Raw genomic sequence first — 72,089 nt, 5'->3', positions numbered from 1 at the left:
TGACAGAGATTATTTTACTAATCTTCTCAAGCAATCAAACCTTGGTTTGCGGGTTCCATTTTCTCTGTTTATTAGTTTACGCTACTTACCATTATTGTCCTTCTCTTTCTTTCAAATTAATTTGCTAGTAATGTGCCAACTTCTTGCAATGATGCTTAGATAACTGATTTTCAGTCTTTCTTCTCTTTAAATGTATGTATTAGAAGGCAAACATCTTATCTGTCCATGTCCTTAATACCTTTCCACAGTTACAATATATTTTTATCTTTCAGCTCAAAACACTTACTAATTTCAATTATGAGTAAACCTCCAATATAATTATAAGCCATTTGACTCATGGGTTATTTAGAAATATATTACTTAATTTCCGAATATTTTTCAAAGGATTTTCAAATTATATATTTATTGTTGATTTTTTGGTTAAATCGTCTGGTGTCAGAGATCATAGCCTGATGATTTCAGTTTTTTGACAATGTTTGAGATATGCTTTATGACTCAACATGAATTAATTTTTTTAAATGTACTATGTGCATTTTAAAATAAGATATTTTGGCAGTTAATGGGTACAGTCACTTAATCCTCCTGCCAACCCAGTGAGGAGGGTATTCTTATAGTTATCGTATTATTCCTGTTTTACAGGAGAGAAAGTTAAGACAGAAAGGTTAAATAATTTGCCCAAATTCACTTGGCTCGTAAGCAGTGAAGCTCCCAGAGAATTAGGCCCAGACTATGTCCTCCCAAACCTAAGCTATGTTGTTTTTATTTGTTATATAATAGTAATACAAATCTTGCATTAAAGAATGAAGTACAAATAAAAGAAAACTTTTAGGTTAGGTTATATGAAGACTCAGTGGGGAAATTATATCTAATTGTGTGAAAGAAGAATTAGATTTTTTTTCCCCTGTGTGACAGCAAGGGGTATGTTAGGAATAAAAAAGGGAAATTGCAAAGAAATAAAAAGAAATCACACTAAAAAGAACCTCTAACATACAGAACTATCCAGAGAAAATAGACTTCCTTAAGAATCACGAGACTTTAGACTTTCAAATGAGCCAAAAACACTATTAAGTATAGTAAAAAAATATTGAGAACAATTGGGCTTATAGATCCCATACATTTTAGCCACTATCAGTAATATTTCCTACAGTCAGGAGATTCTATGACTACAAATACTGGCACATTAGCTAATGTTTCTTATTCTTACTGATCTCTTATATTACCATTGAAATATTGGTTTTCCTGGAGAAATAACATTTCAGTTCGTAGCATTATGGTAGATCATCAAACACTGCATTTTTGTCAAATGTTAAGTACAAGAAATATTGTGTTTATGTGTTCTGCCTTTTAGTCAATAATAAAAGCCATAAAAATGATTAAACCTTAGGAAAAATAGAGTCCCTGAAGAAAGATGAAAAACAACATATATCTAAGAAAAGAACAAGCTGAGGAGAAGCATGAAGGAAGCACTAAATATTAAAAAATAAAACAAAACCTCATACAGGGATACTGAAATAATTCCTTATTCTGCCTATCCACCCCCTTCCCTTGGTCATAGGTAATTCAGATTGTAGTTAGATTTAGAAACAAGTGTCTAAAAAAGTTGGCAACATCTGACAACAGGGAAAACTCAAAATGAATTATCATGTACCCCTCTAGCCAATAACAAGAGAAGATTAAGGACTTACAAGAAAACCAAAATAACGTGTCTTACAACAATGAGAAATTCATCTATAACAGGTTACAAATAATATCAAGTCTATGTAAAACTCTATTTACTTCCCAGCATCCTGTCTCAAAAGGGGACAGGTGAAACTTCTGTGCATTTGTGTTCTAGGGGGCAAGATGGTTGAGGTGATTGAGGCTCAGAAAGGGTTGAGGAATCACGGAGGTACACGATTAATCCAAGTACCCTTCACTGTTCACCTTGCTTACTCTCCCCAGATCTGGCCCGTAAAAGCTCAGTTGATTAGGATATACCTGGAATCACTGCCACAGTTGTCAATATCCACCACAGGATCCATTGTCTTAAAAAGGAGCAGATGATTGCCACCATGAGGTGTCAACGTATAGCCAAAACTATGGCTGGATGGATAGTTCAGTTGGCCTTCTGGCTAGCTAGCTGCACAGTATTGACTCAGTCATTTTACTAACCCCAAGTGAAAAGAGTCCCTGATTTTTTGTGATTGAAAATTTGAAGACCACTTATGTTGGGATAGAGTTGTCCTGTACTAAAACTGGAGTTCTGAAATAGGTGCCACAAGCATGAGCTTGCATGTCTTGGTGGTGTTTCCCTCTTTAAATGTACAGTTTAAAAAATTGCTACCCAGACATCAATGGAGAGAGAGCAATAAGTGAACATAAAAAATTATATTTATCAACAATAATTACACGTTTTATCTTTTCAATTACTACATTAATATTTTCAGTTCTTAGGGCAAAGAGGTTACTTGATGGCTTTTCTTGTGGGGTTATAAAAGCTACATGGTGGGGCCACCATGGTGGCATAGTGGTTAAGATCAAGCACTCCACTTCAGCTGCCAAGGGTTCACGGGTTCGGATCCTGAGTGTAGACCTACATACTTCTCATCAAGCCATGCTGTGGTAGCATCCCACACACAAAATAGGGGAAGATTAGCACAGATATTAGCTCAGGGACCATCTTCCTCAAGCAAAAAGAGGAAGATTGGCAACAGCTGTTAGCTCAGGGCCAATCTTCCTCACCAAAAAAAAAAAAAAAAAAGCTACATGGTGATTTTGAATGAATGTTTATATAATTCAAGATTGTATGAATACAATTATAAAGTATTGCAACCTTACACTACATTATTAAGATATATTTTCTTGATATATTAAAATAACAGTCTCACTATATTCTGAGTACTCTTGGCAAAGAGCACCCTATATTATGGAGGACTTTGCCAAACTTAAGAACCTCTAACAGGTTAACCAGCAAGGAAAGGACCTTAGATATAATGGTTTATAATGGGATGCAGTGAAGGAATTTAAGGGACTTTAGCTTAGAAACATATTAAGTGATTTCAAATCACTGAAGTTTCATTCTACAGAGGAGTGAATTTTGCATAGTTCAGCTTGAAAAGCCATGACCAGTAGGCAGATATTCCAGAGAGTCAGATTTTGGTTCAAAATAAGGAAGAACTACATACTAGAATTCTGAAAATGCAAGTCACCAGAAGCTGAAGTTTAATGGCAACTTGTTAGATGCAATTATACTGCTGTGGGCTGCAGGTTGAACCAGTTTTCCACTTCTATCTCATTTAACTCCAAGTTTGTGCTACTTTCTGAAGGATGTTTCATAGTAGGACAGGAAATAAATTAGCCAAATCTACTCAAAGTACAAAAGGAAAGCATATAAACAGCATTTTGTTTTCCCGGACATCAACACAAAAGTTAAAAAAAAATTCTATGATAGCTGTGTTAAAAAAACAGCAGTATCTGAAGTCAGAAGACTTGTATTTTATTTTCATAAAATAAGGAAGTAAAATTTGATTCATTATAAGCCTCATAGAGCTGCAGAAGTCTATAAAATGCTTCTGACAGTTAAGGTAACAATATTAGGATTGGTTCAATTCATAAAAGCGGAACATGATGAAAATTGCATGAGGACCAAAATAACAGTATTTGTGTGGAAAATAAATTCAACTTGTAACCGTAGGAGTTAAGTTCGAATTTTGAGGGCCCTGAATAACCAGGCAGAGATTAAGACATATACTTGCAGCTAAAGAGATCTTGTGAAGGTTACTGAATATCAGGGTTGGTTATTTATCAGACACTTAGCTAAGTGCCCAGGATGGCTCACGTCCTGCCATCCTGCCAGGTGAAAATAATTGTTCAGTGAGTGATCAGAGCAATTAGAGAATCAAAGGAAATTGGTTTAAACTGCAACATCATCACAATCCTACAGAATATATTAGGGAAAATTAGTTAAATCACTTTAACTTGCATTTATTACTTTGGAAGAGACACGTGCTAATAGTACCTCTCTACAACGAATTGTTGTAAATACGAAATGAGATAATTCAAATAAATGCACCGTGCTTATTAGTAGCTTCATTATGATTAATGCAACTATTCTGAATTATTAGATATTTATAAAATAAATCAGTATTGACTGTCATAAAATTTCCTCATGGTCTCACTTAAATGTCTGCCATATCCATCAATGTTGAAATGACTCCAATAATAATGAGAACATGATAAAAATTCGGTAACTAGAATGGAAAACAGTAATCCTTAAGTTTACACATTACAGGTTTCTCTCTCTTTCTTCCCTTGTTTGAACCCACCAGAAAGCGAACTATAGTAGTCACTTGATAAATTTTTATTGAACGAACATTGAATAAATGGATACACTTTTCTTTACAACTGTGCTTTAAATAAAGAAAATATAGGCTGATTGGGCCAATAATCTGAGAAAATACAAGCCAAATTATATATTTTAGCTCAACTCTGTTTTCATGTAGCCCCATTATAAACTTTTAGGCCATACCAATTTTCAATACCATTTTATAGTATAATCAGTGTTCTATGACAATGAAAGGTGTTCTGGAGTTTCTGTTTTGTTTTGTTTTGTTGTTTTTATTGTGGGATACTTTTATCAATTTTTGATAAATAATTGCTTAAAAAATACTGCCCAAATCTCACTGGCGTACAACATACATTCATTTCTCATGCCCAGGCCTGTGGATCAGCTGCAGAAGCTCTGCTCCAGGCTGCAGGTTTGGTTCAGGTCTGTTCACACATCCTCATTTACCCACCCAGGCAGAAAACGCAGCTGCTGCGTGGAGCCTGCTTGTCTTACTGCAGATGAGAGAGTGGCCAAGAGGATAAGCAATACAAAGCAAGAGCTGAGACTTGATATATGTCATGCCCACTCACGTTTCACTTGCTCAAAGCAAGTCACAAGGCCAAGTACAATATCCACAGGGTGGGAAAGTGTACTCCTTCCATGGGGGTTGGGGGGCAGGTGAATATTTTTTTCTCATTAATACCATCTATAAGAGTCACACTTTATAGGATTTCTGTGCTATTGAAATAGTGCAATGTTTCACACATTTTAAAAAGATGTTTTTAAGTGAGAGAGGTAAAAAAAACATGCTTGGTATTAAGCTACTGTGAGAACGGGATTTACTCAAATTGTATTTTACACTTTGTGTCATGTTATATTTGGTCATGTGGTGTGAATGAAAAATAACGTCATAGAATTAGTCCATGAATATTATAATGTGAAACTGAGTGTTTCTTTTCATCTTCTGGAGCCAAAACTCATTTGACATGAAAATTGCAATATAAGCCTTTATTTTTCAAATTTAATTTAAAAAATTTAAATTAAATGGTAATGAGAGATTTTGATTATTCGTTTTAATACTTTGCACTAATTAATTCAAAATCAAAATGTTTTGGGTAGTGAGGTTGCATGAGGCTAAGAATACTAACTAAGAAGTTAACTGCCAGCTGTGTCATATCTTGTCTCCAAACCACCATGATGAATTCTAGGTGACAACAATAGTTAGACTCCAAGAAGTAACAAGTAGGAATACAAATACCCCAAAATATTAAAAGTGTCTTCAATATATTTAAGCTTTAAATATCTGAAAATATATTAATATAAATGTTAGAATTATTTAGATTTTTTCATTCTGTAAGCTTTATAATGATAATGTGTCCTATATGTACAAATTCGTTATATATACTAGTACCGTTTCTAATGTTATCCATTTAGATATCTAAATATATACCTACCAGATAGATATTTACCAGTTTGACTTAGAATAATTTATTTCAAATTCCATTGATGACAATATTCTAAATTGTGTTCAAGAATGAACATTTACTTTTCAAATATTCTTTATGATTTTATATATATGTTTGTGTGTATGTATAGAAAGAAGCAGCATGCTATGTTTGTATTCATATTGAATGTTTTCTGAGGATACACATGATTTTTTAATTACCTTCTAAATTAAAAAAACTTACATCTGCACTCTACAAATTATTTTTACAAACGATTTTAGTAGTTTTAACTTTTGTCTAAAAAATTGCAGATCAGTCGGTTCTGACTTTCTTACAGATTCCTAAATGAATAACATTTTCCCCAAGATCTCTATGTCAGTGAACAACAGAATCTTACAGCTATTATTATAAATATATTAACATATAATGGTATTGTCATGAATATTTAGAATTAGCATGGATCCACTGCCTCCATCAATTAATGTTAGATTATGGGCAAATCATTTATCTTTATTTCTTCTTAAAGATGTATAGATATCTTCATCTATAACACATCTAGTTAAGACATCCACTTCTCATAATATTGAATTGGGAATAATCTCATATTTTCTGCTGCTGCAAAAAGTTGAACAAAAGTTTTTACTAATTGTAATTATATTGTATACAACTTTAAATATACTCTTCTCATAAGCAAATAATTGAAAACTTTTAAGTTTTTTAAATCAATCACAAATAATATCAATTTGATTGCTTCCAATGTTATGAGAATTCAAGTCAATGCCTTATCTGAAAACATGAGCATTACTGGTTTACTATGTTTGTAGTGGCAATATCAGCAGCTTCATTTCCAGAGTAATTGGTTAATGAAAATTAAAGACGAGAAAGAGAGGGAGGGAAAAATTCTGTGAAATAGTTTAAGTAAATATTAAAGGAACATTTCAGAAGCAAACTTGTCACAACTCTAAAAGTTTCTTCCAGAGATAGATTTAATAACTTTTAGAATTCCCCCTAATTTAATGTTTTGTTCTAATACTTGATGTGTGGAAAGAGAAGCTGGGCAGGGTAAGTGATCTTGGGGTGAGATAAATAAGATGAAGTTCTCAGGTATAATATTGCCTTTGGTAGAAGTGAATGAATTCTTCCTTAACCCCTGATTGACATTTAAGAGATGAGAGTGCATTCAGGGTACTAGAGTTATGGTATATAAATGGAAATAGGCTTGACATAAAAAAGAAATCATAGTGGAGTTTGACATCAAGGCCATGCCTAGACAAACAAAAATAACTGCACAACAGCTTTCAATGTGCTGCCAGTCCTACTATATTAATAGTCCATTTTACTTTCAGTAATAAGAAAGATTATTTAATAATCAAACAAAGAAGTATGACAGTATGAACAGTATGTGAACTGACATAACTAAAAACTGAGTTTGACTTAAAAATGTTCAGGTAAGACTTCATAACTCTTGATGGCTTGAGAGCATTTGATGCACAGTTTTTATTTTCTCAGTTTCCATACTTGTTGCATGAACTTAATCCAAGTTTTGCTCCAAATTTGATTTGTGTTGTTCAAGAAGTCAATAGTGTAGGCATAACCATTTGATTATGGACAAGTTTAGCATTAAATACTTAAGAATAGCTGAAAAATGCAATTGCCAAAATCACTATAAAGGGCTAATGATATGTGTCAAGAGAATAAAAAGTGGGTGGGATACACAAAATAAAATATAATAAAAAGTTCAATTTAAGTACTAAGCATAACATTTCAATAACAGTAAATCATCTTGGATGGTTTTGTTTCTATGTAATCTACTTCTCGATTTCACTTACTCAAAAGGTACCCATGTAAGTACCCTATGTTCAGCACTTTATTTCTTACAAGAACAGCAGTTTGCAATTTGCTTAGATACTTTCTTGGTCCACAAAACAATTCCTTTAGGTTGAGTTCTGTTTTTGTTTTATAATTACTTTTATTTTAAATTTGGGGGCAAACATTTTGATTTTCCTTGATGTTTCACCACACTGAAGTGGTAAGAAAAAATATGCTTTCTCTGTTGTTTCTCTACGCGTTTTATAGAAAAGTGGCAGTAATGGTGGTTACTAATTTGCTCAAATATTTACCTCTTCTTTCTATTATCAGATTATACTTCCCTACCCCATTGATATCTAATTTGCTCATATAATTTGTTTGGTCAGTAGATTGTAACAAAAAGTACAACATGACTGTTTCTCATGAAGGCTTTTAATAGTCATTAAGCATTCATCCATTTCTTTTTCCCATTGACCACAATAAAAGCATGGCTCAAAGAGAGGCTGCTTTTTGAGCTCTGGTCCCATTATGAAGACACATGGAGCAAGACTTTAGCCAACTTATGGTGCAAGCAAGACATAAACATTTATCATTACAAATCAGTGAGATTTGGGGATTTTTTTTTTGTCACCACAGTGAAAATTAGGAAAAGACAGTTGATACAGAGGTACAATAGTTTTAGGTCTGCCTGAGATGCTTAAAATAATTTTAGATCCATCTTCATGCCAGAAATGAATATTCAGCAATTTTTAGAAAAGTGTCAGATTTTATAAAAGTTTAAGTCCAAGATGACAACATAGAAGGGTCCTGAACTCATGTCCTCCCATGGACACACAGAATCTACAGATATACATGGAGCAATTCTTTCTGAAAGAAATGCAGAGACTAGTTGGGTGCCTCCTGCAAGTTGAGTGAATGAGAAAATACCCACATTGAAATGGGTCTTGGTACAACCTCAACCACTGAGAACAAAGAAGGTGGCTTGGATAATCACAAAGCTTGAGAGAAAACAAAGAGATCCAGCTGAGTTAAATGATAAAGTTAATCTCTTACATGAGGTCACTACATTAAGGCTGGGAGAGGTGGCTGTACTGTCTAATGCATAGAAACCGACAAAGAGAGTCAAGGAAAATGAAGAAACAGGTAAATGTGTTCCAAATGAAAGGGCAAGTAAATCTTGAGAAAAAGACCTTAATAAAATAGAGATAAGTGATTTATGTGATAAAGAGTTCAAAATAATGGGCATAAAGAGGTAAGAAGAACAATGAATGAACAAACTGAGAATTTCATCAAAGAGATAGAAAATATAAGAACGTATGAAACAGAAGTGACAGAACTAAAGAAGACAATAACTGAACTGAAAAATTTAATAGAAAGTTTCAATATCAGACTAATCAAACATAAGAAAAGATCAGCAATCTTAAAGATAAGGCAGTGGAATTAATTTAATCAGAGGAGCAAAAAATAATGAAAAAGAGTGAAGATAAATTAAGGTTCTTATGAGACATAATCATGTTGACCAATATTCACATTATAGGAATCCCAGAAGGAGAGAAGAGGGAGAAAGGGACATAAAGCTTATCTGAAGAAATAATGGCAGAAAACATCCCTAATCTAGGGAAAGAAACAGACATCCACATCCAGGAAGCCGAGATATTTCCAAATAAAATTATTTCAAAGAGACCCACACTGAAACACATTATAATTAAATTGTCAAAGTTTAAAGACAAGGAGAGAGTCTTGAAAGCAGCAAGAGAAAAACAACATGTTACATACAAGGAAACTCCCATAAGACCATCAATAGATTTTTCAGAAGAGACTCTACAGTCCAGAAGGGAGTGGCATGATATATGCAAAGTGCTGAAAAGAAAAAAACTACCAACCATGAATACTCTACCTGGCACAGTTGTCCTTCAGATTGAAGGAGAAATAAAGAGTTTTCAAGCAAAAGTTCAAGGAGTCCATCACTAGTAGACTAGCCTTAAAAGAAACGTTAAAGAGATTACTTCAAGTTGAAATAAAAGGACACTAAGTAACATGAAAACATATAAAAGTATAAATCTCACTGGTAAAGGTAAATATATAGTTAAATTTAGAATAGTCTAATGTAATGATGATGGATAAATCACTTATAAATCTAATATGAAGGTTCAAATTGTCAACATTTTCTTGTGTGAGTTTTAGCAAATTGTGTCTTTCAAGGAATAGGTCCATTACATCTAGATTATCAAATCTGTTAGTTATTTATATTATTCCATTATTATCCTTTTAATGTCCACAGAATCTGTAGTACTGCCTGCTCTTTTATTTCTAACATTAGTAACTTTTGTCTTCTCTCTTTTTCTCTTGGCTAGAGGCTTTTCTCCTGGCTGGAGGCTTATTAATTTTACTGGTTTTCTCAAAGAACCAGCTTTTGATTTCAACAAATTTTCTCTATTGATAGCTTGTTTTAAGTTTTATCAATTTCTGCTCTAATTCTTATTATTACTTTTCTTCTACTTACTTTGGATTTGCTCTTCTTTTCTTAGTTTCCTAAGGTGCAATTTTGATTATTGATTTTAGATCTCTCTTCTTTCTTTATAAAAGGGGGTAATTTGGGGCCAGCCCTGTGGCCAAGTGGTTAAGTTCATGTGCTCCACTTCCATGGTCCCGGGTTTTGCTGGTTCGGATTCTGGGCGCAGACATGGCACTGCTCATCAGGCCAGCTTGAGGCGGCATCCCACATGCCACAACTAGGAGGACCCGCAACTAAAAATACACAACTACGTGCTTGGGGGATTTGGGGAGGAAAAAAAAGCAGAAAAAAAAAGGGAAGATTGGCAACAGTTGTTAGCTCAGGTGCCAATGTTTAAAAAAATGAAGGGGGGTAATTTGGACATAGAGGCAAAAACACATAGTGGCAAGACAATGTGAAGACTCACAAGAGAGCACCATGTAAAGATATAGGATCGGAGTGATACATCCACAAGCCAAAGAACACTGAAGATTGCCAGGAAGCCACCATAAGCTAGAAAGGGCCAAAGAAGAATTCACCTACAGGTTTTGGAGAGAGCATGGCTCTGCCGACATCTTGACTTTGGACCTCTAGCCTTCAAAACTGTGAGACAATAAGTTTCTATTGTTTTAAGCCACCTAATTTATGGGACTTTGTTATGGTAGTCTTTGAAAACTATCACAGTAATGCATACTACTGTAAAATGGCAACCTAAAAATGTTAGTATCTAAAACAAACACGTGATTTCTTTTTTCAGAGCCACAGTGTGCCTAGGAATTTGAATTCCTTAAAAGAACAATAGAGGGGCTGGCCCCGTGGCCGAGTGGTTAAGTTCGCGCGCTCTGCTGCAGGAGGCCCAGTGTTTCGTTAGTTTGAATCCTGGGCGCGGACATGGCACTGCTCATCAGACCACGCTGAGGCAGCGTCCCACATGCCACAACTAGAAGAACCCACAACGAAGAATACACAACTATGTACTGGGGGGCTTTGGGGAGAAAAAGGAAAAAATAAAATCTTTAAAAAAAAAAAAAAGAACAATAGATTATTAGACTGACATTTTTTCTTCCAAGATATTTACTGTCGTTCTTCTTAGCCCCTCTATTTACTTATACTCATTCTTACAGGAACAAAAATTCATATAATAATATCCGTTTTGTGGATATTGTTATTTTTGCTGCTGTTTTCATTGTCGCTTTTCTACACCAATCTCTAAAATCCTAGTGTACATCCCTGCCCTCTCTCTCTCTTTAATAAGTAATTTTTAAAACAATCAGAATGATGGAGACTGTCTTTAGTTTGCTTTTTAATGCCCCTTTTCCATATTTCAAAGTACTAGCCAGAATCTTTTTGAAGTAAATGTATATTCATCCATTTCCTATCCAAATATTTTATTTGTGAGATTCACTCTTCTTATATCTCACTCTGTGTTGGTTGATCCCCTTTACTTGATCCAAATTGGCAAAGACTTCAAGTCTACTTAATTACTGATGAAAGAAAAGTACTCGACCAAATTTTCTTGGCGCATATCATCATAACTGGGTTTCCATCTGTATAGTTCTAAATAACCAGGTAATTTGTACAGGAAGACTTCTCAATGAAAAATAATAAAGCAAATGATCAAGTGTGAGTTTCAAGTGACTGGACTATTATGGAGACTGTGTCATAGATGAAGAATTTCTTTTTTTAAATCTATAAGTTATATTACACAACCTTATAATTTTAGAATTTGAAGAGATATAGAATAATTTGGATCAATATTTGCATTTGTATAAACTGAGCCACAGAGATCTTAAATTTGATTTGGCCAAAATCATCAGGGTCCATTATGTATTAGTATGGAGTAAACGTATAAGTGAAATGATTTCTGATATATTACTTATATTTTACTAGAAAGTGGATTAACCATTGTTAGATTTTAATTTAGATTTTTTTCTGTTCTGATGTGACTATGTTTTCATAAAGTCTGATGAAATTCCTATCTTTATTTATGTATTCATCATTTCTTCTAAACAGTCTTATATATCACTTTCTTCAAGTTTTCATTTAAAATAATCTCAGAAATTTGATAAATTTCTATATTTGCTAAGCAAATACCTCAACTTTAGAAAGCCCCATCAGAGTGAAATCAAATATAGAAAGAGAGAGAGTGCAGAAGATTAAACTATTATTATTTTTTCAATCGTTTTTTTGTTTTTTGTTTTGACTTTTTGTTGTTTTTCTTTTTTCTAATATAAAACATTCCTTCTAACTTACTGATGCACATAGATGTAATCACAAAGAAATCTTACTCTTTTTCCATTTTGTTTCCATGCTTGAATTTTGCTTCATAGACAACATATGTTTCATGATTCTACCCAAACGTGGATATTGATGATTACTGCATTTTCTTCCCTCCCATCCACTATAAAATTACCTCATGATATAAAGTTCACTTAAAAGGATCCTGTTTTAGGGGTTAAGAAACCTGAGTTTAATTTCAGCTGTGTAACTTTGGAAAAGCAAATTAACCTCTGAATCTGTGTTTTCTCCTCTACACAAAAACATTAGAGGTCTATCATATCTTCCTCCTATATTTCAAGCAAACAAGAAGTCCTTAAAATGTAAGGTAGTTAATATAAACATATTCAGAATCCAATCTTCCAATTGCTAGACACTTTTTAAGAGATGAAATTAGTAACTACTCTCACTCCTTAACTAAACAAACAACATATCCAAAGTTATCCCAGGAGTATTTTAAAAGCAACAATATCTGAAGTATTTGCCTGTCTCTGCCCTGGGTATTAGTTGTATGAGGTAAGCTACTATGTTAACCTAAGAATAAGTGCTTTTAAATGAGAATGAAGTAAATGAGACAGTGGAGAATTTTTAAAAAATGACATCACGATGAGATTCAAAACGTTAAATAAGTGATGGGAGTTATGATGATATGGAACACCATTAGTTAATTTCTAGATAGGTCATGCAGAAGAGAGAAATCTCCTTGAGAGGACAGGAAATAAAGAGAGAATCATCCTACACAATCATCTACTTTCCACTCGTATTATTTCATTCTATTTGTTACGTTTGCTGGATAACATACTTAACGTTTTAAATACACTACTTTACACATGTGGAGAGCTAAATACAGCAGTACAGAATTAACCTTAAGAACTTGAACCCCATGCAGCCTGATACGCATCCTTCTCTTGCTTTGGTATCACTTCTTCATTCTTCAATCCTTAACCTTCTGGGTCATCCAATCTGAGGTTAGTCCCCACTATTTTGTTGTTTGTCTTCATTTCACTAATTATTAATTTCAATTGCTTATTAATTGTTGTGTTTACTTGTATAATATTGAGCCTTCTCAATACATTGTAAGCACATGATTGAGGCAGCCATAATGATTTTATTATCTTAAAGTATTGGAACAAATAGCCACCAAATAAATATATATGGAATAAAAAAATGAATGGTCCCTACAATTTTGGATATTTTTAGGCACTATTCACCCATTCATTCTTTAAATAAATATTTCATTGAGCACTTACTAGGCATTTGGAATATATTAGTAAATAGGACATATAAAAAAGCCCTGCCTCATTGCACTCACATTCTAGAAGGGGAAAAGGACTATAACAATTAGCAATAAAAATAATTTTATGGTATGTTAGAAAGTGTTTAGTAATTATGGAAAAAAGAAAAGAAAAGAAACTAATATAATGGGGATTAGAAATTTGGGGTCAGGGCCCAGGGCAGATTACTGTATTAACAGATAGAAACGCTAGGTTCATCCATTCCTTGGCTTTGTTACTCACTAGCTTCATGACCTCATTTTTCAAGACACTTCTGCAAGATTAGATATTTGAAGGTTTACTCCAAGGTGCTTACAACTATTATATTCTGTGACTCTATGTTTAAGCTAAGCAACTCTATCAAAGAGGATAAATCAGGGATATTAATGATTGTTACAATCTGAGAATATGAATGGGGGCATCAGATTAAACTGAAATAAGCGTGCCTTTGATGATGTTTGAACAAAGCACATTTGTTGTTGTTTGAGATTCAGCAATAATTTTATTCATTACCCAGAATCTCTGCATATGAAAAGTTAAGTAGTTAACTATATCATGGAATTTCTTCAGTTATTAGAAATAATACAAGAGTAAGCACAAACAAAATCACTTCACAGTAGAACAGGAATAAAGTAATATTTTATAATGTTATATGAAATAACACTAAATTTATGATGTTGTATGATGCCAGGATTGGTTTTTGTTTTCTGGAATACAAAATTGTGCTGTGAAAAATGTTAGATATTCATGGTCTGGGTTTAATGTGCTGGATGTACTGCCTGTCTGAGCTTTTCCAGGTGGTTCTTCAAACTAAAGCTTAACTACTTAAGAATTTCAAATATGACAAATAGCTCCTTGAAGTTGACTTTTGCGTGTGTGTCAGAGAAACACAAGATGGAACATAAATAAAAACAATTCACAGAAACAAGGTTTAAGATCTGACATTTCTAAGCAGCAGGCTTCTTCTGTCCTTAGGGTGATAAACAAAACTATTGAAAACCCCATTAGGGATATTTATAGCCCCTGTTTAATGTCCAGGATGTAAACTAATATGCCAGACTGCCAGCTACCAACTTTGGGGTGGAAGAAAACAGCTTCTCAGAGTGAACATTTTCATCTTTTTCCCATTAATATTCCAAAGACATGGCACCTTAATCTTTTATACAGTGCAAGGGGATCTTTCTTTTAGATTACTTTCCATGAAATATTTTGTTTTTTTGTAAAACGTTGTCTCAGGAAAATTCACGAACCTGTTTTCTGTTGTATTTACATATTCTTGGCTATGGGGAGAGGAGGCCAGTGTTCAGAACCTTTCATGGCTGTTCAAACGGAAAAGAATCATGTGAATCAGTAACTAATCCTAAAGGAAACGGACCAATGAGCTATCCTAGGAAGAACAATGGCAGCTACTGGGAGGTGCGTGAAAACCAAAGAATATAGGATCAGTTGTTTCAAATGATTCTTGTAGTTATAGGGTATCTAAAATTGACTTATCTATATGGCCTCAAGGGGTCAAAATGGTTTATGTTATGGACTGAATGTTTGTTCCCCCAAAAATTCATTTGCTGAAATGCTAATTCCCAGTGTGGCTATATTTGAAGTAAGGAAATAATAAAGGTTGAGTGAGATCATAAGGGTGGGGCCCTAATCCGATAGGATTAGTGCCATTATAAAAGACACCAGAGAGCTCACCCTCCCTCTCTCCCTCTCCTTGTCTCTATCTCTCTCCCCATGCACACATAAAGAAGAGGTTCTATGAGTTCACAGTAAGATGGTAACCATCTACAAGCTAAGAGAAGAGGCCTTAGAATGAAACCTACCTTGCCAGCACCTTGATCTTGGACTTCCAGCCTCTAGAACTGTGAGAATTAAGTTTCTCTTGTTTAAGCCACCTAGTCTGTGATATTTTGTTATGGCAGCCCGAACAGACTAACACAGTATATAAGATATAGGAAGAACAATTTCATTTCTACATGAGCAAAGCTTTCTAACAGTTAGTATTCTAAGGTGGAATTGACTAATTTGACAGAAATACTAAGTTTGCTGTCGTCAGAGGTGAAGAAAAAAGACAAAGATTTCCTTGAGTGAGTTTTTGATGTGGATGGAGTCATGGCATCAACTACATAATTATATTAAACAAATTGTAGAATTCTATTCCAAAATTAAATGAAATCCTCTGATTCTGTGGACTGAATCAGACTGCTGACCAAGCAATATATTTATAAAAGAAATGTTAGTCACTATAATTGTGCACTTTTATTTATTTTTTCTGTTTTTGCTTCTTTTCTTTGTTTTAAAGATTGATCCTGAGCTAACATCTGCTGTCAATCTTCTTTTTTCCTTCTTCTTCTTCTCCCCAAAGCCCCCCAGTACATAGCTGTATATTCTAGTTGTAGGTCCTTCCGGTTCTGCTATGTGGGACGCCACCTCAGCATGGCTTGATGAGTGGTGCTAGGTCCGTACCCAGGATCCAAACCAGCGAAACCCTGGGCTGCCAAAGCAGAGTGTGTGAACTTAACCACTCTACCACAGGGCTGGCCCTAATTGTGTACTTTTAAAATGTGAGAAAAGAGAAAAAAAAAAAAAACAGTAAAGAAGAGCAGGGAAAAGCAGTGAGTTCCAATGCTGGTGAAATAGATGGTATTGAAAAGGATTAAGAAGCGTCACTGAAATATGAAAAGAAACTATAAGATATTTGGTAATAGAGGCAGGGTTATTTTGGTTTCCACCAGTTTACTAATTAACAACTGACCATAATAATGGCTGGGGGAAAAAATGATCACTACTGCTTTTATTTTGCCTACATTTTTGCCATATAAACCTACAGTTTTTCTGTTTCTTTTAGTTTTTTAATGAGTAAGGGTTTCATGTATTTATTTACAGTTGTTCCTTGAGAACAGGGTCAAGACTCACATTACATGTGCAGATTACGAGACATTGATCCTGAATTAGGAATGGTCTTTTAAGTTTTTCTAATAATCATTGAAGCAGAAGAGACTAATTTTAAAACAATTGGTCGCTTTTAAAGACTGACTCTACAAGTAATAGCCTTGGATGTGTTCAAGCCTTGTTATACTTTTTAAATGTTTTCCAAAATCACTAGATATTTAACAATTTTTTCTCTTCTATCCAAACTTCTTTTTCTCTTGGACTTACTTCTTGGAATCATTATCTTTGTGCTGAATTAGTATTTGTCTCAGAACACTTAATATAGCGAGAAAAATAGCTCAGAGAATTCTACTATCTTATGGATTAAACAGTCCAAGAATCTTGATAAGTAAGCAAAATTCACATTCTGACAAATTTACATATTTATTAGCCTTAGTATAAGCAGATACCTTTAAGACTCAACATTTTATGCACAAGCTGCCAGTTACTTAAAATTCTTTGCATCTGCTACGTGACAGCTTAAAAATAAAATATTTGACCTTTTGTTTAGAAAGCTGTGAGTAGGAAGATAGCATAACAAGACATTTCTCAGCTGAGATGTTTAACAGGCAAAGTTTGGTTCAAATGAGTGTTTGGCAAAGGTTTTTACATTCTGTCTTCACATTGGCAAAGGCAGAAATCAGAGAACTGGTTTCTACAAATTCTATATGTCAGGCTCTCAGCCTCTGAATGTCAGATCTGCTGTGGAAGACTATCAAGTGTACTTTTCTGTCTAAGAGAACAAAATATTTTTATTATTACATTTGTGTATGAATACAGCTAATTGGATTTCTGAAAGTTGGGCTTTTCCCTCTTTGATATTCTTATGGACTCATTCATCAGGACTTTTTCTAGCATCATCTGCTATTCTGGTTTGCAATCTTACATTCCTCTAATGCAATTTCCACATTGCAGCAATGGAAGTCTTTCAAAAACACAAGTTTAATTGTTTTATTACCAATTTCAAACAATTTAATATCACCCACGCAAAAAAGCCCACACTCTTCAACCCATTGTATAAATGTGTGTGTGTGTGTATAGGGGTGTGTGTGTGTAAATCAGGCTCATGTCTATTTCTCCACTCTCTTTAAAAATTGCTTTCTACTCACATCAGACCACTTACAGTTCCTGGAAAGTGCCAAATTGTTTCACTTTTTTTTTGTATCCTGTACAGCATAAGCCCCACTTTCTAAATGCCTACCCCTTCTCTACCAATAGCCTACAAAGTAGGCTAAAATATTTGCTTACCTCTCAGAGTTTATTTCAAAGGTCTGTTTATTTATTTCAGGTATGTTGAACATCTTCCTTCTACAAGATAAAATTATTCAAGCCAACCCTTGTGACCCTGCTGAATTTTGTAAAAGTTTCTATCATAAGACCTCTAGCATTTTGTTGCCTTTACTCATTTTCATTGTCTAGCTCCCTCTTCAAAACCAGTGACTTTCAAGAGTTGAGTGTTATATAAGAACACTTATGTTAAAAAGAGGTGATAGAGATGAGGGAGAAACATGAAACTAGAGGTTAAATTTTCTTTACCAGGAGGTATGTGCCCCTAGACTGAGATCAACTTGAGCCAAGGACAGGATCTTTTTTCTCTCTTTATAACCAGTACTCAGCAAAGTGCCTGGCAAACATAAGCTATACAATAAATACTTATTGCACAACTGAATAGACGTTTCTCATGAGAAACTTACAAAGACATCCTGAGTGTGTGCGAACATTTTAGTTTTTCTTCCTTTTCTCTAAAATTTTAAGTTATGAGATGGAAAGTAATCTTTGCATTAATGTAAATGAACGTAGAGGAAAGGTCTGTGTGAGAAATATGTATATCTCCGTATCTGAATATATGTGCATGTTTATATGATGCATATTTGTCGATCCAATGAGTCCAAACTCTGAAAGGGTGGAGTCACGCCTGTTTTGCTTATCTTTGTATCTCCCAACTTTTATTGGGAGTTCTAAGTAGATGCTCAATAAATGCTTGATTAAATGAATGCAGTTGTTGATTTGCAATTGGATGAGAAATAACTGATGTTTCAAAAATTGTCTCTGTCTTCATCAGTTGCTCTAGGAGTAGAGATAACATTCATCTTTGGAAAGATAGCTTCCATTGTTAAGGAAACAAAATAAGAAAAAAAACACACAGATATGCTCACATACACATTCAAATGTACCTTTTGGGTATGCAAAGGTAAATCCCTGGGTTTGGGCTTTCTAGTTTAGAGAGAAGAGGTTGCTAAAAGCAAAGCTAAATTGCCCTACGTTTTAAAGTAAAATGATTGCTTTTGTCTCACCACCAAGACAGTGTGTTCAATGGAATTTTCCTCATCTTTTTCTGTATAGCCCTGGGCATGATTTTTGGCACTTACTGCATGTTCCACAAATCCAAGTTATCTTGAGCTAAATGTATCAACCTGAACTCATTTAGGGTACAAAAAACAGCAACATCGATCCCTTGGATATTTCTAAGTTCATATTTGAGTTACCATACAATTAAAAAACCCAAGACACTCTTGGATATATCAAACCATAAGGATTTATGCAATAGCAGAAAGTGTTTACTTTAAATTAAGAGATATTTTCATGTCTGGATTGAAATTGTTTGGAAAACCACATAACAGTACCTTCCTGTCAATCGCTATGTGCCAAATATGATCCTAAACAGTTTATAAACATCACCTCATTTCATCTTAGAAGTCACTGTTACTCCCACTTTACAGATAAGGAAATTGAGGCTCACAGAGTTTAAGAGATTATCACAAGACGGCACCACTGGGAGGTTTGCCTGATTTCGTACCATTCTGCCTTTCTCCTAGGTTAGTACTATCTTGCAGTGCTGGGCTGAAAATAAAAACACAAATTTAGTGTCTGGGTAGGAAGACACTTTCTCTTCTGCTATTGAAAATATCCAAAGCCTGTTCTAATTTATATGTGAAAGGGAAAATGGAACAGCAGCTGGGATTTTTAAACCATTTGTGTACATTTAATTTTTTGTCTTTGACTGAATATTTGTACTGAATTCTGAATACCAAAAAACCCATAATTGTGCTTTATATGTATTTTACATTTCTATAGGATAATTGCTTCTTCATAATAAAATATGAAGGAGATGTTTCAGAAATTTTGATCACTATTCTTATTCCAATTAGTTATACCCCAACAGATGTTTTCAAAATGATAGAACAGGCTTCATCAACTTTATTAACATTAGTATTTGAGAAATTACTTGCCTTTAATATACCTAAGGCTAGAGCACAGTTAATTGCTATATTATACAAAATTGCTAGGCACTCCCAAAATCTTATCAGCCTTAGGAAAATAGAAAGCAGTATGTTGTCTGGGTATTTTTAAGGCAAAATTTCATCCCGTTTTATTGCAATATTTAACATGAAGCACATGACTTTTCCCCTCAAAGAACTAACTTCATTCTTAAATTTTCACTTTCTTCTCTCTCTCTAGTCCTCTCTCTCTCACTTTCTCTCTTTTCTCTCTCTCTCCCTCTCTTACATTTTCACATGCTACTTAGTCATTAGTGGGTAAATGCATGTGATATTTTATGTCTTATCTATTCATAGTCCTAAATTCTAGGAGTTACAAAATAACACTTATCAAACTTAGCTTGGCTCGTTGAAATTAGAGCCCTGCATATGTCTTAATGAATGATAATATTAATTCTAATAAGAATTTAATTGCTTATTAAACATATTAATGCTAAGAGTTTTATGTTTCTTTTAATCAATACAACCTTGCAAGCAAGATAATGCTGTCTGCTAAACAGTGTACTATCTCTAATTGGACAGTGTGCCTAATCAATGATATCACATATGACTATGTCAGCTCCATCTGTTGTTACCTTTCATTCATTCATTCACTCATTCACTGCGGACATATTATTTAGCACCCACTATGGGCCAGCTACTGTTCTAGGTTCAGGAAAAAAAGCAAAGAGGGAAGCAGACAAAGTCTCTGCTCTGCAGTTTACATGCTCTCCTTTTGTGGGAACTTGAATGGGAACGAACCCCCTCTTATCCTTTGCTTCTATCCCGCAGCTGTTTTATTCACTGAATTAAAACAGACCTTAGCAGGCATTCTTGTTATTTCAATCATCTTAAATTGCACTTTAAATTACCACAGAAGTTTTAATATGGCTGAAGCCAAAACAAATGAGCCACAAAAGAGCCTATTTGCATCTCAGTAGACCACGTGTACATGTAGAAGCATGGGGAGCATGCATCTCATGTAGTTTTAAATATCTTCTATCAGGCTAAATATTTTGAACTAGAATTGCTCTGGTAGTAGGTATTGAGTCAATAGCGTTCCACGTAGTATCATACAACAGACGGCTTTTTCATGGTCTGCTCTTAAGCAATCAAATATATCAGCAAATAGATTAGCTAGAAACTTATGTTACGCACTGAATAAAGTGCAACTAATTTAAATAACTCCACATGGGTCATTGATTTCGTTTGTTTGCTGCAATTATCTAACTAAAAGAGAAAGATCTGGCCTGAATAATCCTGATGATGAAATCAGTCATATCATTAATCCTCACAAATAAAAATGGCAAGTAATAAGAGATATTGGAGTATATGAGGAAGCCATTTTGTGTATACCTAATTCTGCTTCCCCTTGTCTTTCCAAAAGGGCCTGACCGTGGCCCGTTAAGCATGCATTGCATATCTGCTTAGACATTCCCTATGGCAAGAACAAAGGCCTTGAGATAAAGGTGAAACTTCCCTCCCCCTCCCAACGTTGATATTTCCTTAAGGATTAAGTAGCTTTCCTTAGGTTAGGAACTGATTGCTGTGCTCACCTGTGACCACCCAGCTCAGGACAGTAGACTTGCCTCCTGCTACTCCCTCCAAGATAGCAGACCCACTACCTGCTGTGTCCATCGCTGTACCGAGAGGGCAATCTTGAGACTATCGTGGGAGGGACATTTCAATCATATGTAAAGCATCCTCTTTGGGGGTAGATAACCACTCTGTGCACCCCACTTCCTTGGTGCCATTTCTTCCTTCGGGAAGAAAGGCCCTGGGCCACAGTCCTCAGATTTCAGCTCAGAGTAAACTCTGCCGAATTTTCATTTATAGATTGGTTATGGATTATTTTCGTCGACAATCCTTATATCTAGATAAATGATTTTTCACAGAGGCTGTTTTGCTCCCAGGGAAAACTAGGCAACATCTGTAGACATTTTTTGATTGTCACAACTGGATGGATGCTAGTGGCATCTAGTGGGTAGAGACCAGGAATACTGCTACATATGCCACAATGCATAGGATAGTTCCCCCACAACAAAGAATTATCTGGCCAAAATATCAATAGGATTGAGGTAGAGAGACCCTGATCTAGACAGAGTATGAAGGGAAAGCCAAAATTTTCATTTCTGATATAATGTGATTCATTTGTGTTTCTTTTTTTATTTGGGTTGCAAGATTTAGAAAATGAAAATACAGGATGTCAGTTAAATTTGTGTTTCAAATAAAGAATTTTTTTTTAGTGTAAATATGTCACATGCACTATTTGGAATATATTTACACTAAAATAGCATTAGATTTTTATCTTAAATTAAAATGTAACTGTGTGTCCTGTATTTTATCTTGCACCCCTGTTTGTGGTACAGTCAATATTTACCAACGTTGGCCCTGTTAGCAATGGTACAGACCTTGTCATTTTATTTGTCTATCAATGCTGCACTTAATACATCTCAGGCACATGTATATGCCTTACCTAGACACAGTACAACCTAAGGTATAGTTTTGGATTAGAAAACAATTGTTGACAAGGAAGATGGCCAGTTGGAATTAGCAAAATTAGGGAAAATTAATAAAATCAGCAAAATTTTTCAGGACAAAGCAGCATCTCTAAAATATCTAGATAATTTTGATGGGAAATAAGTGATATTTCCATGAATTATGATGAATTCTATTGTAAGAAGGTTTATGGGAGTTTGTGATATGCCTGCTTTTACTACATATACGTGATCTTGATGGGTAATATCACAGTGGAATAGCCCCTTTGTGACTATTTATTATATAAAAATGAGATCGGTGATAAGTATTAGTTGAAACCTCTAATGTGGTTTAGAATCCTGGAGGAGCTGTTCATAGCACTTGTTCTGTGAAACAAATGGATCTGTGCTTTCCTGGTTGCTGGGGCTTTACTTGTTGCTGTGATAAGACACCTTTTTCTCCGTTCATGACTGAAACAGAATTCCATGGGCTTCTGGAAGTGTTGGATCCAGATGGCTCTAACTCGCTCTTGGAAAAGTGCCCTGAAGAGACCTGGCCCAAGTTCAGTGTTTCTCCTGGAGGCATCCAATTAGTGGTTGACCACATGGCATAAAGTCTGGTCCCCTTTCCTCTGTGGGACAACTAAGAAGGGTCATTCCACCTCAGAGACCCTGGAGAATCAACAAAGTTCTCTTTCATATTGGCATTAGAGTTCAACACCTCCTTCCACTCATTCCAACTTCCTTTACTTCCCCACAGAGTCGATTCCAGGGGACTTCTGAATAATCCCCATGCTTGCTAATATCCCTCTCAGAATATGTTTCCTTAGTGGCCAAATTAGAGGTCAGATGAGTCATTGGTTTATTGCCAAGGGCCCTGACTGATAAAATGTGGAACTTTGTATATTCTTTGCTGTAAGTTTTTGATTAGTATGTGAATGTGTACATACGTACACAAATAAACACATGCACACACACTTAAGTTTTTGTTTGCATGTCAGAGAATGTGATGCGTCTCTGTTTCTATCATGAGCCTAGAAAATAAGCCTTTACTTGTCCTGTCTGTGTAAAAGATAATTCAATATTTTAAACTTCATTTGATCTCCCAGGGAATGAAACCATTCTTATTGTGCATTAATTACATGCTTATATACTCTACTAGGCATTGTGTAGGATCCAAGCTATAGATAACCCAAATAAAAATTGAAGAATAAAAGAAACATTGTTTTTCATTTTATTATTAGTTTTATTTGTAATAACAGATTTATTGTTCGATATGGTTAACAATGTGCTTTCACATGCTTTTTCTCATTGTATTTTCATAAAATCATGTGAGCTGGCAAGCAGTACTGTTTCTTTTCAGAGGAATAAACAGATTTGATAAGATTAATTATCTTGCCCAAAATCGCCCAGCTAAAACGTCCTGGCGTCAGGTAGCTCTGGCGTCCTGATCTTTCTACTCTAAACCCAGCACAGAACAAGCTGCTTTAGAAGTGAATGTGCTGCCAGCCCTGACACTTTAGACTTGAATCTGCTTCTGAACTCTGGAAATTTTTCATCTGGGTAGTGATGGAGACAGAATACTTGTGGGTTGAAAGGAAAAAAGCAAACAGGGCAACTTTGAAAAGGTTAATCCTATGGGTAAACTTAGTATCTAGAATATTTATAGGGCTGCCAGGAGCTGAAACGCAATGTGTGAGCACATGAATCAAGACTGTGGGAAAATTTGAAGCACAGAATATGACATAACTAGACATACAGGCCTAGTATATAACAGACTTCAGGAATTATTTGTAGAAATAATTAATGAATAAATCTATAGTGAATGTACAGCTCCAGTCTGGCATGACCATCTGGTAAGAGCATGTATTTTTCAGCTTCTGAAAGAATCAGTCTTATGGATGCCTCAGATTATTACATGATAATGTGTTTCCTTGGGATTGATGACTTGAGCCCCTGCGTCCTGATAATGACCTTTGCTTGAGTCTCAAATGTATAGGTGTTATGCTGTGGTAAGTTGAGTAGCAAGGACTGGATACTGACCTCAGGTTTGTAGTATTTGTAGTATTGGGGGTAGTGTTGGAGAGGGTACTCAGTGCTCATGTGCCTAAGATCCTACCTGAAAGTAGGCCCCTGCCTCTTAAGATATAGCCACTCCTATTCATATGACTTTGTCTTGCCATCACTTCCAAGCCACAGAATTTCTTCATCAGAGAATTCTAAATATTAGCAAACTTACTGCTTTATTCTTCTGATTTGCTCTGATTAAAATACAAGCTCCTTGAACGCAAGGATAATATTTAAGAGTGCTATGCCTTTAATACAGTGATAAGTTAATAAATCTCTTTTAAGAGGCCTAATTAAACAGAACTAGGTCTTGAATAATTGGAAGAATTCAAGTAGCAGAGACCAGTGGAATGTGAGTCCATGATGGCCAAATGCATAAGTAAGTTTGTTCTTTAGTGAAAACGTGTGGAAAGTAATCTGATTAGAAATCACGCAAATGGTAAAGACTTGAAGGAGGGAAAAATGAATTAGGAAACATGTGATCATATTCTTTAAGTTTTTGACTGTCAGAAAGAGAGTTCAATGTGATTGGACAATAAAGAGCCAAAATAGCTACTGGGCAGAGAAACCACCTGATGCAAGGGAACTTTAGGAAAAGCCACCATTGGTGTCTCAGTAAGATCAGAAAAGTCAGGAAATATCAGCATAGAACATCCAATACTATGGAAACCAGTTGTTATTTATGAAGAGAGCATATTATAACATTTCAAAGACAGAATATTTCTTGTCCTTTAATATTAAATTCTAATTTTCACATCATTCTTTTAGAAATCTACAATCCAATTCTATAAGATTGACTGCAATTTTACAAACTATATAAAATCTACATAAAATAGAATATATCTCTGATTAATAAGTCCTCAGAGATAAATCAGAAGAACTGGGACATAGTATGTAAGATCTCCAAATACTTCCAAGTTCTCTCGATTGCCAAGTATGCAGCTACCCCATATTTTCTGATTTATGCCCAGTTTTTCAAAAAGATGTACCTTTGCCTCTTGGTTAAGAAAAGATAAATGACTATATATTTTACAATGATGCCAATTAAAATTAGGCTTCAATGATATCAGATAAAAGTTTTCTTTCATTTTTAGTAGAAAAGAGGCAGATCTGAGGTAAAGAGTTTATTCAGTTTATGTTTCAAGGCATTCATGTAACTGTTTATTTTGGTTAGCACAGTGTTCCGTTGCACAATTAAGTGCTATTAATTTACACCATCTCTATATAATGTGATTTTTTTCCAATAGACACGCTCGCTTATTTGATCTGACTGCTGCCACATACAGGTGTCTATAACTATTGGTCAAAACATTTCTCCACGGCTTGCAGTGCTCTCTTTGCTCAACACACCCTGTGGAATTCTAAAGATAGATGTTCTGATGAGTTTTCTGAGTGTGATCTCAAATCTCTGAAGTTTTCACCTGAGTAAGGCTATTGAAGAATGCCATACACATCCTTTACCCATTATCTTCCTATCTACACTTGCTTCCCTTCAGGGCCATTATCAAATTTGACCTGATCTAAGATCCCTTCACACATCACTTTCTATCAGAATAAATTTTGCATTTACATCCCCTTCACTTCCATAGAATTTTGTCTGAATATTTATTACACTATTTATGTGAGTCTGATTTGTATTATTAGCCATTTATATATACTTACCTCGTCTACTAACTTATGAGTCCCTGTGATATTAGAGGAAGAAGGGAGATAGCTGTGGGGACATCATTGATTTTTAATTTACCAGTGTCTTAAACATCTGACTTGAACATCCTAAGCTATCAATGAATCTTTATGGAATTAAGTGAAAAGTCTGAAAGTCAGTTTTAATAATTTTGTTTTGAAAAACCTATTGATTTTGCTAGAAGAAATCCTTTCATAGATATGAATTCAAGAAATATTGTATATGGTAGAGAGCAAAAGATCAAAGTATAATCCCTGTCACTTGATTTGTGACCTTGGCAAAGTTACTTTGGGGGCACAAAACACTGACGCTCAATCCAGCATATTTTTGTTATTTTCTGTCTTGATAACAATGTTAGATTTGAAAATGACTACCTATAGATATTAGTTTTGCCATTTAAAAAATTTAAAAAATAATAATATCTAATTTTTATTTTTTCATGGGGTCAATGTGATCGCCAGTTAAGACAAAATAAGTAGAACTACAAGCTACAAGAAAAACTGAAGTAACTGTTAGTACTGTTTTCTATTTCATGATCTACTATGTTGGATTAATAGGTACTCTCTCCTCTTGCCTTATGCAAATTTTAAGAAAATTAATAAAACAATGGTTTTACAATATTTTATAATTTGCAGATCTTGTTTATGTATATTATCTCAGTCCTCACAGTAGACTTGGAAGATTGGCTTTATCTGCACACTGCTAAAAATAGTCTAGAAAACAAAATTTTGAAATCTTAGCCCTGCTTTTGTGTGTGTGTATGATTTGTTTTTTCTTCCTTTTGCCCTAGAAACTTTATATGATGGCTTATTTTTAGTTTTCTTTTGGTTTTCTTCGTTATCCTTAAGTGGTGAAAATAGTATGAAAGCATCATATCTAAATAGAAGATATTTATTGCATTATTGCTATTTCAAGCAAAAAGAAATAGAATAAAGAGAATGACTCAGCATCTCAACATAAAAGCCACAGATCATAGTTTGAATATTATCATTGAGAACAATTGCTGGACATCTGTTGTGTTTGAGTAACTAGAAGATCTCCTCCGGGTGAAATAACACCTCGGCACTGCTCTTGAATATCTTCAAAAAACTGAACATTTGTGTAAGCGTATCTTTCTAATAATGTTAACGTTAATCTTGTTCAAAACTGCAGAGTAACTCCAAACTCTTAGGTCGATTTCCTATGACCTAACATAAATTCAATGAAGAAATTATGCAATTAGGTGAATCATACCTATAAAGCAATGTTTCCATAGCCTGAAAGTCGAGGGGTTCTTCTGTTTTCGATAGGGTATTGTTAGCGGTGCTTCGACAAAGATTTTAAACAGTCCAAATGACGTTCTTTATTAAGCAAAGCTGGTCACTTGTTGCATAAAATCCTTAATTTCTGCAACATCTGATACTCTTGTCCAACCTACTTTGCAAATCAATTCGTTAGATTCTCGTTCTCTGGCTTCTAGGCTCATGGCAAACTTGAGTCTTGTCTTCTATCTAATTATTGTGATCTTTTTCACACTTTTATCTCTGGCCTAGGCGAACTCATTCTTCAGAACTTCTCTCTCTTCTTTAATTTCTTTTGATTGTATTCTGAATATATTCCTACAATTTAATTTATTTTCTTTGTGTATATATTATCAGATTTTATAATCTAAAGTCCCTCTTAAAGTTTAGATTTGTAATTTCAACTGTTTGATATCACTTCAAAGATGCCTGATCTTTATCTAAATAGATTAAACAAATATATTATTTGATCTCAAAATTGTCACTCCCTTTTCCATCTTCTTGATTTCTGCTAATTATACGAGCGTTACCCTAGATAACTTCAACATTTCAAATAAATTGTTTACATCAACATCTGATTTTTCTCTTATATTGTGAAAACTGATCAAATGATATGGATTCTGACTCCAGCTGCATCATGAGTTTATTCATTCTTTATTAACTTGTTCATCCATTCATCCATCCAGCAAATATTTCTCTTTTCTTTCCCACTTAGCTAAATCTCATTAGCAGTTTCTGAGACAGTCTTCTACTAGTTTCTATTTCTCTTTTCTGTCACCATTTGAAACAACCCTAAAGTTAAAAAAACAAAAAAAATTAACATCCAGAAACATAAAACATAGTTCTGATCATATCACTCTCTAATTAACAAACAATCATTTCTTGTTACTTTTCAGCTTAATATGAAAGCCTTACATCGGCAACTCACGGTCCATAACATTGAATCAATTCATCTGACCAAAATTCTCAGTTCACTTGTACATATAATCCATGTTTAAACAAAACTAGATCATCCACTGTTACCTGAACACTCTTGTCAATCTATGGCCATAATAGTCCCCTTCCTACTTCTGTCATCACTGCCTCTCTGCATCTGTTTAGGCTTAGCTCAAATGCCATTCTCTTTAAAAATCACTTTTAGATTCCCCTTAACTCAATGCTCTCTCTCTTCCTCGAGAGCACCATGAGTCTACGTCTCCATTTCTCTCTGGATTTATCATAATCTAGGGTTTTCAGACTAAAATTCAGGGAACTGAGGGTTTCCTCAGAGATGCTGTAGAAATTGTCTTGGAGGGTCAGGGAAAGGATTAAGTGGGTATAGTTTCAAATTTTAAAGCCCCAGCTTGAATCAAAGCCATTACACTTTTATTTTACATATAATTTGTTTCTGCATGACACTTATTTTGAAGACAGTGTTTCCGTCTCTTGAAAAATAAAGACCTCATTTAATTTGTTTTATGTACTCATTTAGCATGAATCCATTTATACTGTAAGCTTGTTAAGAGCAGAGGTTATATTGGACTCACTTTTGCTTCCTACTCTCTCCCCTAAGTTCAAACACGGCCCCTGAAGGAGTAAAATAATGGAGTGCTAATTAATCTGGTTCTTTCAGTGGTATGCCTAGCAGAAAAAGCATATTTCTGAGTATGGATCATGATCCACCTAGGAGAGCTGAGTTGAATCAAAAGACCTTTGTTATTCACAGGGAGGGAGTTCAACACAGCAGTGAGTACAGCCTGGTCTCCAGCGGCAGACGTGCTCTGGTCCCCAATCCTGTCTCTGCCACTTACTAGCTTAGTGATCATGGAAGCTTTACATTATGCCTCTGTCTCAATTTCCTCAACTGGAAGACAATGCATAATAATAAAAGTACCTACTTCACATAGTTGATGCAAAGAATAAGTAAGTTAAAATTCATGAAGCTCTTGGTACAGTCTCTTGTCTCATACACGGTAAGAAGTATATGTGTTAATTATTATCACTTTAGTTTACATTTATATAAATATGGCACATATTTATATAGCCTATTTTATATTTACTTATTAGTGTATATTTGTCATCTTTGTCTGCCCAGCATCTGAGTCCCTTTCCTATGCTTGAAGAACTCTTGCCTGATAAGGACCAAAGTCCCACCTCTAATACAGGGGAGCAAAAGGCTTTATATTCACCCATCCTGCCAGGGCAGGCATGTAATGTATGCTTAACCAATTAGGCAAGTCTTCCCAGTGCTTTGACGTGGGAGCTAATGGTGTAAATAACAAGGAGAGTAGAAAATATCTTCGAATGGTGGTACCAGTGACAGGAATCCTTGCATATAACATCCAAAGAAACTGGTAGCGGCAGGGCAGATTGTAGTGGTCAGGCATTCGTAGCCTCAGATGTTATGAATTCATTCCAGCTGTGTTTCTGGTAGCCCGGCCACCTTTTCTTCCTGATCTTTCTCAGAGCCTGTTTCTCCAGTCATTCCAGTGATAATGGGAACCATCAGATGTCTACTTAAATACTATATGCTTGGTAGCTTTTTTGAGATATAATTCACATACCACACAATTCATTCAAAGTATACAATTTGATGATTTTTAGCATAGTCACAGAGTTGTACAGTAATCACCACATCAATTTTAGAATATTTTCATCACCCTCAAAAAGAAATCCTGTATGTAATAGCAATTACTCCCTACTCCCCCAAACCTCTTACTTCCAGCCCTAGGCAACCATTAATATACTTTCTGTCTCTATGGATTGATCTACTCTGGATAGCTTATATAAATGGAAAGATGCGATGTGTGGTATTTTGTGACTTGATTCTTTCCCTTAGCATAATGTTTTCAAAGTTCACCCATGTTGTAGCATGTATATTACTTTTGAAATATATATTTTTATATTTGTAAAAGAAAGGAGTCTTTTGCAAAATACTATCCCATTTTAGGAATATGCATTTTATTTTCTAATTATAAGTTAATAGACATTTCGGTTATTCTCACTTCGAGGGGTTAGTTTTCGAGACCAGTCTTTGGAATTTGTTCTGATTCCAGGCGGGCTCTTCTCAGCTCTTTCTTTCTCTGGTGAACTAGCTGGCCCACAGCTCAGCTTGCTGCACTCGTAGAGCTACCAAACTCTTTTTAATTGCTTACCACCGAAATCTCCACAGTTTTTGATACTGCCCTTAGATTTGAACTCCACATACTCTGTTCAAAATAAAATCAATTACTTTGAAGAGAGCTTGAGAACTCTTTGTTCTTATGGCCTATCTCTCTGTCTCAGCCAAGTCTTTGATTCAGGAGCAGGGATAGTGGCCTATGTCTCCCACAGTGACATCTGCTTTACCAGTAGGGTGCTCAGGGTGGGTGGCAGCTTGTAATTCTCACCAGTTGGCTCTTCCAGCATGGACCCTCCTCTTAAGAATGAAGTGAGTATTCTCCAGATGCAGTATTCTAGGCCTGCTGTGTCTGGGGTACAGCCTCTACCTTACAAGGTCCTCCCCTCCCAGAGGCACTCACCTGGAGTTCAGCTTCTACTGCACAGAGATGTAGGGGTATGAATAATGCTGGTGTACTGCTGCTCTCAAGTTGACACTGTGGCCCTTGATTGGGAGCTGGAAGAAGAGAAAAACCTCCATTTTCTTGGCGACATATGCCCAGAGTGGCTCTCCCATCATACTGATGGAAGGGGAGTAGGAGGTAGCGTGCTATGCTCAGCTACCGCAGACTCTCGCTGTTCTTACTGAGATTTCATTTCTTCACTTATTGCATGTCCTTAGGACCATCTCTGGGGACTTTAATTTTTTTCATGATTTTCACCATTTCTGGTTATTTTGCTGGGGAACAGTTTTGCAGGGCTCCTCACACTGCCCTTCTGAAGTCATACCCATCAAAGTCCTATCAGTAAATCCCCTCTCTACTTATGTAACCCAAATTTAGTTTCAATTTTTTTGTATCTCAGAACACCAGCTAGTGTCATATGAAAGCGCTGAAATCAGACATCTAGATAGCAAGACCCACTGTGAGAGTGGCCAATAATTCTCTCTTGAAAAATGTGAAAGTGGGACTGAAATGAATGTAGGAAACATAATGCAATTCCACCCTGAACATGCAAGGTTTAAGCTATTCTGAATGCTTTCTTCCATAGAATAGTTTATACTTCCAAATTTGAATATATTGAAAAACATACTGTCTTAGCCCTCCCTTTTACTCTGCTAGTGAATTTATGTAACCTGTGCTTAGTTGTCCTGCAACTCTTTTTGAGGAGGTCAAAATTCAAATGGAATTTTAACATGGAAATCTACTTGCCTGCAATTAAAATATTGTAAGTTACGTTGCATTTAAAATTCTCTGATCCCTGGTTGTGTATCAGTTCTTAAGTTTGGAAAACACATAATAGAAATGTCTCTTACATGACATTCATAGATATTTATGAAGAACAAAGAAAATGTAATAATATGAGTGTATATTTATTCCCACATTACAATTCTCACTCTTTAAAATGCCAGGTGTTTCTAAAGAAGACATTTAGGACAAGGTGTTTGGAAAGTGTTTGCTTATTAAACAAGATTCACACTTGAATAATTGTGAGAAGATTTTGAAATAGTTTATATTATCTTTTGGTAAAATTATCTGGCTGTACAAATCCATATCCATTTGGAACAAAGGATCTGGGTGTAGGCCATAGGACCTAAAAGGCAGATGCATGTGTTAATGCCCATTGTAGATAGACATACCAGCCACTTGTCACAGGTCTCAATCACCAGCCATTCCTAATGGTTAAGAGACAGTGTGATAGAATGAAGTCACCAGACTGAAGTCTCCCATCTTAGACGGGTGTATTCTAGTTATTTCTGTAATTAAACTTTTCCCAATAATAAACTATAAGCTCCTTGTGGTCAGAGACAATGTTTTCCTTGATTTCTTGCTTCTTCTTATGCATCATAGAATCTTTCTTTTGTTATGGCAAAATACAGACAATACAAAATTGACCCACTTAACCATTTTTTTTTTCTTTAGGAAGATTAGCCCTGAGTTAACATCTGCCACCAGTCCTCTTTTTGCTGAGGAAGACTGACCCTAAGCTAACATCCGTGCCCATCTTCCTCTTCTTTGTATGTGAGATGCCAACCACAGCATGGCTTGACAAGTGGTGCCGCGTCCGTACCCGGGATGTGAACCGTCGAACCCTGGCCCTGAAGCGGAATGTGCAAACTTAATTGATGGGCCACGGGGTCAGCACACGACCCTCTTAACCATTTTTAAGTGTACAGTTAAGTGTTATTAAATACATTCATAATATCATGGAACCATCACCACCATCCATCCCCATAACTCTCTTCATCTCATAAAACTGAAACTCTATAGCCATTAAATTATAATTCTCCATTTCTCCCTCCCCCTAACCCCTGTAGACCACCACTCTACTTTTGAGTCTATAATTTTGACTACTTTAAATAATTAACTTAAAGGGAATCGTGCAGTGTTTTTCTTTTTGTGACTGGTTTATTTCACTTAGTGTAATGTCCTCAAAGTTCATCCATGCTGTAGCATATGTCAGAATTCTTTTCCTTTTCAAGGCTGAATAATATTCTATTGTATGTATATACCACATTATACCACATTTTACTTACCCATTCATTTACTGATGGACATTTGGGTTACTTGCACATTTTAGGTACTGTGAATAATGAATGCTGCTTTGAATGCGGGTGTACAAGTATCCCTTTGAAACCTGGTTTTCACTTCATGTGGATATATATCCAGAAGTAGAATTGCTTGATTATAGTAGTAATTCAATTTTTAACTTTTTGAGGAACTACCATACTGTTTTCCACAGCAGCTGTACCATTTTACATTTTCACCAACAGTGTATAAGGGTTCCACCTTCTCTATATCCTCCGCAAAACTTCTTTTCTTTTCTTTTTGTTATGGAAGCCATCCTAATGGGTGTGAGGTAGTATCTCATTGTATTTTTGGTTTGCATTTCCTTAGTAATTAATTGTGTTAAACACCTTTTCATGTGCTTATTGGCCATCTCTCTATCTTCTTTGGAGAAATTCTATTCATGCATTATAGGATCTTGTAGGTGTATAATAACTCTCGACAAGTGAATAAATGACTGCCTAAAATTCTAGTCCTAATTTTCTGAACAACAGAGTTGTAGAAAAGTTTTTCATTGCTAATCTCTACATGGTAAGAGAAGAAGAAAAAGGAATTATTCAATATAAAAGTCTAATATACAGCTTTTCGTATTGTAGTGTTTATAGTATGAGAAATTAGGGAAAGCGTTAGGCGGCAGAGATGTCGAGCCTAGACGCCATTGCACAGCGATATCATGGATATGTCACATATCCTTTCAAGCCTCAGCTTCACCATTTGCAAATTAAATTATTTACTTTCAGTTATTTTTTTAGACCAAATAGTTGTAATTCTGCATGTTTGATATCCAAGTTACAGTTGATACTTTTCAATCAATCAGTTCTTAGTGGTAAGGAATATATATGTATATATATAAGACTTAGCCTTCTCATTTTTTTGTGTATTAGTCTCTTTACTACCTATGTGATCAAGAACTGAATTCTTAATTATTTGGTTACCATCTTGATAAGTTAAGCCTGATACAGATTACTGGTAAAGGAAAAACTCAACTTTAAATAAATTCTCCTAGATTTACCAACCTTTTCTAGAAGTGAATGGACTGTAGATTTTTGCCAGAACATTTTTCTAAGATTCTGTGATGACCTGGGAATGTCTTGCACCACTAATCAATTCACAAAAAGCACTCCATGTAAATCTGTCTCCTCTGCATTCTTTGCACTATTCTAACAGAGACATTTCTTTAAAACAATGTATTTGTTATTTAATGCATCCATGCATATTTGTTAGATTTTTGTTTTATCTTTTTACCAAAAGATAAAATTTTTTGATCACCGCTTATCATATTAATTTTTCTGTAAGTTATTGCCCAATAAACGTGCAGACAATATTAATATTAAGGAGCAGTTTTAAGGGAATTAATCTCATATTTGCTTAACACATCCTGTTTAGATCATAAATCTTGCAGTGTGCCATGAATTTTATGCATTCAGATATCCAGCTAATTTTCATGTTGATCATAGTCATGTAAATGTTCTTTATTTCCCTGGTATTTTTTCAAAGTCTGTTAATGCGGGAAGATGATTTTTAAGTAATTATCATATGGAACATGTTCCATGTGAAGGGTCAAGGTGTTCTATTGCTATAATTGAATAATAAGTTTTTTTCCCAATTTGTAGAAAAAATACCAGTGGAAATGATTTTTTTAACTTTACTTTTTTCTTCCAAATATATTTGTCTTAGAACATTGACTCTTGTTGTATATTACTGATCTCATATTTGTATAAAATGATATCTGACATACCACAAAATTGTATCTTTCTAAGTTAAAGGTGCATTATATTCAGTATCTTGGTGTTTTAATAGTGTTCCAGAAATATCACTGTGACTTGCAGCTGCCGAACCAACTGAATAATTTTGAGAAACACTGCTCTAAATTTAGAACTTAAAGAAAACAGAAGGAACATTATAAATGTAGAAAAGAGGAAGTTAATATTCCTGGCTACGAAAACTCTTTGAGTACTACAAGATGTAATTAACCCATAAGTGTACATATATGATATCATTCACTGAGTGCCCTTAACAGTTTTCCAGTAGAAAATTGTTTTAGAAATTGCCAGCCAGAGTGGATATTAAAGTTTAGTCTCTCTTTATTTGGATGAAAATGTTCCTCACGAAAAACTTTAAAACATTTATAAAAGTTCATTTACCAGAAGTAACTGCAATTCAAATACTGAAACTAATTTTATTTGAAGAAACAGAACCTTGTTTTGATAGCCATAATGCTGCAGAAGAAGAGTTAGAAATTTACTTTCAATGATGGGGATAGGGATCTCTGTTTCCAAGCTACAGAATTACAATTGAAAGAGAGAGAGAAGGAGAGAGAGCAAGAGAAGGAAAGAAGGGAGGAAGGAGGAAAAGGAAGGGAAGGGAAGGGGAGAAGGAAGGAAGAAAGGGAGGGAGTAAGGAAGAAAAGGAGGGACAGAAGGAGGGAGGGAGGGAAGGAAGGAGGGTTGGAGGGAAGGAAGGGGGAAGGAAGGAAGGAAAGAAGGAAGAAAGGGAGAGAGGGAAAGAAATAAAATAAGCCAGGTCTGAAGAATAACTTAGGAGGAGGATGCTGGGATATGAGTCATTATTATCTATATTACATACAATGATGTCTTAATACAGGCAATTTTTTTTAAGGTTTTAAGCATTTTTCCTTCATTAGCTTGATTTTGACCCGTTACTGAAAAGAATTAGGAAGATAATACTATTATTTTCATAATCAAGAAATAAAATATTCTTTCCTCCCTCTGCAAGCCCCTGGTAATTAATTTTCTTGTCTGCTTTACTCCCTTTTATGTAATTTTCTTCAATACTTTCTCGACTTCAATAGGAATCATTGTACCATAATAGACAAAAACAAGGGCTAAATACAAAGGCGCAGTGAAAGCGTGTTGACATGAGAACAACATGGCAGAGAAGGGTCGCATGGTGTATTTTGCTAGAATGCCTATCTTAAGCCCACAACATGTAAAACACACTTTCCAAATGTTGGGAATCCAAAGGCTTTTCAAAATTTCCATATGTAAGTATGACATTTTACCAATTACATCTGAAATGTAACTCAAGAATTTTCCCTCATGCCATTTTTTTTAAATGTTATTTTAGAGGAAATAAATTTTGGAAGCAAATACAAATTGCTTCTATTTAAGCACTAGCTGAAAAGCATTGCATTAAGAGATATGTGCATAAGAGAAAGTTTAGAGTTCAAAAACCAAAAGATGTTTTATACGGAAAATGTTAACCTATGAGACAGTCCGCAGATGACTGCCCAAATTCATATTTAAGTAACAAAATTAGCAGAATCTTCTCAACTTACATTCAGTAGACCCCTCAGAAAATTCTAAGTTTTCTCTGCAGTTCAGAGGATATTAAGTTACTTATTTTATAGTTGAAACAGGGCAAGGACCCAATCTTAAAATGTTTGTTCCATATGTCAGAATTCCAAGGTATTTCTCTGAACAAATGTATTTATGTAGTAGTTGTTTTAACTTATTACCCACCCTCTAGGTCTAGAAATTGATAAAAAATTAATGGATGCCACTGCATCAAGTCTTAATCAATACTATGACCACTTCACTCATTTTCACTGCACTAAGAGCAGAAAACTTCTCTATTCTAGGCTTTTAGCCTTATCCTATGATTAATTATCATGCCACAGCAACACAATAGTAGTTCAGTTTAATTAGCTATATGGTTTACAGAGAACCGAATCAAGACTTCATTTTTCTGCATGAGATTTACGCTCTTACAGAGGCAAGCTTTTTCCGGATGAAAATTATTTCTGGTCATTCCAAGAAAAAGAAAATCTAGCAAAAGAGAAACATAAAATATACATAAAACATTTAATACCTTAACCTCAAACTTTTGAAATAATAATTGAATGAATGATAAAACTATGTTATCCTTAATTAATGAAGACATTAACTGAATTGTAATTTGAGCAAAACAGTTAAACTGGTTGTATTAGGGACAGCCATCATATACATTTTGGAATGTTTGGGAAAGGAAAGAAAACACAAGCATCTCCAAATATGCTTTTGGAGATAATTGTCTATCCGTGGAGTACCCTCACTTCTGACTCTTTACTGCATCATGTATATAGTTACCAAAACAATTTCCTGTTCACTGTGGATTCACCATTTATTCCCAATTTCCTAAGTTATTATACAAGTGAATGTTAACCAAATGATTATAGAAAAGCATAAATTAGGAGCTGGCCCAGTGGCATAGTGCTTGAGTACACATGCTCCACTTCAGCGGCCCAGGGGTCGCAGGCACAGACCTAGCACAGCTCGTCAGGCCATGCTGTGGTGGTATCCCACATACAAAATAGAGCAAGATTGGCACAGATGTTAGCTCAGGGCCAATCTTCCTCACACACCCACAAAAAAGCATCAACTAATGTATATGTACATTTTGTATACACACATATATGTGATCTATGTATGTGATGTTATGTATGTAATCTATAAGTGGTATGATCTACAAACACTTAGATTAAGCTTTTATATCATTATACAGTGCTTTTGAAATGTTTGAGTCGAGGACTCTGAAAAAAATGATGACAGCAATATATCCTGTTCTCCTTCAGTTTGTTTATGGTTTTAAGTTATTCATAAATCTTCAATTTTCCCACATCCAAAGCACATCCATAGAAACTCTAGATTAATATCCTCCATGTTTAACCACATCAGGGACAAGACACAGAATCAATGGTGTTTTCGCAATAAAGATACTGGAAATACAACCAGTCCTCTCAGAATTGAAGGTTGTTGTTCTGTCTCTAATGTGATTCATAAGGATTCGATCTTGGTCTTGGATGCCATCTTTCACAAATGCACAGTAAAATCAGTACCTGTTTTATGCAAACTTCATACTGCATAAAATAAAAATCTCCCCTAAATGCTCCACTCAAGATTCATAATGAATTCTTTTTTTTTTTTTTTTTTGAGGAAGATTAGCCCTGAGCTAACATCTGCCGCCAATCCTCCTCTTTTTGCTGTGGAAGACAGGCCCTGAGCTAACGTCCATGCCCAACTTCCTCTATTTTATATATGTGGGATGCCTGCCACAGCAGGGCTTGCCAAGCGGTACCATGTCCGCCCCTGGGATCCGAACCAGTGAACCCCGGGCCACTGAAGCGGAACGCGCAAACTTAACTGCTGTACCCCTGGACTGGCCTCAATTCTTTTTTTTTAAGCAGAAACTCCTCCATTTCATTCGCATAATATTGCTAACCAAGATCACTCTGATTTTTCCTTTCTTGTTCAATTAATGATATTTGTTTGGTTGTTGTTTTTATTGTACATTCTTGAGAACATTTTCAAGTCAATTTGTATTCCTAGATAACTTATAAATCGGGATAGAGGCAGTTTTTCAGTGTTCTGTCTCTGTATCTGATCTTTTCTCTTGCTCTAAAAGACATTGTTTTATCTTCCCAACCTGTTCACTTCCCCTGGTTGGTTATTTGAATGGATTTAAAAGCATTTCAGCCTCTTGGCAAATCTCTTTTTATCTTAGTTTTTCTCAACCTTAATCTATTTTCCTGTACCAAGTCTGTAATTCTGCCCCTACATTCTTTTATTTCCTATGAACTTATCTCTAATCACAGGCATTTTTTTTCCTGCATAAAACCTGCAATACCCTGTGTTACTATTCATCCCATTCGGTTCTCACAGATTCCATAGATCAGCATTTCCATCAGCATTCTGGGCCACACAGATCCCTTTTCCCGGCTCACAGCGCTTCCTATAGTTATCTCAGCCAAATGAGGGTGTCTGTGCAAAAGTCTGTGTAACGACTATCACTGTTAACCTTATGTTATTTTCTCTAGTTATTTGCAGACAATATTACCGTTAGCCACCGAAATCAAAAAAACAACAACTTGGACTAGAATGTAGGTATTTGCTCTCTTTTTGCCTGAACCACGTGATTGTCGGTTTTGTGGTTCTCCCCTTCTCTGTTTAAGGCAGTTGGTTCACGCCTGCAGAGACAGCTCCAGCACCAACATCTGCCTGAAATAAGTGGTTTAGAGAAATATTTAAAGCAACAGTCTGAACACACCTCAAGTACCTATTGGTCTAATCTGATCTTGTTTCTTCATTCTGATTTTACTGGTTTCTGAATTACACACCTGACAGAATTCTCAAAATAGCAACATGCATAGTATCTTTGTTTTATTTCCAGGACTTTGGTCCTCACTTCATTGCCTGCCCTCTCTCATGTCTCTGTTGGAGAGCAGAATCCTGATACCAAAACCCAGCTTGCTAAAAGTAGGACCATATCTCCTAATGCCGGGGTTTCTTATAGATAACTCCTGCTCCTGAATTTGCCAGAACTCTGCTATGAGACCTGTTGGGAGATGTTGCAATGCAGTGTTGGCCTTCCAGGTGCCACTGCTGTGCTACATAAGCACACATTGCCTCTTCCTCCAGCCGCCCAAGAGTACCTGTAGAGGCTGCTTATGTGGGCTTCTGACACTTCCTTTGGCTGCTTCCCCAGAGCCTATAAGGAGGAGAATGCATTCCTAGCGCTCCTACTTATGCACTGGCACACTGAATTTAAATGATGCTTGACTGTAAACATGGCCATTGGGACACTAGCTGTGTCTCCTTTATTTTCCCTATCTTACATGGTTCATATCTGTGATACTTATGCTTTCTTTGTCATCTCTGTCTCTTTCTCGTTCTCCCTGGTAGCTGTAGCATCTCAGTTGCTTTCTATTTCATTACTATTCTCATGCAACTCAGGCTTTAGTGAATCATTCATTTATTCATTCCTTTATTCAACAAGTATTTAGCAAACACACATGGCTGCGCTGTTTATAGCATGGAAGATGCAAAGGTCAGTAAAACAGACCACTCTCACTGATACGAAAAACTATAAAAAAAAATAAGTAAAAGTTACAATAATTTATAATTGCAATAAGTGCCACGAAAGAAATGAAAAAGCCTAATGTTATCAAGGAGAGAGAATGGGAGTGGGGACAAGAGTTACTTTATACTGCATCATCAGGACCAGTCTCCCTACAGAAGTCTTTGAATAAACACCTTGATGAAGTGAGGATGTGAGCCGTGCAAATATACAGGAGATCAATGTTCCAGGAAAGGTAAGAGAAAACAAAAGCCCTGTGGTCAAAAAGGGTTTCGTTGTTAGAAGAACAGGAAAATCTGTGTGGCTGAAGCAGAGTGCCTGCATTGAAGCATGGGGTGGAGCGAGCTTGGAAATGTTACAGAGAACTTATGAGACATGCACAATAATTTGGATTTTATTTTTAATGAAGTTAGGAATCAAAAGAAAGGTTTAAGCCAGAAAGTTCAGGTGGCTGGCTTATGTTTAAAAATGGCTGCAGCCAGTGCAGTAGTCCAAGTAAGAGATGACGGCGTCTTGGACCTGGGTAATATTAATGATATTGATAAAAATAGATATTTGGGTATCTTTGTAGGTTCAACTGACATACCTCCCTATGGCTCTTTGGGGAATGTCATTCATCTCTCAGTGTTACTTTATGATTTTTACATCTTCATAAGACAGCCAAAGATTTTACTTCACATGCAGAATGATCCCAGTAAAAATTCAAGGTGTCTTCAATGCCCAGTTATTGTCTGGGCAGAATACAGCTTCTTAGGAATGGGGAACAATATTCACATACAGCTAACATTAGCAATGGGGGAATCAAAAGATAGACCAATGGAAGATTTGGTTGTTGAAAAGGAATGATAAGAGCTGGCAGTAAAAATGTCAACATTTCTAAGAGGACATAGTGGACATTGTATATAACGATGCATGACTTGAAAATGAGTATAAAGTATTTAGCTTTGATATAAAAGATGCTATTGGAGAAACACATTTCAATTATTTCCTTCTTAAACCAAAATAAAGAAAATTTCCTAAAATGTAAAATATGTTCCCTTGTGACTCTCTTATTGCTTATAGTATATAGTATGTGAAACTTCAGCATAGTGCTCAAGGCTCTTCAAAATCCATCCTGTTCACCTTTATCGGTTATTATTCCTAACATATGGTTCATGTTCTTGCCACACTTAATTTCTTAATTATCTCTCCGTACTTTATACATTTCTTTTAAAAGCACTTACCTCTGCTATTGTCTATTGTCTCTACTTAGATGTTTCCCTCTTGCTTATCCAATTCTAAAGTTACTATTTCAAATCCCACTAAAAATATCACCTTCTCTATGAAAACTACCCTGAGGTTAGCAATGAGTTTCCATAGCAGTTCCTAGACATCTTTAATTTAGAAGAGTCTACTTTCTATCTAGGTAAGTTTATATTTCTGTATCCTCCACTAACTTACAAACTGCTTCTTGAAACGATGGTATTATTTATTTTTTTCTTTGCACACTGACTATACAGAATAGTCGACTACCAATAAATGTGTGAGGAATTGAATTAAAATCCTATTGCACGTAACCATAATCTAACCCAAAACCACACCAAATAAACTGACGTGTAATTTGGACTGAAAGCAGGGACCATTGTGTTATATTGTTCCTAGGGTTGTTCATCAAGGCAGGCTCTATTTGCAATTCCGTAATGAAGACAGAGATGTTTACATGACATCCTCACATTTTTTTGGTCTTACAAAATAAGCACATGCTTCACAAATTTTTATTACAATAATTATCATCATAGAGGCCAAGCCATTCAGATGCTTTGCAACTTGTTCTCCTGTATTATCTTAATTAATCTGACAGCATTGGTTTAGGTAGGTAGTTGCTAATTCTATTTTGGAAGGAAAAAATGTAGAAGCAGAGAGGGGTTAAGCAACTTTCCTAAAATCTCATAGCAGAGAGATATAATTCCATGTCTTTCCGACCCCAGAGTGCTTGTCCTTTCCTCTGTATTACACTGACATAGAGAAACAAAACATCACCTTAGAAAAGGGTAAGGGTGCACATTAAGTCTCTGATGCTGCTCTAAGAAATAAAGAGGAGAGCCTGCATGCTCTATTTACCTGTAAGCCTGTGGTGTTCATTAGGTGTTAAAAAGGTTTGCTACTGGCCAACCACTAAGGGGCAGTGATACACAATTATCAGCTCACTGTGGATGTGAGCTGTGAGTCAGGGCAACTCCAAGTCCATTGCAAGGAAAAGAATTGAATCCTCTTGGTTTTATTTCTCAGTAGAGAACTGGAGCAGAAACAAAGCAAAACACTTTGTCTCCCCCCAGGATCTAGTTATACCTTTTACTAAGACAAACACATCACATTCGATTCTCCTCTGCCACTGCTGACAAGAGAGAAATACATTCAGAGAACCAACTGGAGCAGCCAGATTACTCTCACACAAAAAGAAACGGTGACTTCGTTTACAGATCACTTTCTCGCCTTTACTCACTGTCCTATGCTCACAGAAGCAAGCAAGTTAACATCTATCATGAAAAGATGTTCTCTTTTCATGGCTCAACTTTAAGATTTCAAATGGGCTATAATGTCTGAATGCTTGGCCTCCAGCAATTAGTGTACTGGTAGCTAATGTCCTCTAAGCTTTATCAGCTCCAGATTCTTTGCATAATATCCTCAGATATTGCTTTTATGCTGGGCAAGGTTGGAGGCAGGGAAATTGCTATTGCAAAGGTTAGGGAGAAAATCCTTGTACTATAGCTGACATGCCGTATTGATCTAGTACAAAATCCAGCCATTACTGAGACAGATGGGGGAGCTCTGAGACTCTCAATCCAAAAATTGCATCAGCTATTGCTGATGCTGCTGCACATGCTGACAATAGCTACAGTCTGAAAAGCACAGTTTACATGCCTGAAATAAATTGTTTTGATTAGAACCTTTAGGAGAGAAAGTCATAAGGTACAGTTTTATTGACTACTTGCCAAATAGCACAGACCCATGTACTGTAAGCTTGTTTTGCTCATGTAAGTCCAGTTCCAACTAGGCTTTCATTTTCTAAGGTTACGGACTTGGAGTATAATATATTATCATTTACCCTGAATCATTGCACACGTGGCATATGAGGAAGTAGAATTAATTCTCAAGTGTTGCTGACCTCTGTGTATATGTTTGTTTATTATCTTGTTTTCTTATAATAAATATACTCTAATTTTGTGTGATGAAGACTGCTTTGATTGCTTGGTAATCTGTTAAGTGTTGTGGCCAACAAAGTGAGTTCAAAAAACTGTCACTGGGCACTAAAGAAACAAATTGTAAAGAGAATAACCATGTAACTAGCCATATTTAAAATGCCTACTCTCCTTTTCTGCTCTTCTTTCTTCCCTGAAGCATAGTTTTTTCTCCTGCAGAGAGCTTTCTTTTAATCTGTTGCTGTTTTTCAAAAACAAGACAATTGAGTGCAATCAACCAAACAAAATTTGGACAAATTGTTGTGAAATGCAAAACGAGAAACCAGCATGCTTTTCTTGTTCTTTCCAAAGCTGGACCTGTGTTACATTATCCTCCAAGAAAGCAGTGCACTGTGATGCTCTTTTCTCAGTGAAATGCATGGAGATAATTCTTTCTTACTTTCTATGTGGGTTTCCGAGTTGGCCATTACAGATAGAATTGAGTATACACAAGATTTACTATACGTACTACAGTATACCTGTAATGAGACCATTCTGGTGTGCCTGTTGTGCCTACATGAAAACAAACATCTTGCCTAGAAAGAAAATGTTTTCCATACATAGACTTTTAGGAGTACATAAATTAAGGATGGCAGTAAAAAGAAACCATATATATTGTCTATGTTATTACAGACACTGTCTTGGATGTGTTACATGCATTATTTCATTATATGACAAATTTACAAAAAGAAATACAATAGCTATACACTGCTGTACCTGTTAAGTGTAAACTTTTTGTTCATCAATCTTCTGATACTTACTATTCCTACTAAGTTCTAACTTTGCGTCAGATTAATTAATCAATTAATAAAATGAATGTAGAACATAATGACTTCCCTCTGGGATTTAAAATCCATCCAAGAGATGTGAATTATTGCATTCCGTTGTTAGTTAGGAAAGGCTAAATGTCAAATGATTATTAAAGCTGTGTAATAAGATACCAATAAGGGCCAGACATTGCTAGCTGAATAGAACAATAATTTATTTTATATAACAAATGCCTATTAAAAAATGAACAGGTGTTAATTGAAATGGCAACATCAGTGTATATGGCTATTTGACCAATCGCACTCCACGTTTCATAAATTGTTCTTACTATGTGCTGACACCATCAGATTCTAAAGTGGTGAGATCCGGGGTCTCAATATTTAATAACTCATTTGAATGACAAGTTGCCGAGCTTTCAATTTATATGCTGTAAGAGAGCTAAAGGTGGAATTAAATCTGCTAAAATCTGCATCTTGGATCTGGGGGTTAGCTCTGATATATAGGACCACAAATTATAATTTTCAACATGCAGCCGGCATTACCAGACACTCAAAAATGCTAATTTCAAAGTACCTGTCATTTCATCTAAATGACATGAACATAGTATTGCTACAATGTGTAACATGAAGATTTTTATCATCATTATTACAAATAAATGAAAAAGATTATTACATGAAATTAGCAAACATTTCTCTATATGCCAGAAATGGCAGGTGTGATTGTGTGGGGTTCGCTTATCTAGACAACTTACCTCATCCAGTTATGCTCTGAGAATGTGAGGCTGTCATATGCAGCAGGAATGTGTAGCTGTTCAACTGCGCTGAAAGAGTTAAATGCTGTCCCTCTGCTCTTAAGCGGCCAGGAGGGTCATAAGCATTGAGATAAATGAAGCATCATTTATTACCTCTGTCTCTTCCACTGTGCTTTTGAGAGGAAGTATTGGCACTTACTTTGCAACAGATCTGATCTTCTGTTCTCTGAGGAAATGCTGTCACTGGTATTATTTACTCTCTGAGCAGCAAATCCTCATAAATTATAATGGTTCTCCACACAGCCATTTACAAATTTAATCAGGGATGATTTCCTTGCCTTTTTCCATTATCCCCAAATTATTTTCAGGCACTGTAATATACTAAGTCCAGTACCTTGTTTATTCCAGAAATATGACTACAATAAGCTTCCAATCTAAAAGAAAGGATATAGATGAAGATACATCTAGTTTATAGCCTATTAAAAAATATATTATTTCTCTCACTTTAAAGGATGTAAGTGCTGCCAGAGATTCTAAGTCACCCTGTGTACCAAGACCCTTTATTTCTTCCCATTGACAACACACACCACCCTAATAAACAATAAGGATAGAATGTTAACATGAACCAGAGCTTCATGCCTATAGGACAGACTTTGAAGACAAACAAACCTGAATTTGTGCTCTGCCTCCACCATTTACTAGATATATGCCCATGAGACTATTTTAGCTGCTCTAGGATTCAGTTTCTTCAAATGTAAAATGAAATAATATTAATACATCTCTCACACAATTGTTATTAAGAGTAAATGATATAATGGATATAAATAACAGAGAGAAGTCTAGATATAGTCAGTACTCAAGAAATGATAGCTATTTTTTTTTTCTTTCTTTGGGTTTCTCCCCAAAACCCCCTGGTACATAGTTGTATATTCTAGTTGTGGGCCTCTCTAGTTGTGGCATGTGGGACGTCGCCTCCACGTGGCCTGACGAGTGGTGCCATGTCCAGGCCCAGGATCCAAACCAGCAAAACCCTGGGCCGCAGTAGCAGAGTGCGTTAACTTAACCACTGGGCCACGGGGCCGGCCCCGATGATGGCTATTATAAACAGCCCACCTCTCCTCTCTTTTTAAATGAATCAACTTAACCTGGAAGAATAAATAACAGCCAAGGATCATATTAAGAGTTGGGATAGCCCTGGAGTTTGAACATGCGTCTCCTATTTTGGATCACTTTCTATTAAACTCTTCGCTGTAGTAGTTTATATTACATAAGACACTCAAATGTAGATAACTCCCTGAGCAGTTTACTCACTGTTTAGTGTGGATACTATCATTTTTGTGCCATTTCAAGTAAAGTATATAGGAGTAGTGACCTATCACCTCTGGATATTGCCCTGGAGATTCCAATGACGTTTCAGGCTTATCTCAAACTATTTTTATGTTTGGACATGGTACTGTCGGACACTGTTGCTGGATGACGCTGAGCCGTCTCAAAAATACTCAACAAGACTGAGATTAATAAGCTAAGTAAAGGACCCTGGAACAAAGGCCTAGAGTAGGGTAGCCCGAAGAAATTGAAAGAACGGCATTTCTCTTCCTGAGGCAGAGAAGGAGGAGAGGGCCACAAGCTGGAAGTTGTATTTGATTTATCTTTGCATTCTGCTTATAGTGATACCTGGGAGCTAATAATGGTAAAGAACAAGGAAATATTTGAACAAGCAGACTGAATGCTAAGAGCACATAGCTACATAGATCTATTTCTTTTTAAATAATTAGATTAATGACTATTTGAAATTGCAACAGGCAGACATTAATAACTTTCTTAAAAATAAAGATAATTTATTATTTTTTGTATCAGTGATCATCCCAATCTTCTGAATTTGAAGACTTAGGAAGCCAAATATATAAGCTTTTTAATAATAGGCCCAAATTCAGAAAATAAGAGTAAAAAAGTATATGCAAAAAAAAAATATCATTAGTTTACCATGCCACATTATTACAAAGGATTTAATTGGGCAAAACAATAAAATAATTGCATTCTACTCTTGTGTCATTAATTTCAGTTCTGGGATTACATTATATTTTGATCTGATTTCATTGAATAGGGGCAAAAGGTAACATTCAACCCTTTCCAAGTAAGAAATGATCCAAAATATATAAACTTTCAAACTTTGAAGTCATTTTTTTAGTCTATGAAAAATATGTGTTTGCAAGTACCTATTTGTATATGTGAGTTGATGAATACTAGAGGTATTGAAAGCAGTATATTGAAAGATAAACATATATTTATAAAGAGCTGGAGTCTCTGAGGCATCCCCATAAATAACACTTCTCTTCTTTACCCAGATGTTTTAAACGGATGTCTAAAACAAAGGAAAAGGAGATGGCAGGCAAAATATCATCTCATCTACTGATTGAGACTGAGCTGGGAAAATGTCAGTTAGTGTTGGAGCTAAATGGTTCTAAGTAACCCCTAAAATAGAGTAGGTGGCTCATCCCATCACTGTGGAGTTCTTCGGTTCCATTACTAATCTTATGACTCTGTCTCTCAGATTTGAACCTTTCTAAATCGTTATCAACATTAATATAAATGCTGGAATGTTTATTACACAATCAAGAACATGAAAATAAGTGATTTTCTACAGGGAAGTAAAACAGTATAGTAATAGTTTAATCCAAGAAGAGCTAGAATTTTGCCTCAAATATCTTGCCATTTCAAAGTCTATGGTACAGCAATGTCACTTCTCTTCAATATGGTGTCCATTTCTCACTTAGCTTAGCAATTATCTTAGACCTTTATTGCCGATGCAGCATTTCCTTTGCACTGGTAGTCTACCCAAGCAATATGGATATGTCATGTCTGTTTAGTTTTAATGAGCTTTACACTCAACACAAAAGATGATTTCTATATCTGTCATGCTCTTGCCATTTGATGTAATAACAATCGCAAGTTTAACAAACCTGAAATACTTTACCTTTGTGTTCTCTTTCATACTTTTCATAATTTTGCACATTTAAAACTCATTCCCTCTACCACTTAAAAAAAATACATGGGAGACAAGTCTCCTGTTTCAGCATTGTTTTTAACAGAATACGATCTTGTTGTCTCTATTCAAAATTTTGCCTGAGGAATAATGGAGTTTTATTGGAACGATTCTTAGTGAAGCAGCCTTCTTAACTCCTTTGTTTCTTTTTTCCTCAAACTCATCAAACATGTAAGACAAACAAAGCCCCTGAGGACAGACTATAGGGACAACTGTTAAATCTACCATCTATGTCATATATCCCAGTCCTTCCTCTTGTCATATACTTAGCACATAGCAGACAAAGGAATTCAGTTATATGACTAGCTGTTGGACATTTAATAACAATAGCTAAAACATTTATTAATTGTTGTATCCTTTCATAACAAAGTTAAAAGAATGCTTATGTGAGAAGGTAATAGGAAGTAGCTATTATCCTATCACTATTTACTTAACAGTCAAACTGAGACCACATGGCTAAACCAAAGATATATAAGTAGTTCATCTACCTCAGTCCAAATATGAGTATGTTTAGAAATCTCAAGAGGTCATTGTTATTACTATCCCCCTTTAATTCCAGCAAATAATAATAATAAAGCTCCCAATAGCGTAAAATATGGACTTCTTTCTGTTCTTAGGTTCATTTTTGCCCACGAGAGAAAGTCACTTTTCTCAAGGGTGAGACTGAGAGACGAGAATTAACAAGTGTGACCCAGCCTCGTCTTCTCTCTCTGATATATCTGCTAGAAGATAACACATAATCTCTGCATCATCTTCTTTAAAGCTTTACACGGGCAGGACCCTATGGAGATGTCTTCTAAGTTCCCAGTAATGCTTGAAAGTTGATGGGCATGTTCAATTTCAGGGTTTAGTCTAGTTAAGCTTACAAAGCTACCAGAGTGAAGGACAACTTCTCCAGTTTAGGCTTCATCAGTATTCTTGGTTCACATTTGATCTCCATATGTCTGATCCCTGCGTCTCTTAATTGATTACAACTAGAGCAGAAGAAAAAAGAGATGCTATTTATTGTTCCCTCTTCAAGATGCAACAATAGCTCACATTTATTGATGTTTCATTTATCTGAATTTTATAAATTTATATTGCTCATAAACCCCACTGAATTATGATTCATTGTTTCACAAACACTTAATTATTTACCTCTATAGCAAAATTATAGTTTTCATTATATTTATAATAGCTTTATTAACTTTTCATTACTTAGATGCAATTGAACATTAGTAAAATCTCAAACAGTGATCATAGGTAAGAGACTTAAGCGACAACAAACTCTAAGAAATGAAGAAGAAATCAACTCAAATAACATCTAAATTTACTGGAGGATTTGGAAGCAAAGAGCGTAAATTCTTTTTTAAATGTTTTAATTGTGTCCACCTCCAGGAAATCACAGTATTATGAGACTTTTAGCGAAAAGAGTTTGAAGCTTTTCAACCTTTGAATATTGTTGGCTATTTCCCAAGTTTTCCTTATTTTCCTAGAACAGCTTAGAATCACTACCCTGGGATTTCCCTGATTCTTTGTAAATCCAGTCATACAGACAAAGTGTCTTTTACATAACATTTTAGTACCTCAATTTATCTGGGTACAAACCAGTTTCAAAGCATCTTTAATATGTCTTTGTTTAATATATTAATAAATGAATCAGCAGGAAGTGGACTGATTTCCTTTACTTACAGCCACAAGTCATTGCTGTTCCTCGAGAACATATGTTAACGGTATGTATTTTGACTTTCCACATTTTTTTAAACTTTTATATGGTATTTATTACATTTTACTTTACACTTAACTGAGTCTGATCACCATCCCCCCAAAACGTCAGGAGAAAATGAGAGAAAAAAGGAATTTTCAGATTCCCTTGACTCCTTCTTGTATTTCTTGTCCTTCAAATATAAAGTGATACGTTTTCTGTAGGCCAAGTGCTTTGAGTTCATTTCCCATTTATGAAAATCCAAGCATGCAAATATCCCTGAGCTCTCAGAAAGGCAAGCTCAATTTAAGCTGTGTCACTGAGGAACAAAGGCAATTAAATTAGCCTTCCCTCTTCTCCTCGATGCCTTTCTCCTGACCATACCACTTTACTGATAATTTGTCTCAAAAATTATGTCAAGAGAGCTCAAGATCAAACTCACATAGTACTCACCATCATAAGCCTCACTTCACCTCGAAAAAGCCTTGGGTAAGACTCACTTTCCTTATTACTTTCCACTCTGATGAAAACGTTCCTCAGGAGTCCTGGGTCTCTTCAGTGACACTGATGTGCCCTCACCCCAAACTTAAACTTTCATTTCCACTTTAAATGTCATTGAGGGGACCTTCTCTGTGGAAGCATTGTGATTAGAACAAATAACATGCCTGATATTACCTTCAGTTTACTGTTGCTGAAAGTTATTCTTGTCCATCTTAGAAATTTAAACCTGGAAAAGATCTTAGCAAAAAGACTAGGTAAAATTCTGTATTATGCCATGACCAACATGCGACCATTTGGTCACTAATATAGATTCAGTGAATACCTTGAATGGGAAAGTTACTTAACTAGAATTTGGGAACAATATCTAAGCTATCTAATTCGTGTAGTAAACAAGAAGAGGAACACAATTTTAAAATCCAGAGTGGTAATCATGAATAATCTTAAAATTCTATTCTGAGTGCTTTGCACTTAGAAAAGATCATAGTCCAGGTTGTGTGTAGACTATTGTGTAGAGCCAGCCCATAACATATTGCTTCACTCATATCGGCATTTGTTGACTTATTTACCAACATCTTCCAGTGATTTTTTTTAATCTTTCTTAAATATTTTGATGAAATAGATTTATCTCATTTCCCAGTAGTCTGAGAGTACTTACACATAGTTTCTGATGTCTGGGAAGCCATTACAAAATATGGAAAATATAATCAAACTCACCAAGACATACCCATTCACTGCAAAACTATGAAAATGCAAAACTATGCAAATGCTCAAAGATTAGATATGCATAGCAGTGTTATTCTGGTGGATGTATGTATGAGAAACTGGTTATTTTATGTAATTTTTTTTCCTTTTTAAAAATAACAGAGGTGATGTCCCTTGGATCATCAATAATGGAAAACCATAGTTAGTACTGAAAATCCATATTCATACAACAGAAGAAATGTGAATAAAATTCTAAGCATTGCGTTGAGCTGGGTCAAGGACAGCTGAAATGCTTAACTGTCATTTTTTTTTAACCGTTTTCAGCCAACCTGTGAAAATAGCAGGAAGAAATGTCAACCTAGAGACACTGTCCATCAGACTATGTCATAGTACAAGGACCTAGTAAACATATTAGAGCCCCATGGGGAATCACTTGGGACACTGACACTTCGTATTTTTGCACTTATGCAAAAGGCAAAATGTTAAATGAAATTCATTCAAATATCCATATATTCCTTAGAAAGATATAAATTATTTGGGGAATGATGAAGCTCAGCGACCAAGAAAGCGAGAACGGGCATTTAATGATCCTTCCCCACAGGATTACGCTACCATTTTGGACCTCCTCTGCCCTTCTTCCTCGAAGGGGCTGTTCCTCGTGATGTCAGGAACGCTGACAGTTCTGCTAACCATACACAGTTGGAGGAGGAACATAGCTGAATTCTTCTGTCCTGTCTTCTGAAGAGGTCATTCTTTCAAGCAGTAGCTTTAGCAATTCACTTCAATTTGGAGGAAATGAGTTTTTCTTACTTAACTGCCCCATTCTCAGACATACCTTTGGCTTATCAATAGGAAAGGTCTCTTTGGGGTTCATCAATACATAAAGGGGTTTTTCCAGTCACAAGAGATTCTTACTTTTCAATAGAGTTACTTTCTCACCTTTCCTTTGCCAGGCAATTCCCAGGCTCTCTCTTACAGTTGTGTTATTTGAAAACCATTACCCTCACTAATGGTATGAGGATTGTGATCTAAGACTTGACTGTAACCATTTCAAAGTGCTAAAGTTAGTGGTAATGCCACCTCAGTGACTAAAGAACACCAACTGAATTGAAACGTTCTCTTGTTAATAAAAAAAACCTCTACAACTTCAGGGAGAGTGAGCAACAATGACTTACAATGTCCAGAACAGCAGGGAGCTCTCCTGTACATACAAGTGGAAATAGTCATGTCTTGGTTATATTGGGGATGAATTTCTCTTAGGAGGGGATTTTGGTCTTTGTGCTGTAGGTTTTTGGGCTCTCAAGAGAAATAAAGAAGCGTCCCTGAGAATCCTGGGTACCCTTAGATAAAGGATATCTAAATGGCCTGAGGTGCAAATATGACACATTTCCTAATACATCAGCACAGAATCAGAATTTGATATTAACCTCCAAATGGCACTAATTCAGAAACATATTTTTTTAATCAGCTTGGCTGTTTCCATATCTCTATTTTTATATTTCTTGCCTGTCACCCTAATTTAAAGTCACTTTGACAAGGGGACTATTTTGGGTTCCCATTTCTAGTCCTTCTTTATGCTTTTGTGTTTTCTGCCTTTTTAGTTTCAATTGTAATCCCAATTAGATATGAGAATGATATGTATGCTAGATTGTGCCCTATACACAATTGGGATTCAGGAAATGCTGTTTCTTGTAAATAAATAACTCATACTCTTCCTGTAATTAATTGTGACCTCATGATTACAATAGTAGCTTATCTGACTCTAGATCAAACATCAGTATTCTGAAGGATCAGGTCCATTGCTAGAGTGGCATAGATGCTTTAGGTATTCAATAAATATTAATCAATGTGGATGGAAGTAGATAAAAGATGATACTGCTAAAATGGGGATAGACAATATCTTTTAACTTAAATTTTAGATTTTTATATAATAATAAATAATATGCTACTATTATCTACTTAAGGAAGGAAAAAGTCTCCTGCCCTTTTTTTAAGAATATTAATTTTTAGGTACAGAGAGTCATGAAAGGACTGGGAGTTCTATCCTTACTGAAAAACCACTTCTATAGTTTTTACCAGTCTAATTCTGAAACAAGTCAGCTTTTAAATTGCACTGTCAAGAGGGTAAATATCTGCACTTATATTAAGCTGTTGCATTAAGTTCAATAACCATTCTTTTAAAATGAGTAGTTTACTAGAGTTGTACCAACTCTCCATTTTCAAAAGTTGTACGGTTAAACTTTCTCATTTTTACTTATGGGGTCTTGGAAGAAATAATTACTGAGTTCTAAGACTCACAATAGCTATGTTTCAGATTTATAGTACATGCCTATATCTTTCAGAATGCAGAACTTTTGCACAGTGTGATATGTGCTTTGGGCATGCATCAAAAAGAATTTCCAAATTGTATATTGGCATGTGGAAGGGAGGGTGGAGTATCAGTGATATCGAGATATTAATTATTCAGTTTTACTGCCATGCATTATGAATAATGAATGTGACATTCAATGGTAGAACGGCAGTTCCCATCAGGATGCAGTGCTCTATAAACATGTGTAGGGACACCAGGGCATGAGCAATATAATTAATTGCTCCTAGATCTTAGTATGAAGACCTCATTTTCATCAGGACTACAAGGATGGGCCTGTGCTTTTGTATGCCTCTGGTTTTGACACAGCAGGTAGCATGAGATAGGATAAAGTCAATAAGGCAAAGTGGATTAATTCTGTTGGTAGAGAGAGCTTAGAAAAGTTTTGAACTGTGATCTGTGGCAAACTGAGGTAGAGAAAATGAACTTCCTTTCCTTTTTCCTTTTTTCCTTTTTTAGTTTCTTTTTTTTAATGCTCTTACTTTTTACCAATAAACGTCTGTCAGCATTTACTTAGCATCACAAAATCAGGTTCTAGTGGCTGCAAGCTCAGATGCTGGAGCAATTCAGAGCTTGTTCCAAATCAAGCTCGGGGATCCAAGAAAAGTTATTTCTCTAATAATTTCTTCACTTTAAAAAGTGGTGAAAACAATACCTAAACTAATAGGTTGATATGAGGACTCAGATAATTCTTGAAAGCAAATACTGGTTAAAATTATTGTTGTTATTATTGTTATTGAAGATGTACCTTCGTTTCTACAAGGCATGTCAGGTACTATGAGAAAGCCTGAGGATAAAATATTTCTTAAAATAAGAAAAAAAGCACAATTTAAGATTAAAAAATGAACTCAATAGAATTAAATGAATGGATTCAAATTTACCAAAGGCTTATGAGTATATAGTGAAATAAGCTATTTTTTTGCCTTGTACAAACATCATAAGAAAGATGATTAAAGAGAATGTTCAAGTTTTATACAAGATGGCACAAAGCAGTTTATGATTCCCTCCCCAAAATCAACTCTCAGAAAATTAAAGGTGGAAGGAAACATGGACTCCAAGAACTAATCAATCAAACAAACAATAACAACAAAATATGAGTAACCAAGCAAGAATACGATCAAAACCATCATAGGAAGGCAAAATGTTGTCTTGGACTAAGGTGCCTGGCAGTGAATGGCTGCATTCTGGAAAAGAAAACACCTGGAACCTACAGAGAGACGATAGCTTGGAGAAAACTTTTTAGGCTTTATTCCTACCTTGGCTCCTGGTGGCCTTATTCCTTCAGAAAAAAACCCACAATAATAGCATAGGCCATTTGTACTAGTGTCCTTGAGGTTATTGAAAAAGCTTAGAGTTGATGAAAACAAGTGTGAGTTGAGTAGTCTTTGAGTATTACTGCTTCCACTCTGGCCGTAAGATTTTTCTGATGAACTGGTGGAAAATGAGAATGATTTAACTGGCTAAGAATGTTACACACAAAAGAGTATGACCTTGAAGCCATACTCAACCCATATTAGCAGATCATGTCTGATACCCTGAAGGCAACTGAAGCCCACAGGCCAACAACTAGATATTTGAAGATAATCATAGTAAAAGAAATAGACAAAAGAAAGATTTGAAGCAGTTATTGTGACAGACAGATGAACATTTTTAAAAAGAGAATAAAGGTATTAGCAATAAAAATAAATAATTTGAAATATTATACATGAAAAATGTAATGACAAATAAAAACAAAATAGATGGAGTTCATAAGTAAGGTTACAGTAAAGAGGAAATTAATGGATTGGAATATCAGATTGAAGAACTCTCAGATGAGTTAAGGAAAGGATAGAGTTGGAAAACATAAAGGAAGCCTAAGACATCTAAGACCAAATGATACAAATGAACAGCATTTTTGTACACTGGAGGTAAATAACTAAGACATACCACAAGGCCTTAGTAATAAAAACAGTGTCGTTTGGTTGAAGAACAGATAAATAGATGAAATTGATTAAAGGACTTTGAGACAGAACCATATGTATGGGGACATAAAATACCATAGATATGTTACTGTAAATCAAAAGGACAAGGACAGTTGTTCAATCTATAAAAATTGGCTCACAATATGAAGAAAACCAAAACCGTATCTTTATGTGACACTAGGTAGTTCCTATCGGATTAACTATCTAAAAGTGAAAGGTGAAACTATAAAGTTAGTAGAAGAAAATGTAGAAATATTTCTACCTTAGGGAGAAGGAATTCTTATGCAAAACTTTTCACCAATAAGGCATTTAAAAAGGATTAATTGAATTACATCACAATTAACAACACTGTCAGTGAAGAGCATTACAGACAAAATTATTAGAAAGATGCCAGATGGGAGACAATATTTACATGTTCAAAATTGGCAATGGTTGAGTACTTGCCCTAAAAAAATCAAGGAGGGTCTGCAAAGCAACAAGAGTTATACAACAATTCCAACAGACATATAAGCAAATGTTATAAACTGTAATTTACAGAAGAGAAATAATAAAGTGCCAATAAGCATATGAAGAGATGCACAGTCATTAGAAATCAGAAACATGCCAAAGCAAGTAACCATAATATTAGCTTACATCCCTTTCTCTTGCAAAACTTTGAAAGCTGGGCAATTCTGAGTTGTGTACGGTTCTTACAACAGCAACTCTCAAGCACTGATGGTGGCACTGGAGACTGTGGAATCTATCCTGAACAGCAGCCTGCTGGGACATAGTCCAATGGCTCTTACGCATACATTTTGTCCCAGCAAATCTGCTCCTGCGAATCCATAATACATAACTTCTTACAGAAGTCCAGAGGGGGCATTTATAGGATGTTCAATACAGTGTTCTGAGAGGTGGTAAAGAATTACAGGTAAACTCGGTGCCCGTCACTTGGAAAGCAGATTGGGAAATGTAATGGATTCACATCATATAACAGTTAGAAGCAAGAAATAAACACATATAACAAAGCATGGCTGGATCTTATAGCTCTGAGTAAAAACAAAACAAAACAAAAACAGGAGGCACAAGGCACAATATCACTTATATAAATTTAAAAATACTTTTGTATAATCAATTTATATTTTAAAAGAACACAGAATCAAAAATGCATAATAAACATTGGAATTGTCATCTCTGTGTAGAAATGGAAGAAAAATACCCAGGGAATAAAGGAAGAAAGGAAGGAATGAATGAAGAAGGGAGCGAGGGAGGGAGGGAGGGAGGAAGAAAAGAAGGAAGGAATGAATGAAGGAAGGAAGGAGGGAAGGAAGAAGGAAGAAACGAAGGAAAGAAGGAAGGAAGGAAGGACTAACAGAGGAAAAGAGAAAGGGAGGGAGAGAAGAGCAAAGGAAGGGAGAAACCTTGAATGGACCAATGATGATAAGGTACCATGAGTAGTATGATTAATCCAACTCCCTCAATTTGAGGTTTTTTAAAAAAGGACCAATAATTTGGAGGAAACCATCTTTTCCTTCAATGAAAGATGCACACACACACAAATATGTGTCTTATTTTGTACAAACACATCCCAGAGTTATACACAGGTAAATAAAGTAACAAGAAAGTAGAAAAAGATAGAATCTCACATTTTCTTCCCAAAATCTATGACACCAAAACTTTGGTATAATTCGTATAACATCTAATAGCACAGTGTCTTATATATAGTGAATGCTCAATAGATAATCATTAATTAAATTATTTATGCCATAATTGGCTTAAAAGAAAAGGAAAAAGAAGTTTATTTATTTCTGCTTTTGAAAAAGATGGAATAACGGGGGCTGCATTTACCTTCCCACCAGAAATAACTGAAAATATAGGCAAAATATAGGCTACTATGGTTTATAAGACACTGAACATCAAGAAACAAGCAATGTTTGTTTTTGAGATTTTTCTAATTTTCCTTTCTGATTTCTTCTTTGACCTATTGGTTGTCCAAGAGTGTATTGTTCAATTTCCACATACTTGTGAACTTAGTTTTCTTACTGTTATTGATTTCTGGTTTCATAACACTGCGCTCAGAAAAGACACTTGGTATGACTTCAATCTTCTCAAATTTGCTAAGACTTGTTTTGTGATCTATCATATGACCTATCCTGGAGAATGTTTCATGTGTGCTTGAGACAAATGTATATTGTGCTGCTGTTGTATGGAATGTTCTGTACATATCTGCTAGGTCCATTTAATCTAAAGTATAATTTACCTCCAATGTTTTGTTATTGATTTTATTTCTATCCATTTTGAAAGTGGAGCATTGAAATCCTCTACCATTATTGCATGGTTTTCTATTTCTCCCTTCAGAGCTGTTAGTATTTGCTTAATATAGAGGTGTTCTGACGTTGGGTGCACATATATTTACGAATGTTATTTGCTCTGGATGAATTGACTCCGTCATTCTATAATAATTTTCTTTGTCTTTTGTTACAGCTTTTGAATTAACATCTATTTTGTCTAATATAAGTATAGCTACCTCTGTCCTCTTTTGTTTTCCACTTTCATGGAACATCTTTTCTTGCATTCTTTCACTTTGAGCCTTTGTGAGTCCTTAAAGCTAAAGTGAATATCTTGTAAGCAGCATATAGCTAATTCTTGTTTTTTATTTATTTACTTATTTATTTTATCTCTTCAGCCACTCTATGCCTTTTGTTTGGAAAAAGTAATCCATTTACATTTAGAATAATTATTAATAGGTGAGGATTTACTAATGCCGTGTTATTTGTTCTTAGATTTGCAGTTCACTTGTTCCTTTCTTCCTCTTTTGATGTCTTCCTTTGTGAACTGATGATTTTCCCTAGTGGAATATTTAGATTTCCTTCTCTTTACTTTTTTATCTTTGGTCTTTGCTTTGCAGTTACCATGAGGCTTACATAAAACACTTCATAGATACAATTGTCTATTTTATTCTGATAACTCTAATCACATATAAAAATTCTACCCTTTCACTCCCCTTTTTCATGCTTTTGATGTCATGATTTACCTCTTCTTATATTGTTCATTCATTAACAAATTATTGTAGCTATAGTTATTTTAATGCTTTTGTCCTTTAATCTTTTTACTAGAGTTTAAACAGTTAGCATTGAGCTTCCTTAAAAAGCTATTCAGGTAAATCACAGATCTCTGTACCTTTGGCATTAGTTATTGGAAAATTATCGTGATCCTTCAATGATGTCATGTTTCCTTTATTTTTTATGTCCCTTGAAATCTTCCATTGCTGTCTTAGCATTTGAAATAGAAGTCACCTGCTGCAGTCTTTACTGACTGACTTGGGAGAGAAATGCCTTCTGTCAGCCTTGCTGTGAATTCTGAGGCTTACTCAGACCTACTGTGGATACACCTGCTTGATTCTTCTTGCTCCTTCCTGTGGCAGAATTCTTAAGCTTGTATGCCTTCTCTCAATCATGCAAAGCACCAGGCTGGGTGCTGACAGCTTCACTTTTGCTTTCCTGAGGGCAATGCTAAATACTCAAGCTTGTGGTTTCTCCCAGACCTGCAGATTTAGGCTGGTTTTCTGCATGTGCTCACTAGCCATCTGCAAAAGCTTACTCTTACTGCATTCTGGGATATACACAGGGAGATGGCTATGGGGTGCAGGCATGTATAGGTGAGGCACATAGGGTGCTGAAGGTGCCTATAGGCCAGTTGTGGGGATCCAAGGGTGAGGTGTCCCTAGCAGCTCATGGATGGGCTTCCCAATGGAGTTTGTGACACAGTGAGCAGGATCTAGGACCCTTTGATATGTTCCAGGCCCTGGCTTGTGTTCTCCAAACTGCTTAGTACCCCAAGTTGTGCAGCTTGTGACTCAGTACTCTGGATAGGGTGAGAGAGAAATTGGCAGCAATCTGCAGAGTTGGGGAAGCCAGGTGTTCCCTCACACGCTCCCATTTTTCCTTTGGAGAGAAATCACAGGCTAAAAAGGACGCTCTTGACACTGAGCTGTGCCACTTTGAGAGAGGGGTAACATGGAAAAAGTCAGTGTTCCTCCTACCCTCTACAATGCATCCAATCTCAGATTTTTTCTTTTTTTTCTGCTTTATCTACCCCAAATGCCCCTGACATACAGTTGTATATCTTAGTTGCAGGTCCTTCTAGTTGTGGCATTTTTTTTTTCTTTTTAGATTTTTCTGTTCCAACCATGTATTAGAACTTCTCCACTGGATTCCTGGACTTCCACAAAGGCTGTCTTGTCTGTGGATGATTGTCTAAGTCAGCGTTCTCCAGGGGATCCTGGTCCATGGCTGAGAGAGACCCTAGCTGGTTCACAGGGACACTTTAAGGTCCACAGCCAGGAATGAGGTCTGTGTGCCTATCACCCAAGGTATTGTTGGGCAAGACTCTTCCCAGGTCACCTTGATGTATGATGCTGGTCACAGAACTACAGCCAAATGGGGCTTAGCTGAGTCCTCATGGGTACAAAGCTGTTTCTGGGTCTTTGGCTGGAACCACCCTCTGTAGGGCAGGCCTGGGGTCAGGCTCATCTTCTCAAAATGGGTCTCTTTGTTCTTGGTCTCCACCAGGGTTCCACAGTCTGCTGCCTGAATCCCACAACTCCCACAAAGGCACCTTTACCCATGGATGGGGCCAAACTATTGTTATTGAGGGGAAGATATGTCTTATTTGGCCATCTTGCTGACGTCACCCTCATGGAGTTTTCTTTGGGAGAAAGTTTTTTTGTTTGGCTTTTTTTTGGTGAGGAAGATTGGCCCTGAGCTAACATTTGTTGCCAGTTTCCTCTTTTTGCTTAAGATTATTCCTATGCTAACATCAGTGCCAATCTTCCTCCATTTTATATGTGGGATGCCACCACAGCATGGCTTGATGAACGGTGTGTAGGTCCCCACCCAGGATCTGAACCCTTGAACTCTGAGCCATTGAAGTGGAGTGTGCAAACTTAACCACCATGCCACTGGGCAGCCCCTGTGAGAAAGTTTTTAAATACAATTTGGTAACTCTCATAGATTTAAGGCTACTCATGTTTTCTTTCTTATTGGTGACATTTGCTAGTTTCTGTCTTTCATGGAATTTGTTCAATTCAGTAAAAATGTTGAATTACAGACATAAGCTATTCACAATATTGTCTTACATTCCTTTTAATGCCTCTGGAATCTGTAGATATGTCCTATCTCTCATTCCCAGGATTGGTAATTTCTGTCTTCTCTCTTTTGTTCCTCACAGTTTAGCTAGGTGTTTATCGATTTTATTCATATCAAAGAATCAGCTTTTGATTTAATTTTAATTTTTCTGTATTGCCTTTCTGTTTCTTATTTCATGATCTACAAAGAACTAACTAATACATAATTCATCAAATTTAAAATTTCTGCTTTTTGAAAAACACTGATAATGAAAGTACAATCCATACCTCAAGAGGAAATATTTGAAAATCATATATCTAATAAAGGACTCGTAACTAGTATATATAAAGAACTCTCAAAACTTAGTAATAACATGACAACAAAAGTAATTCTTAAAATAGACAAAAGAAATGGATACTTTACCAAAGAAAATATATAGATGGCAAACAAACACATGAAAAGATCTACAACACCATTAGTCATCAGGCGAATGAACAATATGAAACTCTACAGACCTATTAGAATGGCTAAAATTAAAACGATTACCAATGCAAAGTGTTGGTGAAGATGGAGAGAAACTGAAATTCTCATATCCATCTGGTGGGAATATAAAATACTACAACCATTTGTAGAAAAGTTTTGCAGTTTCTTAAAATGTCAAACATACACCCACCATACAATGTAGCCATTCTACTTCTAGGGGAGTTGAAAGCATACATCTTTACATAGACTTGCCCACAAATTTCATGCCCTCTTTATTTTTAATAAAATTTTAATTATTGCTACATATAGCAAAATGGATGAATTTGAAAATCATTATGGTGAATGAAAGAAGTTCAACCAAAAAGAGTACATATTATACAGCTATATTTATGTAGAATCCTAGAAAATGCAAACTAATCTATCATGGCTGAAAGTAGATCAGTGGTTACCCGGGGAGGAGGGTGAGGGTGGGATGGCGAATGGGCAGGGAGAGCAGGTGAGATGCGTCACAAAGAAGAAGGAGAAACTTTTGAGAGTGAGAGAAATGTTCATTATCTTGACTTTCATGATGGGTGTATAGTATACTGAATGTCAAGTGTACCTCAATAAAGCTAGGTTTTTTCCAAAAAGAAATGTGTAGTAAGGATATAAAGGTACACTTGAAGAAAATTACTCAATAGCGTCAGGAGGAGTTTTCCTTTAACTTAAACAAATGCGCAGTTAAAACCAGAACAACCTCGGTAAACCTGAGTGGCAACTCTAAAATTCAGTGTGGCCCTGTTAAGGTACCATTTCAGGTCAATATCTCCAAAGTCTGAAGCCCCACAATAGCTACTCCTCTGCCAAGAACATCAGGGCATAAAGCTCTTGACCTAAAATGATATTTTACTTACCTGTATGCTCTCACTTCCCGAAGACCCCAAGCCGCTGCACAGACTGTATTTGACACAAATGCATGAGACAGGGCTCACTTTCCACAAGCAGGAAATATCTTAAGTTCAACCTAATTAATTTTAAAAACAATTCAATTTTAACTATGTATCTCCTTCATATTTGACAGAAAATTCAACTTTGGCCGTGGGCAGTAGGAAGAAAATCTTGGGATGTCCTCTGTAGTTCTTGATCCTCAGAATACACTGGTTCCCTTGAAGAAAACTTCGGGTTCATTTCACACGGTTCCCTTAGTTTCCTCTGCCCTGCCACTTCTCTGACTCAGAAATCTTTGCCAAGGCTGGAAAACATGCCACTTTTCCACTTGGAATTCTTGATACTTTCCTGGAAAATCTCTCCAGATCAGATTAAAGGGCCCCATTGATTGTCTTGACCACAGAACTGCACCCTAACTCACTTTCTCCAGTCTCCTGATTCAGTTTTTAGCCTGAAAGAAATCTTTCCTTTCTGTTTATGTTTCTTTCAGTCTCCTCTTCCTCTGGGGAATCTAGACTGATTGCTTCAGTGGATTTGGTTTTAGGAAACAAATGCCAAATAAGGAGAGTGTCATGCAGACAACTTCTGCTTTTTCCTCCTGCCAAAAATGCCTTTATTAAGAAAAGGCTCTGAACGAGCCTGTTGTCCGCAGGACAGAAGAAAGAAGAGGAACACTCACAAGGAGAAAGAGACAAATTGTCTCACATATTTCATAAAGACAAAAACTGTTTAATTTCCAAACTGTTTTGGTGGCTTTTGCTAAAATATTTTCAGTAGTCCAATTCAACAAACAAACATAATGAAGGCTGCAATGCTTCACAACGCATGTGCACCTCCCCTATCTCATGAGCAAGACTACGAGATCCAATTACTCTAATGGAAATGAGAAATGCCAGATAAGAACTCTGAAGTTAGGCTTTAAGAATTCACATGTATGTGGGAGTCTATGTGTGTGTGTATGAGAAAGACAGACAGACAGAAACCTAAACTATATCGTGCATGAGACAATGTACTTTGTTAACTATTTTCTCAGATACCATACTACTTTATCCATGCTTCAGCCCTTATGAGAAAATATTTTAATTATAATCTCTGTTTAAAAATGAAAAACAGGGCCAGCTTCGGTGGCCTAGTGGTTAAGTTCAGTGTACTCCATTTCGGCGGCCTGGGTTCGGTTCCCAGGCTGGGACCTACACTGCTCTGTTAACGGCCCTGCTGTGCTGGTGGCCCACAGACTAAAAAATAGAGGAAGATTGGCATAGATGTTAGCTCAGGGTGAATTTTCCTCAACAAAAAAAAAAGCAAAGAAGAAACTGCATATGCTTAGAGAAGTGAAGTGACTTGCCAAAAATACACAATTAATGTGACGGGTGGGATTTGAAACTAAGTTGTTAACGCCTCTCTCTCATTTAAATCTTTTAGTATCCTAGTGTAATCAGCTGAACTGGATTCAGATTCTGTCTTGACAATTTAGCATATGAGATGTACTCTTCTCTTCTATAAAATGAGGAAAATCAATTAGATAACTATCATGTTTACTATTCATAAAGGAACCATGCCCACATATACTAACAGATGGGTAGTTGATGAGTGATATACCCACCAGATGAGTGATGGTGACTCAGGTTGTCTATGTCCCTTAAAAGACAGCCTGTTTTATAAGATTCTTCCTTTTTCTGGCAATTTCCATTATTCCTTCAGCCTTGGGGGTGATAACAGTCCTGCTGCTAATAGTCGAGAATCTTGCACTAACCCTATCTTTCAGTTTTCTATACGCATCCACACCTTTGTAATTAATTTCTTTGTAAATAAGCCTTATTCAAATTACCTTAATTTGATTCTGCCATCTGTTTCTTGTTTGGACCCTGATTGATACAAATTATTATGTAAGCTTCCTGAAATTTGCTTGCATATAAAAGCTTATATCCACTCATATATACATTTTTGCTGCATAATTAGTAACATTCTCTTCACATCGTGGGGTTTTTTTCAATTAATAACATATCTTGTGGATTTTTTCTATGTTAGTACAATAGAGATTTTCCATGTTAAAATAAAGTAAGCTTTAAAGACTATAAAATCTGGAAGGCTATCAGGTGAAAAGGAAATATTATGTATAATGGAAAGGCTTATGGTCACAAAAAGCCTTTAATGCACAGTTTGTTTGTTTTTTTTAATTTTCCACAACTTCAGAATCTATTGAATAAGAATCTAATGTCACCCCAGGATTGAAGATTCTTTGATTTTGGAAAAGAAAGTCATTTTTCCTTCCAATCCTATGAGTCACTGATTTCCTTCAAAGTAAATCTTTTCATAGCTGCTTAGTAAAACAGAGCACATTTACCACCTCGGTAAAGACTGTGTATCAATTGAAAGTGAAAAGTATCCAGGAGCAGTGTAATTGTAATTGGGCCTCATTACCAGTGAGGTGAAGGTCGAAATGTATCAAATCAACACATTGTACACCTTAAACTTACACAATGTTATACGTCAATTATATCTCAATAAAAAACCAAAATTAAAAAACGTTTAATAAACAAAATTAAATATTGCTTATATTGAAGTCTACAAAACCACTGCTGATATCAGTGGTAACAGGTCTTTTCTACAGACTAGTTTATCTTTTGAACAGATTTAGGAACATTTTTAGGCGGTGGGGAGGGAGTGAGACCATCTTTTGACTCTGAGAATGAGTTAGCAGAGTGTGTGTCTCCTTTGTTCCACTTCAGGCACCTGCAATTATCATCTCTCTTGTGTGGCTAGTCTCCGCTTAGGTCACTCAGCTTCATGGGACTTCTGAATAAACCTACCCACAGGTTTTTAGTTTCTTGACATCTTAACTCCCATGGATATATTTATTATCAGAATGTTCTAATAAAATCATTGGAATGACTCTCCAATTATACAAATATTCCGGAGAAGTGTTAAATTACATCTACAAAGGAAATAAACTATCTTGAAACCTAAAAAGAATAACATAACTCTGAGCAAAAAATATATTTTCACAGAAAATAAAACCATATGGCCAAGTGAGAACCACTTTTCCTTATTTACATCATCTTACTATTAAATATTCCGTATGCTATTGTCTGGGAGATTGGAACCACATTACGTTTAAACAGATTCAATTTATTCATTTATTAAAAATGACAAAACAGTACAATTGTTTATTTGCAAAAAAAGCACACCATTTTCTCCATGGCACTCCTTTTCTCTGTGGATTCCATCAATTTTTGGCTAGGAATTGAGTTCTCTCTGCCCTGGAGGAGTCTGCTTTCTTTAGGTTGGCAGTTATCCCTTTCTCAGAGTTTGTTTCAGCACTAAGATTCAAGAATCTTGCAGAACCTATCTCTATGCTTGTGTAATTCCTTTTCCTGCTTTAAAGCTACATTAGTCTTTTTAAGCCAAAGAGGAATGTGCATTCTCTGTGCATTTCAGTCTTAAAGTACATTATTGTAAATAACACTATAATTTCCTACAGAAGCACATTAAAATACTGGGTGTAGTCCTCACTAGTATTGGAATTAAATATATAATAGAAATGACCATAATATGTTATAAAGCAAATAATTTAACAATCACAGACCCATATAAGGACTGAAAAAACTTAGGAAATCTTTAAGATATAAATAAGCATTGGTGTAATATATACACTAGCTTTATCAGAGGTTCCAATGTATTTCAATGTCCACACATGGTAAATAAAATATAGAATTATACTATATCCTAAATCTCATCTAAATTTATGATGGTATGGTAGGCACAATAATGCTACCCCACCAAAACAATGCCCACAATCTAATCTCTGGAACCTGTGAATATGTTACATATTCATATTCAGATGTTATTAAGGTTACTGACATTGAGGGGGCAAGTTACTCTGGTTTATCCAGGTGGACTCAAAGTAGCCAAATGGGCCATTAAAATTAGAAGAGGAAACCAAAAGAGATGAGTCAGAGAGCTCAGCAGAAAAGGGAGACAGAGGAAAGATTTAAAGCATGAGAAGGACTGGACCACCCTTGCTGACTTTGAGAATGGAGGAAGGGAGCCTCCAAGAAGCTGAGAGAGAGTCCCTGCAGACAGCTAACAAAAAACAGGGACTTCAGTCCTACAACTGCATTGGCTCAGGGCTGCCAACAGCCTGAATGTCCCTGCAGACTGCTTCGCCCCCAGAGCCTCCAGGAAGGAAAGCATCTCCCTCTGGCTCTTCTTCTACCTCCCTCGCCCACTTTTAAAGACCCTTGCAATTACACCATAATAATCCAGAATGATCTCTCTATTTTAGGATCAGCTGACTAATAAACTTAATACCATCGGCAACCTTAATTCCCTATTTGCCATGTAACCTAACATATTCACAGGTTCTAGGAATAGGACATCTCTGTGAGGGCATTCTTCTGCCTACCACAGGCACTAAGGCCTCGTAGAGTAATGGTCAAGAGAATTGACTTTGAAGTACAGAAAAACTGGGCTCGAATGCTGCTTCTTCCTTGCTGCATGACCTTGGGCACGTATTAATGTCTTCTGAGCCTCAGCTGTCCAAACTGCAAATCAGAGGCAATAGGAGCTACCTCATAGGAGAGCTTTGAAAATTAAATTTATGTTTAGAAAAGTGCTAATAGTAGCAATGCGATAAATGTTAATGATCATTATAAGTGTTGAACAAACGAAGAAAATGTCATCAGAATCCTGGATTAGAAGAGAAGAAGACAGTGACCAGGATAAGAGATACAAACAGTGATTCTCCTAACTCCTTAGTATATGTAGTACTAAAGAGAAGGGACAAGAAAGAGAGAAATACCCTTTCATTATTAACCCTATCATTTAAGAACGTTTGTCAAGCAAGAGCTTCTAGATCTAGTAATTTCTTTGGTGAGTTAAGTTGTCCCAAATGGACATTGAAAAAAAAATGAGGGCCGGCCCAGTGGCGCAGTGTTAAGTGCGTACTTCCACTTCCGCAGCCCCAGGTTCTCCAGTTCAGATCCCGGGTGTGGACATGGCACCACTTGACAAGCCATGACATGGTAGGCGTCCCACATATAAAGTAAGGGAAGGTGGGCATGGATGTTAGCTCAGGGCCAGTCTTGCTCAGCAAAAAGAGGAGGATTGGCGGCAGATGTTAGTTCAGGGTTAATCTCCCTCAAAAAAGAAAAGAAAAATTAACATTGCCAGTAGAAGTGAAAATTGATTTAAAGGATATTTGACAGCATCTAGTAAAGTTGAAAAATGCATATATCTTATTAGTTTTCTAGGCTTGCCATAACGAAACACGACAAACTTAGTGGCTTAAACAACAGAAATTGATTGGCTCACAGTTCTGGGGGCTAGAAGTCAAAGGTCAAGATGTTGGCAAGGCTGGTTCTTTCTGAGGGCTGTGAGGAAGAATTTGTTCCCACCTCTCCCCTAGTTTCTGTTGGTTTGCCGGCAATTTTTGGTGTCCCTTGGCTTGTAGAAGAAACACCCTCTCTCTGCCTTCATCTTCCCATGGCCTTCTCCCTGTGTGCAGTGGCTGTGTCCAAATTTCCTCTTTTTATAAGTTATATTGGATTAGGATCCATCCTGATGACCTCATCTTAATTTGATTACCTCTCTAAAGACTTTGTCTCCAAATGAGGTCACATTCTGAGGTACTTGGGTTTGGGAATTAAACACGAATTTTGGAGGGACGCAATTAAACTCAATAACACTCTATGATAGAAATTTCCTTTTAGGAATATGCTAGAAAAAAGTATCATATAATTGTAATAGAACATAGGCCTAATAATACTTATTGCTAAATTGCTTTTCATGATAAACTATTGGGGAAAAAGGTCCATCAGTATGGTCACAGAAATTATTTTTAAGTTTATCTGTCTCGTATATCATCACACAACATTCAAAATTATAAAATTTATATGATTTGGGGGCAGATCAGAACTTGCCACCCCAAAATGTATCACTTTGGCTTGATCATTTTTAGGGACAAAAGACTCTGAAAGAAACTTTGTCCTTCCCCCTATCTAAAAGAATTTAAGATAGAAGGCTTGTCCCAGGGGCTGAGCTGGCGCCACAGTGGTTAAGTTCCCACCCTCTGCTTCGGTGGCTCAGGGTTTGCTGGTTCAGATCCCAGGTGCAGACCTACGCACTGCTTGTCAAGCCATGCTGTGGCAGGTGTCCCACATATAAAGTAGAGGAAGATGGACACGGATCTTAGCTCAGGGCCAGTCTTCCTCAGCAAAAAGAAGAGGATTGGCAGCAGATGTTAGCTCAGGGATAACCTTCCTCAAAAAAAAAAGAAAAAAGAAAGCTTGTCTCAGGAAGGTGCTACTACCATAGATAACTCTGGCTATAATAGTTTGGGAGGACCCTTTCTAGGTCTATTTTTATCAAAGGTTACACTGTCTATAGGTGCCCCAGCAAACATTTGTTTACCAAACATTTGTTTTCCCATCTCCATGTAAATTGCCTTTCTCCCCTTTGAAGTGCCAAACCACATACCCCGACATCGTCCTTTGTCCTTAGCTGAAAATGGTGTTTAAGGTTGTAGCTTCTACCGTTTTGGTGAGTTACTCAGTTTTCCTGAGTTTTTCCCATGTATACACGTTATTAAACTTTGTTTGATTTTCTCCTGTTATTCTATCTCATGAGTTTAATTTGTAGACCAGCCAGAAGGACCTAAAGGGTAGAGCAATAGCTCTTCCTCCCCTGCAGTTTCAGTCTGGATACAGCACCAGAACACAATGTTGAGTGGGAAAAGTGAGTTACAAGAAGAGAGTTTAGGTGTAATTTTTTAAAAACAAAGACATGCATTGTATATGAAAGCATAAACATTTTTTAAAAATTGATGAAGAAACAAAAAATAAGTTTATGAAAATCAAGTTGTGCCTGGATAAAAGGGAAGTGGGCTGATGAGAGAAACAAAAATCCCTCATTTACCTGTAATGCCTGATTTCTTTGTTTTAAAAGATCTGAACCATTAAAAAAATTATATTAGTAATTCTAATATAATCATTTGATATCTAAATTGTTATATTATTTACTTACTTTTCTGAATTTTTTAACCTGAAGAAATTTTATAGGAGGAGAAAAAATTGCATTGATAACACCAAACTTAGGTTTTTTCTCAATTGGCATGGAACCCATGAATAAGCCATAGCAAATGGGCAAGCTCTTAATACCATCATTTCTATGTTAAAGTTTCCAGTTGTTTGTGAAAGCACTAGGTAGGCACATTTGCATTTCATTTTGCATAGATATACATATAGATTTGCTTAATTTGCATACTACTTTAAAACAGTTTAACAGCAAGTATGTAAGGTAAAATAAAATGCTACAACTTAACAACTGAATTAAAAGTTCAACTTTCAAATCCAAAATTAAAACAGATTTTAGAAAAATCCCCTCACAGTAAGTCTTTTGAGGGATGAGGCAGTATTTCTAACCTGGATAACACAACTGGGAGGAGGAGAAAGAATGCACAGATTGTTTGGGGGAAGTTAGAAGAAAATATAGTGTTGTGGCTCAGCATCTGGTCTTAGAATTCCAACCTAAAAGGATGCTAAACTCATTGGTTTCCTCATGTATAGAAAAGGGCTAATAAAGATGTATACATCTTAAAACTCTATAAAGTCCTACAGCAATAGTTTGTATTAATAGCCTGACACAAGGTAACTCGTTTTTTCAAAATTAGATGTTGAAGTGCGCATTTGTTTTTCTGAGAAACCAGTGCATCATTTTCTGGACTGTGGCATGAAATTGACTCAGGAACACCTTGGAGACTGTCATATAAAAAACAAATCCAGATGTAGGTAAGGAGAGATTTTACTTAGACTATTGTTGCAGTAGGAGCAGTGTCCACTTCTAGGATAAGGCCCACCCTTATCTCAAAAGGTAGGCAGAAAGGACTTTCTTGTATAGGGAGGAGTAAACACGACTAGAATGAAAAGGATGTGAGGGAGGTGGAAAAGCAGGTGGCAGGATCTGAAAATTGGTCTAGCAAGGTGTTCCCTGAGGGCAGTCAATTCTCAGAAGAGCCCATGCAGGGAGGGTTGTTCCTAACTTCAATACTTTCTTAAATTCAAGACTGAGTCAAGGTCCAAGGACCCTCGGGGAGAGAAGACTGATTAGAGTTTGACCAAGTTAAGTTGGAGGATATTTTGTCCAGATTGGTCAGATCATATAAAACAAAGGAGTGAAATAATCAAAATAACCTATAGCAGAAATTGACTAATCCAAATATGCATGTAGTTGATTATAACTTGGAAAATGCTTTTTCCAAAAATAATTTTGTTTCTATCTTCCTTCAAAGCAAACAAAATTTAATTAACATAGGTTTGCTAATTAGCAAAGAAGACTGTCTTCATATTTCATTAAGGGTGTTAAAATGAAAAGAGAAATGAAAGTAACATTTTCTTAAATATATTGCTTATAAAATTATAGTGATTTTAGTGGAGACTGTATAAAAATGCATTGTGATTATTTCATTCTGCTCCATGCCCCTTAGAATCTTACTCTCTTTTTGTGTCAGACCTTTGTGTCTGATTCCTAGGTTTCCTATTGGCGTGTTTTATCTTGTAAATGGTATGATATCATCCCTTTGGCATTGTGTCTGAAAGGAGAAACAAAGCTAGTTTTGGAAAACATAAGCCTTTATTTAGACATAGAGAGATTTAGTTAAGAAAGTAGTAAATACTAAAATAGTTCAGGAACATAACTGAAGTAAACGAAGCTATGTAAATTTGTTTGGGGATGTTTTCCTCTCTTTCCCTCTCATGCATGAACTCAATATATTTAACTCAATGACTGTATTTTCTTTTGCTTTTAAGTTTTGCTTTCATAATTAAAAATATTTTTAAATATTAATGGAAATAATCATTAATATATTCACCAGATAGGTTATTGAATTTTATAAAATATGTAAATAAACTCAATGCAAATGAAATTTCCCAGTATAAGCAAAATAGGATATAATCATTCATCCTCCTATTACAAAACAAGTCTAAGAGGTTATAAAAAACTAAAGAGTATACAAACAGCAATAAAAAGACTAGTAGTATGTACAGAACCTGAACGTTCCTTTAGAAAAAACTCAGAAAGGTATTTTATACATTTTATTAAATGTAAACTGGATTTCTAACATCTCCCTTTCCTAAATGCTAGCTCTATTTTAGAATTCTAAAATCCTAGCTCTGTTATTGATGACATATATCTTCATTACTAGTTCAGAATAGAACTATGTGATTATGTAATTATTAGCAAGCTAAGATATTGGCCCTTAATGTATGGTTGTAAAGAACTATTACATCACATTTGAATCTTGAACTTGAAATTGCTAATGTTTTATGCTGAAAGAAGTGTGAAGCATAGCTCTCCCTTTCTCTATTTGAACGACCTTCCTTTCACTAATAACCTGGATTTTTCATTTGTCAGTTGGTCAGTTTGTTTGAAATAAAAGAGGAAGTGGTAGCAATAACAGAATAAAAGCAAATGAACCCTAAGAAAAAAACACTCAGTTGTCTAGATTCAGGTCACATGATGCACAATTTCCTCATCCCTCCACTTATCTAATCCTCCTTTAATGCAAAACCTTTGTAGCTCTGGGTTGCTTTGAATAAACAAGACAGAACTGAAGTGGACTTAGAGATTTTTCAGCTAAGAGGGCAGTATATGTAAGTATGATGGGCAATGATGTCTTTGAGTTCTCTTGATGACATTCTATAAATAATCTGGCTGAAGTGAAAGAATCTTGAATTAGTGGTAAAATGCTCAGTGTGGAAGCAGCCACCTTGAGAATCCCAGATAAATCTCTTAGGGTCTCTCCACCTCCAGAGAGCAAAGGCAAGCTTCAGGGACTGGCAAAACGCCTTATAGATTTGTTCCTAAAAGATCTATACATGAGATGATAACACAGCGAGTGGAAAGTGGGTCATACTCACTTTTTCATGTTAGTTCAATTCAACCAATACTTGTTAAACACCTTCTATGTGTCAGACACTAATAGGTTCTTGGTATCCTAATGTAGTTCAGCTTATTCAAATGCAGAAGATAACTATACCAAAAGAGGCTTCCAATTTACCTTAAATTACACAGTATAAATATGCACAGGGTACTAAGGAAGTACAAGACCAGGCTCCAGTCTAGCCTGAGAAGTCAGGGACTTTCCTGGGTGTGACGATGCTTGAGGAGAAGTACAGAACAATGCAGATGGGAATTCTTTCAATTATGAGAATTAACTTCCTTTGTCATTTTCTCAATTATTTCTATGACTATCATTATATAATAAAAGCTTGGCATTTCCAAATTTATTATGTATAAGTCCAGCTATTGAGGAGTGATCCTAAAGTTCTGCTGGAGAGGAGGGAATTCCCCCTTTTACCCTTTTTGTCTTCTTATGGCTAGACTAGCAATAAGATTGACACAAGACCAGATTAACAGGAGAAAATCCCAATTTAGTTACGTGCACGCAGGAGAATCATGAAAACGATGCTTAGAGAGTGAACAAGCAGGCAGTATATATATCTTTTACACAAAGAAATAGTAAATTTGTGAGGAATGACAAGACAAAGTAAGTTAGGTTTGAGGTACATAATTAGTGAGAAATGTAAGCAGAGTTTAGAGTTGAGGTAGTAAGTTAACAAGGTTTGTTTAGACAGCTTCTCAGCCTGAATCCCCAGCTCTGATGATGAGGATACAGGGAGAGTACCCTTCACAGGGGAGACGTATTTCCTGCTCTCAGGGGAAGAGAGACAGGAGGGTCAGAATGCCCCTTTTGCTTCTCAGGGAATTTTAATTTAAAATAATC

General features: G+C 35.8%; 1 long non-coding RNA gene across 1 annotated transcript; it reads right to left on the bottom strand.

Moving 5' to 3' along the window:
* Nucleotides 1-23,509: 23,509 nt before the first annotated feature.
* LOC138923489 (uncharacterized) lies at nucleotides 23,510-61,813 on the bottom strand. The gene is made up of 3 exons (XR_011437153.1): nucleotides 61,276-61,813; nucleotides 30,799-30,893; nucleotides 23,510-28,090 (listed from the first exon to the last, which is right to left on the bottom strand). It is a non-coding gene; the product is annotated as an uncharacterized lncRNA (long non-coding RNA).
* Between the last annotated feature and the right edge of the window lie 10,276 nt (nucleotides 61,814-72,089).

This window comes from Equus caballus, chromosome 3, assembly GCF_041296265.1.
Source record: "Equus caballus isolate H_3958 breed thoroughbred chromosome 3, TB-T2T, whole genome shotgun sequence".
Lineage (NCBI taxonomy): Eukaryota > Metazoa > Chordata > Mammalia > Perissodactyla > Equidae > Equus > Equus caballus.
This window is presented reverse-complemented; position numbering and strand designations above follow the sequence as displayed.